Consider the following 72,089-nt stretch of genomic DNA (forward strand, 5'->3'; position numbering starts at 1 on the left):
AAAGACATTAGAACAACAGTTCTCAGCAGTTTCCTACTGGAAACCCCTTTCCAGTTGAATAATTGTTGGGAACCTCTCAAACAAACTGTTGGGTTGGGACAGGGGAAGGGGACATGTAAGAGTGGGAGGGGGGGGACCCTGTAAGAGTAAGGATGTGGGATAGCTGCAGGAGCCATGTCTGAATGTTATGTCATTTTGGTTACCCGCAAAGTTTGAAAAAAGTCAAGATTTAAAGCTATTTTGCAGTTGTTCACTGGATTAGAGCTCCACAACAGCCATTACTGCCTTGGACCTTGCGACGCCAAGATTTTATGTTGCAACACTTACACTGGGAAGACATACATTAAAGAACATTAAATGAGAAATTTCAATTATCTAGAACTATGATTATATTCCTATGACACATTAGCTGCAAATAACAAGGCATTATGATGGATTCAACAAAAAGCATCAAAGAAAGCCATCCATGAACTTCCAGCATGAAAGTGTGTAAATAATGTATAGTGTTTCTTTGGCTTGGTGAAGCAAGTGGGAAAGTTTATCCCTCCCTCATATTCAACCTATAAGAGAATGTTGTCCCAACTTAGGATCATTTATAAAAACTGAAAGAACTGAGGACGCTGTAAATCAAAAACTAAAACAAACATTTGTGGAAACACTCAGCAGGTCTGGCATCATCTGTGGAGAGAAATCAGAGTTAACGTTTTGGGTCCAGTGACCCTTCCTCAGAACTGATGGTAGCTAGGAAAATGTTGGTTTTTATGCAGAAGATGAGGTGGGGGAGAGGGAAAAGAGTAAACAACAAGAGGGGATAGAGCCCAAAGAAAGAGGAGAGCAGTTAAACAGACAAAGGAATGGATAATGATCTGGCTAGAAGGATGAGTAACTGTTACTGGAGATTATTAGTGGCTAACAACAGGGTGGTGTGTAATAGCAGACTTTGTGATCACAAGGCCTGGTGTGTGGAGGTGGAGCTAGGACATAGGAGAGTTTAAGTCCTAACGTTAGACCGGGTGACCACTTCAGAGAACAACTATATTCTGCCTGCAAAAATGACCCCGAGCTTCCAGTTACCTACCAACTTGTTCCCTGGCCAATATCTCTTTCTTGGATTTACTGCAGTGCTTCAGCAAAGCTCAGTGTAAGATGGAAGAACTGCACCTCATTTTCCACATGGAGACCCTGCAGCCTTCTGGTCTCAATATTGAGTTCAATAACGTTTTAGGGCTTGAACTCTCCTATGGCCGAGCCCCCAACCCCACACACTAGGCGTTGTGATTACATAGCCTGCTAGCACACACAACCCATTGTGAACCACTAATAGCTATTCACCCTCCTAGCTAGATCATTATCCACCCTTTCGTCCATTCACTGTTCTTCTCTCTCTTTGGACTCTATTGTTACTTATCATTTATTCCTTTTACCCTGCCTCCAGTATCCCCCCGCCAACACTGACTTCTGTATAAAAACCAACATTCTCCTAAGTACCATCAGTCTGACGAAGGGTCTCTGAGCCTGAAACGTTAACTCTGATTTCTCTCCACAGATGCTGCCAGACCTGCTGAGTGTTTCCATCAATTGATGTGCTTGTTAGGTTCCTTTATCTTTGCTAGCTTGTTCCTTTCCTATCTTGTTCCTCTCTTTTTTCTTTACTTCAGGTTAACAAATATTCACAATTCTGCCATTTCTGCCTTCTCTAGATATGGCTTTTATTTCTTTACCTCAAAATCAGTCATTTTGTTTTTGCAGTTTAAATCCTTTTGTCATCTAACCCCCCATGCTCTCCACCTTATCACTGACCCTCTCTTTTGTTCTTTTTATCACTGCTACTATCTTCTTTACAGTCGTTCAAAGCCTATTAATTTCTAATTTACAAACAAAAAGAAAAACTTGTTTGTATTTCACCCACTGTATTTTGCTTCTATTAAATTGAAATGTTTTCTCAGCTCCAATGAAAGCTCAAAACTGAAAGTGCTGGCTCAAATTTTCTCTTCATAGATACTGCCAGACCAGCCAAATATTTTTAGAGTCTTTTTTTATTTATTTTACTGTAGTTAAGCTTGGCAACTTTGTAACTAAAGTCCATAGCCAAACATAATAGCTCAATGAATACTCATGAAAAACTATGAGAAACTAGTGTTTATCTGCTAAGATCGAAATGGCTAATATTTATTCTCCTGCACTCCGTATCCATTTCTTGTCTTGAATTCATCATGCCTGAATTTTGTGGATCAGGCTATTAGATTTGTCCAATTACATTTCAGTTCAGGTGTTTATAACTGTGGGTAGAGCTAGAGAACCAAGTGGCTATCAAACAGGCCTAATCACCTATCTCAGGGTCTAGCTGAGATTGAGACACAAGGTCCTGGAGGTTCAGGTGCAAGGTTCTGTGGATGGTCTGAAATAGAAAGATTGACCTACTTTCTTATACCTCCTTTCTCTTATACTCTGATCTCTGAAGAATCAGGGACGAGGACCAATATCAGCTTCACAGGTCAGCATCCAACAAACCTTGAGGAAAATAATATAACATGACCAGAAATACCTCTGCCCATTTTAATTAGGTGGCCACATCTCCATTACATTTACCTTAAATGCCAATAGCTCATCTACCCTGAGAGGAAGCCTTAGAGAGTCTGAGACAAAACAAAGGGTTACAGACCCTATATTCTGCTCTAAGCCTCTGCGTATTGCATCTAGGGAATAAGTGTTCCTTGAGTAGAAATCAACAGGAATTTCAAACACACAGTCCCTCTGCTGTAGGCAGAATTTCTATTGTTGATGAAGTTATTTCCAGTTTATAGGCTTCACTTTGATGCTGATTACTAATTACAGCTGGTGCCAATTAAGAGCAAGAAAGTGAAAAAAAACAGCTAAATTGTATGTGTTAAAGTATATTTATGCAACGCCTTTCTCATCTCTTGAGAATTTGCAAACACTTGACATAACAGAGGCTACACAGTGGTTTGATATTACATAAGCAGGTACAGAACTTACTTTACACACGGCAGTCTCCCTGAGCGGGGAATGGGATGTTGAGCTGGTTAGTTTGTTTTTAATGGTGATCTTTGAAGGAAAAATATTGGTAAAGACTGCAGAAGAACTATGTCTTTCGCAGGCATTAAGTTACCAATTGTCACTGAGTGAGGGAATTCAAGACAAAATTCTTGTGTTTGATTTCATAATCTAAGTCTGATGCTTCAGTACAATACCAAGAGATTATTGTGTTATCAGACATAGATGTTTCAGATGACACACTGGGATTAATTCTTTTAGCAGTAATACCTGAGGATAATTACCCATGAGTGCTAGCATCAGCAATAGGAGCAGAGAACACAAACTTACATTTCTTAAACAAAAAACAAAGAACAAAGAAAATTTACAGCCCAGGAACAGGCCCTTCGGCCCTCCAAGTCTGAGCCAATCCAAATGTACTGTCTAAACCTGTCGTTCAATTCCTAAGCATTTGTATCCCTCTGCTCCCCACCTACTCATGCATCTGTTCAGACGCATCTTAAATGAATCTACTGTGCCTGCCTCTATCACCTCTGCTGGCAACGTGTTCCAAACACCCACCATCCTCTGTGTGAAGTACTTGTCACGTGTATCCTCCTTACACATTCCACCTCTCACCTTGAAAGCGTGACCTCTCATTATTGAATCCTTCACCCTGGGAAAAAGCTTGACTCTATCCACCCTGTCTGTACCCTTCATGATTTTCTAAACCTCAATCAGGTCCCCCCTCAATCTCCTTTTTTCTAGTGAAAGTAAACCTAACCAACTCAACCTCTCTTCATAGATAGCACCTTCTATACCAGGCAACATCTTTGTAAACCTTCTTTGCACCCTCTCCAAAGCTTCCACATCCTTTTGGCAATTTGGCGACCAGAACAGTACACAGTATTCTCAATGTGGCTAAACCAATGTCTTCTACAATTTTAACATGACTTGCCAGCTCTTATACTCAATACCCCGTCCAATGAAGGTAAGCATACAATATGCCTCCTTGACCACTCTATTCACCTGTGCATCAACCTTCAGGGTACAATGGACCTGCACTCCCAGATCTCTTTGCTCATCAATTTTTCCCAAGGCTCTTCCATTCATTGTATAATTCGCTCTAGAATTAGACTTGACTAAATGCATCACCTCACATTTGTCTGGATTGAAAAGCATCTGACACTTTTCCGCCCAACTCTCCAGTCTATCTATATCCTCCTGTATTCTCTGTCAGTCCATTATGCTTTCTGCTACTCCACCAATCTTTGTGTCATCTGAAAACATGCTGATCATACCAACAGTGCCCTCTTCTAGATCATTCATGTATATTGCAGACCTTGGTGTTGTTCTCTGATTTTGACAGGAGGAAGATTTTTGTGTCAACAATAGGAGCAGGTAAAGTGAAGTGAATTTAATGAATAAGAAAGAAACATCCTTTTCCACACATCACTTGGTACTTCCTCGGGGCAATGTTTTTGTAAAAAATGCTCAGAAGATGTAACTTTTACCTGTTTGTTCAGGAGCCAAGTAGGATCAGCAATGAGTCACTTTAATTGACATATTTTAACTAGATCACAACATTGGAGGATTTCTGACTATGATTTTTGGACAACAATAATAAGGATAGGAACATAGGACAGCAGTATGCTATTCAGCCCTGAAACCTGTTCACCCTTGTATTGGGATCATGGGTTTCTGTTCTTTCATGCAATATGATTATGACTGGCAGCATTTTGTTTCCCATTCCTAATTATCTTTGAGAGAGTGATGGCAAGCCATTGTCTTGATCTGTTGCAGTCCATGTAGTTTAAGGAATACTGACAGTGTTAGGAGGAGATTTCCAGGACATTAACCTAAGGACAATGATGGAATAACAATATTTTTCAAGTTAGATGTTTTTGGCATAAAAGGGAACCTTGCTGATGGTAGAGTTTAGATACACCTGCTGCCCTTGTCCTTTGAAGTGGGAGAAATCCTGGGTTTGAAAGGCACCGTTGAAGAAGATTTGACAATTTGCTGCAATGTATCTTTTATGTGAAGCAGGTTGCTGCTACTTTGCACCAGTGTTGAAGGGAGTGAATGTTGAAGGTGGTGGGATGGAATGATTAGATGGGATATTTTACCTCGATTGTCTTGAAATTATTGAGTGTTTTTGGAACCACATTCATCTAGGCAAGAGGACTATTCCATCAAACCTATGCTTTGTAGACAGTGAAATGGCTTTGGAAAGTTAAGAATTGAGTTACTCATCATAGAATTCCTAGCCTCTGACCTGCTGTTGTAGCTTCAGTTTATATTATTTATACATTGGTTTGGTTCAGTTTCTCGTAAACCCCCACCCCCACCCCTGTCCTTGATGTTGGTGGTAGGGAATTTCATTGAATGGCAAGGGGTGTTGGTTGAATTCTCTCATGTTGAAGATGGTCATTGCCTGGCATGTGTGGTATAAATGTTACTTATCATTTGCTAGTCTAAGCCTGAATATTGTCCATGCCTTGCCTTGCTCTGAATTGACACTGTCTGTTTCCTGATTGAAGAATCACAAATTGTGCTGAACAATATGCAATTGTTATTGAACATCTCAACTTCTCACCCTATAATAGTTGTGAAGTTCACTACCATGAGAAACTTCTACAGAGGTGTCCTAGGATTGAGATGGTTAGCTTTTAACAACACAATGAACATCTTTGGTACGTAGTGCTTGATATGACTCCAACTAGAGGAGGGTTTCCATCCCTGATTCCCACTGACTTCAATTTTGATGGTGATCCTTCATATAACACTCAGTCAAATGCTGTCTTGATGACAATGGCAGTCACTCTCACCTCCTCGCTTGGCTTAAGGTGGGCCAATGCTATAATGAGTTCAATAGCCAAGAAGTTTTGATAGAACCCAAACTGAGTTTACCTGAGCAGCTGTAGTATTGCTGGATAGCACTAGTGGTGATGCCTTTGTTGAGTAGACAGATGTAGCAGGAATTTTCTAGGTTGAATCTAAACTGTAGACAGGACACAACTAGACACTTTTCAACATTGCTGCATAGTTGTCAGTGTAATTATCATACTGCAACAGTCTGGCTAGGATTATAATTCTGGAAAAGTTTTCAGTCATACTGTTGAGATATTGCCAGGTCCCATTTTCAGCCATTTCTCAAGATCACTTGTAATTAATTGAATTGGTTAAATACTGGAATCTGTGATGTTGGGAACTTCAGAAAGAGGCCATGATTGATCATCCATTCAGAAATTCTGGCTAAAGATCATTGCAAATGCATCAGCCTTGCATTTTCTATGGATGCACTTGGTTCTCCCATCACTATGAATAGAGATACTATGAATAGGCAGGCTATTCTCAGTGTGAAGCTATAATTTTGACTCCACAAAGACTGTGCAACTGTCACTCATTCCAATTTGTGACAGGTCAATCAACGAGAACACTGTTCCCTCACCAGCTGCCACAACCTGAATCCAGCTGATATGCAATTATGGATTCAGTCAACTTAGTCAGAGTTAGCAAGATTGAGCCACATTTGCAGATGGAAATTGAAGTTCCACCAGCCAGAATCCATTGCGAGCTTGCTAACTTCAAGTTACCTTTAAATCATGCTCAAAATGTAAGAGCATTGGTTCATCAGTGCAGCAAGTTTGATATGGTAATTAGTCATAAATACCACCGAGAGCCCATGAGGTCCAGAGTCAATTTTGAGAACTCCCAGAGAAATTCTTTCCTCCATGTATGTAACTATGCTTCCATCTCTGGAGAATATAATCTACCAATAGAATAGGACATACCATAGAGTCATAGAGATGTACTGCATGAGAACAGACCATTCGGTCCAACTCATCCATGCCAACCAGATATCCCAACCCAATCTAGTCCCACCTGCCAGCACCCAGCCCATATCCCTCCAAACTCTTCCTGTTCATATACCCATCCAGATGTCTTTTAAACATTGCAACTTTCCCAGCCTCTACCACTTCCTCTGGCAGACCATTCCACACACACACACCACACTCTACGTGAAAATGTTGCCCCTTAGGTCTCTTTTACATCTTTCCGCTCCCACCCTAAAGCTATGCCCTCTGGTTCTGGGCTCCCCTCCCATCCACCCACCACAGGAAAAGACCTTGTCTATTTACCCTATCCATGCCCCTCAAGATTTTATATACCTCTATAAGGTCACCCCTCAGTCTCTGATGCTCCAGGGAAAACAGCCCCAGCCTATTCAACCTCTCCCTGTAACTCAAATCCTCCAACCCTGGCAACATCCTTGTAAATTTTTTCTGAACCCTTTCAAGTTTCACAACATCCTGCTGATAAGAAGGAGACCAGAATTGCACACAATATTCCAAAGTGGCCTAACCAATGTCCTGTACAGCCACAACGTAATGGTAACCTAGGTGTCTAGGATGTTGGCTGTATGATACAATTTAAAATGTCAGCCTATTGCTGGACTTATCCAGCATTCCCAATTTTAGCTCAAGCCAAATGATGTTAAATTCCAGGCTGCATGAGTCATAGCTGTCCCTGATGCTTCAATTGATATCGGGTCATCCATTCACTTATTCCTTTTAGACTTTTAAGCAGTACATGGGGAGGAGAGGGCAGAGGGTGGAGATAACTGGTTACTCAGAGCCTTGGTGAGGTTGTAGTGAATTCACTCTGCCAACCAGGGTATTTAAGGTATGGCACACAAATCAACTGTGAAATTTAAACTAACTACAATATCTTAGAAGTCTACATTAATGAATCCCTAATGATTTAAGAGATGATTTTTGGCCCAAATGCTTAGTCTAACATTTATCTTGAAGTAAATATGTAGCAGATGAATTTTAACAATCAGTACTGGAATTGACATTTGGGAGGAATGTGACTGCACTGGAAAAGGTGCAAACAAGTGATAAAATTAAGGATGCATGTGTTTTCAGACCGACTTTCCTGCTTCTCATGCAGGCAGTAGGCCATTCTAGGAATGCATTAATGAAGGAACATGCTTTTGGTTTTCAAATGAGAGTCCATCAAATTCTTTTGTACTTTGTTTAGAGGCAGATTGTTGTGTCCACCCTCTGCCCTCTCCTCCCCATGTACTGCTTAAAAGTCTAAAAGGAATAAGTGAATGGATGACCCGATATCAATTGAAGCATCAGGGACAGCTATGACTCATGCAGCCTGGAATTTAACATCATTTGGCTTGAGCTAAAATTGGGAATGCAATCCTTCAGATAAGTCCAGCAATAGGCTGACATTTTAAATTGTATCATACAGCCAACATCCTAGACACCTAGGTTATCATCGTGTTGTGGCTGTACAGGACGTTGGTTAGGCCACTTTGGAATATTGTGGGCCTGTCTGTTGTCCCACATCTTTATACTCTAAAGAAAGCAAAGCAGAGAAAAAGCAATGAACTTCTGGATAGGCCACCCAACATTTTCTTAGAATTTTTAAAAAATGGTTCATTCATGGGATAAGGGCAGTGCCAGCTAAACCAGCACTTATTGCCCATTCCTAATTGCCCAAAGGGCAGTTAAAGTCAACCACATTGCTGTGGGTCTGGAGTCACACGTAAGCCCGACCAAGTAAAGATAGCAGGGTTCCTTCCTTAAAGGTAATTAGTGAACCAGATGGGTTTTCTACCAATCGGCAATGGATTCATCGTCATCATTAGACTCTTTATTCCAGATTTTTATTGAATTCAAATGCTGCTATGGTGGGATTTGAAGAAAGGTGCCCAGAACATTACCTGGATCTCCAGATTAACTGTTCAATAATAATAATACCACTAGGCCATTCAGGACCTATGAAAGGTTGTGACCTGAAACCTTGACTTCCCTGCTCCTCTAACGCTGCTTGACCTGCTTTTTCCAGCTGCACAATTTACCAACTCATTAAGTTGTGCACTTGTCAAGATAATAACAGCTATTGAAACAAATGTGTTCTGCCAATTAGGCTATAACAGAAACAGTCTGGCAAAACATTTTGAAAACAAGGAAAACCAGGCAACAGCTAAAACAGCAGAAGACCAAGTGGCAAGGAATCACTTCTGCATTCGATACTGAAAGAGAATATTAAACGTGTATTGTCAGTACATTGATTGCAAAAAGAAATGAATGCAATCAAATTAATTTCAATTTGAATGTTTTGCTTCAATATCCCTAGCCCAATGCGAAATGGACTTAAAGTCTCAAATCAATTTCTACTTGGCTTGGACACTATATTGCACAAAACTGACCATTGCTCACTGGCCTCTCCAAGCTTGATTGTCAATGGTTGAATTGCTGAGGATATGAAAATGCCATATTGGAACAGGTCTCAATTAAGTTCACTGGTCATAGAATTCCCAGTGTGGAAACAGACCATTTGGACCAACAAGTTGAGACTGACCTTTTGAAGAGCATCCCACCCAGATCCATATCTCTAATTCTGCAAACAGTTGATGCTGAATTTAGTACCTAAAATTAAATAAAAACTGGCTTAATAACCTGACTCAAGATTAGAGTGGTGCTGGAAAAGCACAACAGGTCAGGCAGCATCCTAGGAGCAGGAAAATCGATGTTTCGGGAAAAAGCCCTTCACCAGGACCAATCATAAGGATTCCTGATGAAGGATTTTTGCGTGAAACGTCGATTTTCCTGCTCCTCGGATGCAGCCTGACCTGCTGTGCTTTTTCAGCACCACTCTGATCTAACCTCTGGTTTCCAGCGTCTGCAGTCTTAGAGTCATAGAGATGTACAGCATGGAAACAGATACTTCAGTCCAGCCCGTCCATGCCGACCAGATATCCCAACCCAATCTAGTCCCACCTGCCAGCACCCGGCCCATATCCCTCCAAACCCTTCCTATTCATATACCCATCCAAATGCCTCTTAAATGTTGCAATTGTACCAGCCTCCACCACATCCTCAGGCAGCTTATTCCATACACTTACCACCCTCTGTGTGAAAAAATTGCCCCTTAGGTCTCTTTTATATCTGTCCCCTCTCACCCTAAACCTATGCCCCCTAGTTCTGGACTTCCTGACCCCAGGGAAAAGACTGTCTATTTATCCTATCCATGCCCCTCAATTTTGTAAATCTCTGTAAGGTCACCCCTCAGCCTCCGACCCTCCAGGGAAAACAGCCCCAGCCTACTCAGCCTCTCCCTGTAGCTCAAATCCTCCAACCCTGACAACATCCTTGTAAATCTTTTCTGAACCCTTTCAAATTTCACAACATCTTTCCGATAGGAAGGGGAGTCCTCACTTTTGCCCAAATACCCTGACTGCTATGCTTGACCTAATAAATGCTAAACAAATAGTTAGCTAGATCTCTATTTCTGAAGGAAAACAAAAGGGCAAAAATTAAAATACTCCCAATGAAAAAAAAAGACTTTGCTAATTTTGATCATGCAATAGTACATGAGATTGTTCACAATACAATTACTAATTTAGTTTCAATTATATGATGCATCTGTAAGAGTTAGAATGTTCAAACATTTTAAAGGAATATCACTTTTATAAGTAGATGTTTGTATCTCAAAAATGAGAGCAAATCTTTATTTATAAAAAAAATTGTGAAATTACACAAATTCAGATTGTCATTCAATGCAACCCATTCAGAGTGTTGTGCTTTTATTATAAATTGATAAATATCAATGTCAAATGCCATACAGTGATCAAATACAAAGATTTAGTTTATTTAAAAAAAATGTGCTGTCAGAGTTTTAAAAAGCTAGATACTTACAGTACAATTATCTTAACAGCTACCTTGCATTCTGGATTTTAATCATTATACTGCCATGCAAGAGTTCACTTTGACTGTACAGACCAACAAACACTAGAGTCACATTATCTGAAGAACAAGTATTTACATTTTACATCAGTTCCTGTTGTGTGAATCCTGAAGTAAACATCTCGCACTGAAAGAAACCTATTACTCAAATCAAATATGGTCAAATTCAAGTTATCTGAACTTGAGCACATTTGTTAGGATTTTTGGAAAACTTTTTTAGTGCAAAAACAATCTTGAAATCAAAAATAGACTGTACATCCTATAAGTGAATACCATCAAAGATAATGATTCTAATTTAATAGCAATCTAAAGATAATGGTATTCTTTGATGGGATACAAATTAATTCCTCAGAATGCTGTGCATTGTTATTGTAGGAGAGAACACTCTCTGGAACCAACATTTCTTCTGTTAAAGAAGAGATTCATTTCACCATCATAAATGGCAGATGGGCTATCCGTGTCCGCATTGTCCAGTAATGCATGGTGGTCGTCCTGACCAAATCCATTTGTTTCTGTGTTTGCATTTTTTTTAATAAGAGATATTAATTGTTCCCATGTGAATTGTACATCTTTAAAAGCATGAAGTAAAAAGATGCCCAAGATTATGGTACAGAATCCATTTATAATCCCAATGACATCCTTAATTTCCACATTATTCCATTCTTTGAAAAGGATAACTGAGCAAATTATGACAATAGTAGTGAACAATACGTAGTAAATAGGAGTCACTATAGCAGTGTTAAAGGTATCGAGAGCTTTGTTTAGATAATTGATTTGCGTGCTGATGGATATGATCAAAGTACCAAGTAGAATCCAGCTCAGTGGTTTGTTGATGACTGGTTTCTTTTCCAGCAGTTCCTTTATGACAATACCCAGTCCCTTCACAGATGATACAGAAAAAGCTCCAATCAATGAACAAATGGAGATATAGACCAGTATATTAGTTGGTCCTAGTTTGGGAGCAACAAAGATAATCAGCACCACAGAGACAATGATTATTATGCTGGCAAATGTAAGGAAGCCTGAAAAGAGATAAAACATAAAAGGTAAAATTATAAACTTAAATTTTGCATCGATGATGTGTAATTTTGTTATATATTTGTGTCTGATTTTGATTTCACTGGTAAATCACAGAAGTATCCAAAACATTTGACATTCAGTAGTGTCCACAGATCAGGCAGAGCTATAACAATAGGTGTACTGGTCATTAAATGGATAGCACAGTTTTTTCTTCATTTGCCCTCTCTAATCTTGCCAAATGTGAGTGAAGTACCTAGTTAGCCAAGGCCCAATATGAATGGTTTCATTTCTCTAGATGAAAAAGGCACAATCTCGCTTAAGTTTCTTGGGATGAAGCAACTGGAATCTGTCTCAATTAGAATTGGTTCACTTTCTGTCACTTGCAGAAATTAGCTCATCTGGCTATGATGCACAGCTTCCTGAAGCCTATTTGTTCTGATAAAACGTGCAAATTCATTTTGTTTAAAACACGACACTTAATCCAAACTTATGAGGATTCCCTGCTAATGTGGCTGACAGGGCCCTGAGCGGTGTTTGACTCATCGCGTGCACTTCTTCCCTCACCCTTTACCTTTCCTACAACAATGATAAGGTCCCTCATGTCCTAATTTACCATCCACCATCCTCCACATCCAAAGGATTGTAAGTCATCATTTTCCATCACATGGGATAAGACAACCAGTTATGTGTTCCCCTCCTGTCCATTGTTAGCCTTCTGCACTGACAATTCCCTCTGGGAAATTCTGTACACTCCTCTTCCATTCCCAACATCTCATCACACACCCATGACACGTTCTCATGCAGTCACAAAAGGTTAATGCTCAAGTAAGCCTTCCCAATAAAGGGCCCAGACATATCTTCATGTGAGGCAGTGATTTACCTATTCTTTATTTAATCTAGTCTACAAGATGGACTGTTCTATACTAGGGAGACAAAACACAGGAGGGGTGATTGCTTTGCAGTATAGCCATGCTCCGTCTGCAAGACGACCTCAGTTTCCATTTGCCTGCCACTTCAACTCACCACCACATTCCCAAGCCAACATTTCTGTCACAGGTATGTTGCCATGTTACAGAGAGCCTCAGTGCAAGCTCGAAGAACCTCATTTTCCGCTTGGGAATCCTGCAGTCTCTAGGACTCAACATCTAATTCAATAACCGTGGAGTCTGATTCTATCCTTCCATGTTTTTACCCACTTCACACGCAATCCTTTATGAAATGGTTGCTCTTTGCACAGTGTCCCATTACAATGTAGTCCTCAGCTCATTATCATATGTTTTGCATTCAGCACACCTAACCAATTTTCTCACTCTTATGACCACTTATTCAGCTTTTCTTCAGTCCTGCCCTGCTATCCATAATCTTTTGTTTACTTACCCCCTTTCATATCTCTCTCTCTGGGCTCTGTCTCCACCTATCTGCTCACCTCTCCCCTTGCACCACCATCCCTCCACTCAACTTCCCCAATTTCACCTTCAGCAATAAATTCCACATTTTTCCTAGTTACTAACAGTTCTGGTGAGTCACCAGACTCAAAATATAAACTCTGCTTTCTTCCCACACATGCTGAGTTTCTCCAGCAATTTGTTTTTGTTTCATATCTCCAGCATTCACAGTATTTTTTGTTTCATTATTTTATGGCAGAAACAAGACAGGCTTCTGGTGCCGTAATAATTCTATGAATTCTGTGAAGTTACACAGGCTTCAGGACAACTGCACTAAAAGTACAAACACAAATAAATATTATTTGCCAATTCTCAAGCTCTTTACTCCCAATGAGGGTACAAAGTTAGTTCTAAACTATAAAGTGGTCTGCTCAAATATTTTTGCAGTGTCAATTAGAAATGAATAGGTTTAAGGGTCTTTCACTACTTCAAATATAATTTCTTAATGTACAAAAATACCACATTATAATACTTCTAAACCATACCTGTCTCTTTCAGCTTTTCTTCCATCTCATGCAAAGAATTGATTCCTTCCTCTTCTGGCGAATGGATCACAATTATTGTTGATCCTACAATGCTCAGAGTACACCCTAACTTGCCATGAATGTTCAGTCGCTCATTTAAAATGTACGATGAAAGAATGGCACTGCGAATTACCAAAATGGAAAATTGTCAGGACATTGCTGTATAAGTATTTAAACATTAGAAAATTCTTTACCTTTCATATGAATGCACACTACAAATCCAATTTTTGAGTAGTTTAGAATTTTATGTTTTGGTGTCAGAAACAACAGGTCAGATGCAGTGCAGATTAGGTATACAACTATTTTAACACGCTACATTAATTTGGCCTACCTGCCCTTTTGTAACATCCTCATTTAACTTGTGAAAAGTTTTGTCATATTTACTACCAACTAATGCTGAGCTATGAATAGTTTTATACATGAAATTCACTCATTGCAATGAATAAGTTCACCTACTTGTGAAGTTCCTCGATAATGCAGTGAACCAAAGATTGGTTAAAGTTTTAACGTTTTTGGCAAGGATCCATTCGATGTTATGGGATAAACTGGTCCTGAAACAGTACAGTAAAACTCTGCTTCTGTTGTAGAGCCGCATCAACATGTTATGGTAAAGCAGAGAGCCAACTTACAGGGAGGTTGTGGAAGGATGTAGCCAAGGAGAAGGCTTTATCTTACATTTGGCCAACAAAACAATTTTTCTGCAGGAAATCCAAAGATGTGCAGTTTGGATCAATTGGCCATGCTACATTGCCCATAGTGTTAGTGCATTAATCAGGGTAAATATGGAGAATGGGTCTAGGTGGATTACTGAGGGTCAGTGTGTCCTTATTGAGCCGAAGGGCCTGTTTCCATACTGTAGGGAATCTAATCTAATAAAAAAGACAACCACTAGGTGTTGGGAAGTCATGCTGCAAAGGTACAGGACATTGGTTAGGCCACTTCTGGAATATTGCATGCAATTCCAGTCTCCCTACTATAGGAAAGATGATGTGAAATTTTAAAAGGTTCAGAAAAGATTTACAAGGATGTTGCCAGAGTTAGAGGATTTGAGGTATAGGAAGAGACTGAATAGGCTGGGTGTGTTCTCCCAGGAACAGAGGCCGAGAGGTTGTAGAGGTTTATAAAATCATGAGGGGCTTTTCCCCACAGTAGGGAATCCAGAACTGGAGGGCAAAAGTTTAGAGTGAGAAGGGAAAGATTTAAAAAGGGACCTAAGGGGCAACTTTTTCACACTGGGTGGTGCATGTATGGAATGAGCTGCCAGAGGAAGTGGAGGAGGCTGGTACAATTACAGCATTTAAAAGGCATATGGATGAGTACATGAATAGGAAGGGTTTAGAGGGAAATGGGCCAAGAGCTGGCAATAGAACTAGATTAGGTTAAGATATCTGCTCAGCCTGGACAAGTTGGACCAAAGGGTCTGTTTCCATGCTGTACATTTCTATGACTATGATACTGGTTTGCCAATTTTACATTCAATTTCACGGAATGGGATTCTGCATTGCTTTAAGCCAGATTTTTGTCAGACAAGATGATCAAGAGTCATGAGACCAAAGCCATTGGATGAAGTTAAGATACTCAGCGAAGAGCTTTTGCCCAAAACGTCAATTTTCTTGGTCCTCGGATGCTGCCTGACTTGCTGTGCTTTTCCAGCACCACCCTAATCTAGACCATCAATCTTATGTCAGTCTCACATTCAAAGGGTAGTGTGGCCTGCTTCTCCTCTGTGTTTTTATCTCATGATCATCTGCCCATTTTTGCGGGAACTTTCTTTATTTAAACTGGTTAGAAAATAGATGAAGTAAATAACTGCTATACTTGTCATACTTTAGCTGCAGTGAAATGGAGTTCGACAAAGAAAAAAAAAGTGTCCAATTTTCATAAGGATTAATTTCTACTAAGGAATTTAATACAATAGTATGGCTCTATAACAATCATTAGCAAGGATCAGAACAGGACAGTTGATTATTTAGGTTACCGTACATAATTTGATTGCCTGCAATTAACTCATGTAAAAGTTATCCCCCTTCTCTCCTGCAGACATTACCTTAATCTGGAGTGCAGCCCCACTGTTGTAAATATACCAAGGTAGCTGACAGCAAGGTGGCTCAATGTGCTGGAACTGCCAAGTGTTGGCTGGCTATTCACTAAACATCATAACCTAATCTGATTGAGCCTCATTTACAACTACATAAATGTGCTTTGTTTTTAAACAGTATTCTAACTGTTGCATTAATAAAAAACATACCTTATAAGAACACTTAGCCCACCCAATGGTGTAACCAGTGTAGCAGGTGCAAAAGCATAGGCAGCAAAGTTAGCAGCTTCCCCAGCACCCACTGTAAAACAAAATACAATTTGGTGTAAGTTTAGACTCAAGGAATTATGCAACCTAAGGTTGCAAATTTTGTTTCTTACTGTGCTCTATTCTTTATCTAAACTTGTTGCAAATTCAAAAATATTCAATCTTCTGAACCATCTCAAGTGGTATTACTTTTATGGGAGTTACATATGGAGCTTGTTCAGGCATGCTGCTGTGCTCCAGTGAAGCTCAGTGTAAGCTGGAAGAGCAACACCTCATTTTCTGCTTGGGAACTCTAAAGCCTTCTGGACTCTACAGAGTTCAACAACTGTAGGGCCTGAGGCACCTTGTCCCGTATCCTTACCCCAACCACCACACACCAGGCTTTATCATCATAATGGTCTGCTATTATAGACAACCTATTATTAGCCACTATTAGTTTCCATTAGCAGCCATTCATTCTCCTGGTCTGATTGTTAGCCACTCCTTTGTCTGTCCAACAGTTCCTTGGGCTGTATTTTGACCTATAATTTACTCCTTACTCACTCCCCTGCCATATCTTCTGCATATAAGTCAACTTTTTCCTTGCTACCAGTTCTGTGGAAAGGTCACTGGATCCAAAACATTAACTCTGCTTTCTCTTCATAGATGCTGTCAGGCTTAATGAGCTTTTCCAGCATATTCTGTTCTTGATACATATTAAGCTTGTTGTTTGTAGGCCTTTAGAGCTACATTCACAGGACAGACCTGAGAGGATTACAAGTTGGACAGTACTAATTGACAGTCAGTTCATGACTTTGACTTTGGAACAGAGACCCAAAGAAGGATATTCAGAAGGATATTTATTTTGCAGTTATATAAATTGTGATGTACAGGCAAGCAAAACCATGATGAGTTTTGATTGAGTGGCAGAAGTGACCGGTAACCAGAGGACACAGATTAAAGACAATGTAAAAGAACCAGAGGTAACATGAAGTCAATAAAGTTTTCGCACCAAGTAGTGATCCAGAATGCATTGCCAAAAAGATAGAAGCATCCTCAGTAATTTTCAGAGGGGAATTGAATAAATGCTTGAAGGGAGAAGTTTACAGGTTTAGTTCTGTCCAGATAAATGTCCAGTACCACGTTAATGTTATCAGACATCCCAGAGAGAAGCATTACAGGGTTTCTATTCATTTTCTACCTGATGGACAAGACCCTCAACTCACTAAATTGATAACTCAACTGATTAATCCCCATGCTATGACAATAAATCAGATGTTTTCAAAGAAAATGGACTTTTTTATTTATATGTTTCCATGACTTTTCTCCAGTCTCACTCAGAGCAATGTCTTGCAAAATAATTTTCAGCTGGAGACTAAGAGTGATTCTGGAGGGTTGGGAACCACAATCTGGGCAAGGAATGTTATTTATACCAGGCTTTGCACTTTAAAAATCATTCTTGCAATTGATTTTAACTTCTGCAGTGGTTTCTTAAAACCTTGCAGTTATGTGGCCACTCTTCTGTCAAACATTTCACACACAATAACAGAAGTTGAAACTTCCAGAAGAACATCGCTAGATGGTACCGCAACATTCTGCAAGACAAAATAGCAAAAGTGGCTCAGCTTACTACTGATATAAAGCGGTGATCTGAACAGCTAACACTGGTCTTTGATAAGAACCAGAAGTCAAGTGCAAAAAAGAGAATTGTTTTTGGGACTCCTGGCAGTTTTGCAGGGTGAATAGACCTTTACAATTGGGTTGTACTCCCTTCTGTATACTAGGTCAAAGTATAACCTCCAGGTGGTTTTAAAGGATGGATAAGAGAGAAATTATTTCGTTTGGTTGTGGGACTCCAAGGAGACATTCCTTCAAAAATCACAATAGAATTTCAAGGATGATTTCGTTAATCTCCTAGCTACACAAAATGTGTAGCAGAAATGTGGAGCATTCCTTCCCAAAACACTGTTCAGGGTAGACCAACTGAAAATGTTGTAACTGAATTGTGTAGATTTTTGTTAAGCATGGGTTAAGAAATTAAAGCGGGTGGATGTCATTGAGGTATAGAGGATCTCACTGAATACCAGAAGATATATCTACTCATGTTCCTCGTATATTATCAAATCACAGGTAGTAAAATCTGGAAGACAGTCACACTCCAAGTTTCAGGATAAACAGAACAAATGGATTGAGGTTTTTAGAAAACCTTTACAGTACCTTTAGAAATTTAGAATGTTTCTCAGCAAGAGGTAGTTTCATGCTGCTAAATTAATATCTTTCCATTGTAGATTAAAGAAAGTTGACAGTATGCAAGTGCCAGATCATAACACCATAAGGTGCAGTATTTTGTAGAGGAATAACACGGTATTATTTCCTGGGTCTGTAGATTGCGAAGGAGCAAAAATGGCCTTTGCAGCGATATGTACTTCTTGTCAGATGTGGGAGTTTAAAGAGAGTTTAAGGGTTACTGTTGATTATATCTGCATAAATGCTGTTGGATGTGAATCTTATTAGGTCGAGTGAACCGGTTGGAGAGACAGATAGAAGCGATGAGGAATTTTCAACAGCAACAGTATGTGATGGATGGCAGTTATAGGAAGCGGGGGAAAAGTCTCACATACAGTCACTTAGATGAGATAAGTCCAGAAAGGGGAAGAGAGGTAGGCACCTAGGGCAGGAGTCTTTTGTGGATATACCCATTTCAAAGAAGTATGCTGCTTTGGAAAATGTAGAGAGTGATGGATTCTCAGGTAAAGCCAAGTTTCTGGTATTGAGGCTGGCTCTAATGCAACGAGGGGTTTGTCGGCTTTCAAGAGATCAATTGTGTTAGGGGATTCTGTAGCCCGAGGTACAGACAGACGTTTCTGTGGCCAGCAGAAAAAAAGCAGAATGGTGTGTTATTTCCCTGGTGCCAGGATCAAGGATGTTTCAGAGAGGGTGCAGAATGTTCTCACAGGGGAGAGGGGCCAGCAAGGGAGATTAGAGAGTTAGGCAGAAATTTAAAAAGGAGGTCCTCAAGGGTAGTAATATCTGGATTACTCCCAATGCTATGAGCTAGTGAGGGCAGGAATAGGAGGATAGAGCAGATGAATGCATGGCTGAGAATCTGGTGTTTGGGAGAAGGATTCACACTTTTGGATTATTTGAATCTCTTTCGGGGTAGTAGTGACCTGTACAAGGAGGACAGATTGCACCTAAATTGGAAGGGGACTACTATACTGGTAGGGAAATTTGCTAGAACTGGTTGGAAGGATTTAAAATAGTAAGGTGGGGGGGGGGGAAGAGACCCAGGGAGATAGTGAGGAAAGAGATCGATCTGAAACTGGTACAGTTGAGAACAGAAGCGAATCAAACAAACAGTCATCAGTGCAGGCAGGGACAAGGTAGGATTAATAAATTTAACTGCATTTATTTCAATGCAAGGGGCCTAAGAGGGAAGGCAGATGAACTCAGGGCATGGTCAGGAACATGGGACTGGGATATCATAGCAATTACAGAAACATGGCTCAGGGATGGACAAGACTGGCAGCTTAATGTTCCAGGATACAAATGCTTCAGGAAGAATAGAAAGGGAGGCGAGAGAGGAGGGGGAGTGGCATTTTTGATAAGGGATAACATTACAGCTGTGCTGTGGGAGGGTATTCCTGGAAATACATCCAGGGAAGTTATTTGGGTGGAACTGAGAAATAAGAAAGAGATGATCACTTTATTGGGATTGTATTATAGACCACACCCCCACCCCAATAGTCAGAGGGAAATTGAGAAACAAACTTGTACGGAGATTTTTTTTTTAGATTAGATTAGACTTACAGTGTGGAAACAGGCCCTTCGGCCCAACAAGCCCACACCGACCCGCCGAAGCGCAACCCACCCAGACCCCTACAATTACCCCTTACCTAACACTACGGGCAATTTAGCTTGACCAATTCACCTGACCCGCACATCTTTGTGACTGTGGGAGGAAACCGGAGCACCCGGAGGAAACCCACACAGACACGGGGAGAACGTGCAAACTCCACACAGTCAGTCGCCTGAGTCGGGAATTGAACCCGGGTCTACAGGCGCTGTGAGGCAGCAGTGCTAACCACTGTGCCACCGTGCCGCCCACTGATATCTCAGATATCTGTAAGAATAATAGGGTAGATATGGTAGGGGAATTTAACTTTCCAAACATCGACTGGGACTATCATTGTGTTAAAGGTTTAGATGGAGTGTGCGTAAAAGACAATTTTCTGTTTCAGTGTGTGGATGTACCTACTAGAGAAGATGTAAAACATGACCTACTCTTGGGAAATAAAGCAGGGCAGGTGACTGAGGTGTCAGTGGGGGAGCCCCATGGGGCCAGCGACCATAATCCTATTAGCTTTAAAATAGTGATGGAAAAGGATTGACCAGATCTAAAAGTTGAAGTTCTAAATTGGAGAAAGGCCAATTTTGATGGTATTAGGCAAGAACTTTCAAAAGCGGATTGGAGGCAGATGTTTGCAGGTGGAGGGGTGGCTGGAAAATGGGAAGCCTTCAGAAAAGAGATAACCAAAATCCAGACAAAGTATATTCCTGTCAGGGCGAAAGGGAAGGCTGGTATGTATAGGGAATGCTGGATGACTAAAGAAATTGAGGGTTTGGTTAAGAAAAAGAAGGAAGCATATGTCAGGTAAAGACAGGATAGATCGAGTGAATCCTTAGGTAAAAAACCTCACCCACACATTCCACCCTGACCTTAAATTTACCTGGACCATCTCTGACACCTCCCTCCCCTTCCTGGACCTCGCTATCTCCATTAATGATGACTGACATTTTTTACAAACCCACCGACTCACACAGCTACCTGGATTACACCTCTTCTCACCCTACCTCTCAGATTAGATTAGATTACTTACAGTGTGGAAACAGGCCCTTAGGCCCAACAAGTCCACACCGACCCGCCGAAGCGCAACCCACCCATACCCCTACTTTTACACCTTACCTAACACCACGGGCAATTTAGCATGGCCAATTCACCTGACCCGCACATCTTTGGACTGTGGGAGGAAACCGGAGCACCCGGAGGAAACCCACGCAGACACGGGGAGAACGTGCAAACTCCACACAGCCAATCGCCTGAGTCGGGAATTGAACCCGGGTCTCAGGCACTGTGAGGCAGCAGTGCTAACCACTGTGCGACCGTGCCGCCCACTACCTCTTGCAAAAATGCCATCCCGTATTCTCAATTCCTCCGCCTCCGCCTTATCTGCTCCCAGGAGGACCAGTTCCACCACAGAACACACCAGATGGCCTCCTTCTTTAGAGACCGCAATTTCCCTTCCCACGTGGTTAAAGATGCCCTCCAAAGCATCTCGTCCACATCCCGCACCTCCGCCCTCAGACCACACCCCTCCAACCATTACAAGGACAGAACGCCCCTGGTGCTCACCTTCCACCCTACCAACCTTCGCATAAACCAAATCATCCGCCGACATTTCTGCCACCTCCAAAAAGACCCCACCACCAGGGATATATTTCCCTCCCCACCACTTTCCGCCTTCCGCAAAGACCGTTCCCTCCGTGACTACCTGGTCAGGTCCACGCCCCCCTACGACCCACCCTCCCATCCTGGCACTTTCCCCTGCCACCGCAGGAACTGTAAAACCTGTGCCCACACCTCCTCCCTCACCTCTATCCAAGGCCCTAAAGGAGCCTTCCACATCCAAAGTTTTACCTGCACATCCACTAATATCATTTATTGTATCCGTTGCTCCCGATGCGGTCTCCTCTACATTGGGGAGACTGGGCGCCTCCTAGCAAAGCGCTTTAGGGAACATCTCCGAGACACCCGCACCAATCAACCACACCGCCCTGTGGCCCAATATTTCAACTCCCCCTCCCACTCTGTCGAGGACATGGAGGTCCTGGGCCTCCTTCAACGCCGCTCCCTCACCACCAGACGCCTGGAGGAAGAACACCTCATCTTCCGCCTCGGAACACTTCAACCCCAGGGCATCAATGTGGACTTCAACAGCTTCTTCATTTCCCCTTCCCCCACCTCATCCTAGTTTCAAACTTCCAGCTCAGCACTGTCACCATGACTTGTCCGGACTTGTCCAACCTGCCTATCTTCTTTTCCACCTATCCACTCCACCCTCTCCTCCCTGACCTATCACCTTCATCTCCTCCCCCACTCACCCATTGTACTCTATGCTACTCTCTCCCCACCCTCCTCTAGCTTATCTCTCCATGCTTCCAGCTCACTGCCTTTATTCCTGATGAAGGGCTTTTGCCCGAAACGTCGATTTCGCTGCTCTTTGGATGCTGCCTGAACTGCTGTGCTCTTCCAGCACCACTGATCCAGAACCGAGTGAATCCTTAGAAGAGTATAAAAAAGTAGGTGTATACTTAAGAGGGAAATCAGGAGGGCAAAATGGGGACATGAGATAGCTTTGGCAAATAGAATTAAGGAGAATCCAAAGGGTTTTTACAAATATATTAAGGACAAAAGGGTAACTAAAGGAGAGAATAGGGCCCCTCAAAGATCAGCAAGGCGGCCTTTGTGTGGAGTCGCAGAAAATGGAAAAGATACTAAATGAATATTTTGCATCAGCATTTACTGTGGAAAAGGATATGGAAGATATAGACTGTAGGGAAATAGATGGTGCCATCTTGCAAAATGTCCAGATTACAGAGGGGGTGGTGTGGGATGCCTTGAAATGGTTAAAGGTGGATAAATCCCCAGGACGTGATCAGGTGTACCCGAGAACTCTGTGGGAAGCTAGAGAAGTGATTGCTGGGCCTCTTGCTGAGATATTTGTATCATCGATAGTCACAGGTGAGGTGCCGGAAGACTGGAGGTTGGCAAACGTGGTGCCACTGTTTAAGATTACACCAAAATTGGAGGTGTAGTGGACAGCGAAGAGGGTTACCTCAGATTACAACAGGATCTGGCCCAGATGGGCCAATGGGCTGAGAACTGGTAGATGGAGTTTAATTCAGGTAAATATGAGGTGCTGCATTTTGGGAAAGCAAATCTTAGCAAGACTCATACACTTAATGGTAATGTCCTAGGAGTGTTGCTGAACAAAGAGACCTTGGAGTGCAGGTTCATAGCTCCTTGAAAGTGGAGTCACAGGTAGATATGATAGTAAAGGTGGCGTTTGGTATGCTTTCCTTTATTGGTCAGAGTATTGAGTACAGGAGTTGGGAGGTCATATTGTGGCTGTACCAGGACATTGGTTAGGCCACTGTTGGAATATTGCATGCAGTTCTGGTCTCCTTCCTATCGGAAAGATGCTGTAAAACTTGAAAGGGTTCAGAAAAGATTTACAAGGATGTTGCCAGGGTTGGATGATTTGAGCTAGAGGGAGAGGCTGAACAGGCTGGGGCTGTTTTCCCTGGAGCGTCGGAGGCTGAGGGGTGATCTTACGGAGGTTTACAAAATTATGAGGGGCATGAATAGGATAAATAGGGAAAGTCTTTTCCCTGGGGTGGGACAGCCCAGAACTAGAGGACATAGGTTTATGGTGAGAGGGGAAAGTTATGAGAGACCTAAGGGGCAACTTTTTCACACAGAGGGTGGTACGTATATGGAATGAGCTGTCAGAGGATGGAGTGGAGGCTGGTACAATTGCAACATTTAAGAGGCATTTTGATGGGTTTATGAATAGGAAGGGTTGGATGGATATGGGCCGGGTGCTGGCAGGGTGGGACTAGATTGGGTTGGGATATCTGGGTCAGCACTGACAGGTTGGACCGAAGGGTCATTTTCCATGCTGTACATCTCTATGGCTCTAAGATATAGGAGCAGAATTAAGCCTTTCAGCCCATCAAGTTTGCTCCACTATTGAATTGCGGCTATTACATTTCTCAACTCTATTTTCCTGTTATCCCCTCATGACTATTGATCAACTTATTAATAAGAACATCGGGTTTTAGTCTCTCCTACTGGTGGAAAAATCTTCTCTATGTCAACTCTGTTCAGGCCTCATTATTCTGTTTGTTTCAATCGAATCAAACAGACGTTGAATATGGAGTGAAACTAGGGAAACTGGATTCATTTCAAACGGTTTTTGGCACAACAGCCAAAAGATAGAAGACAGAGCATGGTGGTGGAGGGTTGCTTTTCAGACTGGAGGCTTGTGACCAGTGGTGTGCCACAAGGATCAGTGCTGGGTCCACTGCTTTTTGTCATCTATATGAATGATTTGGACTTGAACATAGGAGGTATGGTTATTAAGTTTGCAGATGACACCAAAATCGGAGGTGTAGTGGACGGTGAAGAAAGTTACCTCAGAGTAGAGTGGCATCTTTGTCAGATGGGCTAAAGGGCTGAGGAGTGGCAGTTGAAGTTTAATTTAGGTAAATGTGAGGTGCTGCATTTTGGGAAAGCAAATCTTAGCAGGACTTATACACTTAATGGTAAGGTCCTGGGGAGTGCTGCTGAACAAAGACCTTAAAATGCAGGTTCATAGCTCCTTGACAGTTTAATCACAGGTAGATAGGATAGTGAAGACAACATTTATTACGTTCTCTTTTGCTGGTCAGTGGATTGAATAGAAGAGTTGGGAGGTCATGTTGCAGCATGTACAGGACATTGGGTTGGCCACTTTTGGAATAATGTGAGAAATTCTGGTATGCTTGCTATAGGAAGAATGTTATGAAACATGAAATAATTTAGAAATGATTTAGAAATATTTTGCCTGGGTCAGAGGGTTTGAACTATAGGGAGAGTTTGAATAGGCTGGTGCTGTTTTCCATGGAGTGGAAGCTGAGGGGTGACCTTATAGAGGTTTATAAAATCATGAGGGGCATGGAAAAGGTAAATAGACAAGGTCTTTTCCCTAAGATGAGGGAGTACAGAACTAGAGGGCGTAGGCTTAAAGGTGAGAGGGAAAAGATACAAGGGACCTTAGGGGCAACTTTTACATGCACAGAGTGGTGTGTGTATGGAATGTGCTGCCAGACGAAGTAGTGGATGCTGGTGCAATTGCAACATTTAAAAGGCATCTGGATTGGTATATGAACATGAAGGGTTGAGGGGGACATGGGCTAAATGCTGGCAAATGGGACTAGACTAAGTTAGCATATCTTATTGCATGAACAAGTTGGACCGAAGGATCGGTTTCCATGCTGTACATCTCTATGACTCTAAACATGGCAAATGGCTGTCTTCTATGCTATAAGATTCTACAGTGACATTCTGAAGGATCTGATGGAAAGATGAAAGCAGTGCCATTAAACTCATTATGTTTCAAGCTTGGCTCATGATAAATGAGGTCCCTTTAGCCCCAAGAATGACAGTTAGCTCCTTCTCGAAAATATTCAATGATTTGGCCTCAACGTGCTCACCACAGTGAAGAAATTTCTCATCATCCCAGTCCTAAATGGCCTATCCTATGTTCAAGACTCCCTCTGGTCACTGGGAGCATCCTTACAGTGTTTAATCTGTCTAGTTCTGTTGGACATTTACAGGTTTCTATGAGAGACGTCTTTTTTTCTGAACATCAGTGAACATAGTCCTAACCAATCTAGTCTCTCCTCACAGGTCAGTCCGGTTATCCCAGGAATAATTCTGGTAAATGTTTAAGCTTTGTTGCATTCCTACCAAAGCCAGAGCATCCTTCCAGAGATGGAGACCAAAACTGCACACAAATTTCCAGGTGTGGTCTCACCAACACCCAGTACAATTGCAACAAGATATCCCTGCTCCTATACTTGAATTCACTCACTATGAAGGCCAAGTTACCATTTGCCACTTTCACCACCTGCTGCACTTGCATGCTTACTTTCAGCAATTGGCATACAAGATCACCCAAGTCTCATTGAGAAAAGGAGGTGCAATTTGTCACCAATCAGATAATAAACTGCTTTCCTGCTTCCAGGATTTTGACTCAGAGGTGAAGGAATGGCATAATATTTTCAAGTCAGGACGGTGAGTGGCTTGGAGAACTTACATGTGGCGATGTTCTCATATATCTGTTGCTTTTGTCCTTCTAAATGGAAGTGGTTGCGGGTTTGCTCTCTTTGGTAAATTTCTACAGTGTATCTTGTAGATAGTACACAATGCTGATACGGAATTTGGAGGGAATGGATGTGGTGGCAATGAAGTGAACTGCTTTGTTATGGATGGTAAGGGACCTTGATCAATTGGTCCAATGGGCTGAGGAGTGGCAAATGGGTACTGGATAATTGCGAGGTATTGCATTTTGGTAAAGCTAACAAGGGTGCGACTTAGACAGTTAATGGTAGGACCCTGGATGGTATTGTCAAATAGGGACACTTAGGGGCTCAGGTATTGGTTCATTGAAAGTTGCATCAGAGGTAGACAAAGTGGTTAAGTTGGCATTTAGCATGCTTGTCTTCATTGCTCAGACCACTGAGTACAGGATTTGGGACATCATGTGCAGGTTGTACAGGACATTGGTGAGACCACTTTTAGAGTAGTGTAGAGTTCTGGTCACCCTGCTGATAGGAAAGAAATGATTAAATTGAAGAGGGTTCAGAAAACAATTACCAGGACATTGCTAGGATTAGAGGGTTTGAGATACATGGAGAGCCTGGGACCCAGTGATAGAGTTTGAAGGGTGACCTGATTGAAGGCATAGATTAAATGAAGAGCAAAGGTCTTTTCCCTCAAATGGGGAAGTTCAAATGTAGAGGGCATATTTTTAAAGTGAAAGATGAAAGATTTAAAGGAAACTTAAGGAGCTTTCCACATATGTGGAATAAACTGCCAAGGATAGTGGTAGATGCATGTACAATTATAACATCTACAGGACATTTGGATAGGTACATGAATAGGAAAGGTTTAGAGGGATATGGGTCAATCGCAGGCAAGTAAGATTAGTGGAGTTTGGGAAATTTAGTCAGCATGGATGAGTTGAAACAAATCTGTTGGACCTGTTTATAGCTATATGGTCGAATGTTTTTGGAGCTACACTCATCCAGGTAAGTAGGGGCATTCCATCACACTCCTGACTTGTGCCTTCTAGATGGTAGATACGCTCTGGGAATCAGGAGATAAGTTACTAGATGCAGTATTCCTAGCCTCTGTTCAAGTCCTGTAGCCACCCTACTTCTATAAAAAAATCGAATTGGTCAATGGTAGGCTCCTGGATGTTGATAGTGAGGATTCAGTGATGGTGACACCAATGAATGTCAAGATGAGGTGGTTAGATTGTCTCCTCTTGGAGATGGTCATTGCTTGGCATTTATGTAGGACATTGGTACTTGCCGTTTTTCAGTCCAAGCCTGGATATTGTCTCAGTCTTGTTGCATTTGAACATGGACTATTTCAAATAATTGACTATATAAATCTGGCTCATTACTAAATCTAACGTGGCTTGACACTGAATTTGTCCTTTGAGTGGATTATAACAGGAAAACACCCCGAATCCATTCAAAAATTGCAGCATCATACATTGGGAAAAATCTTAGGATGCATTCCTGCAAATTCATAATTTGTACTCACAATAAGATAGATTTCATGCCAAGGGCACATATTTGAAAAATTGGTCATTAATGTGCTTTGAAAGTACAGTACAGTGTGTGCCAGCTACAGACAACTACCTAACTAGTGCCATACACTCCATATAGTGTGCTAAATTCCAATTTGATTCAGTATCCCTTCCACTCCCCTTGTGCTCCTGCACCCCACTAGTGTTTGTCAGTTTTTTTTTTAAAAACATTTGTTCATGGAAACATGGGACTCACATTTATTGTAGAAAACGTGTTGCTGGAAAGGCGCAGGTCAGGCAGCATCCAAGGAGCAGGAGAATCAACGTTTCGGGCATGAGCCCTTCTTTAGGAATGAGGGGAGTGTGCTAAGCAGCCTGAGATAAAAGGTAGGGAGGAGGGACTTGGGGGAGGGGCGTTGGAAATATAATAGTGGAAGGGGGTTAAGGTGAGGGTGATAGGCCGGAGTGGGGGTGGGGGCGGAGAGATCACGAAGAAGATTGCAGGTTAGGAAGGTGGTGGGTTCGAGGGTTGGGACTGAGACAAGGTGGGGGGAGGGGAAATGAGGAAACTGGAGAAATCGGAGTTCATCTCTTGTGGTTGGAGGGTTCCTAGGCGGAAGATGAGGCGCTCTTCCGCCAGCCGTCGTGTTGCTGTGGTCTGGCAATGGAGGAGTTCAAGGACCTGCATGTCCTTGGTGGAGTGGGAGGGGGAGTTGAAGTGTTGAGCCACAGGATGGTTGGGTTGGTTGGTCCAGGTGTCCCAGAGGTGTTCTTTGAAAAGTTCCGCAAGTAGGTGGCCTGTCTCCCCAATATAGAGGCCACATCGGGTGCAGCGGATGCAGTAAATAGTGTGTCTGGAGGTGCAGATGAATTTGTGATGGATATGGAAGGATCCCTTGGGGCCTTGGAGGGAAGTGGGGGGGGGGGGGGGGCGGGGGGAGAAGGTATGGGCGCAAATTTTGCATTTCTTGTGGTTGCAGGGGAAGCTGCCGGGAGAGGAGGTTGGGTTGGTGGGGAGTGTGGACCTGACAAGAGAGTCATGGAGGGAGTGATCTTTTCGGAACGCTGATAGGGGAGGGGAAGGAAATATATCCCTGGTGGTGGGGTCCGTTTGGAGGTGGCGGAAATGACGATGGATGATATGATGTATATGGAGGTTGGTGGGGTGGTAGGTGAGGACCAGTGGGGTTCTGTCCTGGTGGCGTTTGGAGGGGCGGGACTCAAGGGCGGAGGAGCGGGAAGTGGAGGAGATGCGGTGGAAAGCATCGTCGATCATGTCTGGGGGGAAATTCTGGACCCCCACATCATCTGCAGTCCTCACTTTCTCCTCACATTTATTGCCCATCCTTAATTACCCTTGGGGAGTGATAAGCTGGCTTCTTGTATCACTGTGGCCCTTGGGGTATAGTGACATCCACACTGATGTTAGGAAAAAGGTTACAAGATCTTGGCCGAACAGTGAAAAATGACAATATAGTTCCAAGTCAGAAGGATGTGTGGCTTGGAGGGGAACTTGATGTTGGTGTTCCCATGCATCTGCTGCCCTTTCTTTGTAGCTATAGGCGTCATCAATTTGGAAAATGCTGCTATATGGGTTTTGGCAAGTTACTGCAGCATATCTTGTGGATGGAGCATATTGCAGTCACTGTACAGTGATGAAGGGAATAAATGACGAAGGTCATGGATGTGATGCCAGTCAAACAGGCTGCTGTTTATAGAAGGTTTTTTTTGTTACATTCTCAAATTAAAAATCAATTAGGTAATTAAAAAAAAACACTTACTAGAGAGGAGTCCTCCCCACCACAGCCACTCTTTTAGATAGGCATATCCTCCTTGCCCTGCAAAATCACAATAGTACAATCAAATTGATGGATCAACTTTGGGTCCACTTTTGACTAGACAGCTACTGTTCATGGGGAAATCAAATGGCTGGATTTGCCAGCCCTCTCATGATCATTGTATTTTTCATTAAGTACCACTAACTTAATCACCATGTTTGAAATTTATCTAAGACACTATTATTAGACAGACTAACCACCGTAAAAGGTAGCTTATAAATCTTATTCAGACTCCAACACTTAAAATATTAAACACATTCATGAATGTGAAATGCTTCAACTTCTATTCAAGGTTTATTTTTGTCTAATGGAGTTACAATAACTTTTAGGAAAATGAGATAAGACTCTAAAACACTTCTTCAAAATGAGTCAACATCTAAGAAGATATGAAACTGAATAAAGTTAACATAAACTGGACTTTTAAAAAAATTTCTAAATGCAGATCTTGACGAGCTAGAAAATTAAGCTGAAGTTTATTTATTGCTTACATTATATACAAAAATCTGCTTCATTTATTGCAGTTAGTCATATAAATTATAATCTCAGAAACAGCCATTAGAAGAGATAGTTGAACTGCCAAAATGTTGCTGAAGTGGAGACCAAAGAATCTTTAATTTAGTCATTGCAATGGTGAACTTGAACACAACATACAGGGTGTTTCTCAAATTTCCACATCAATTGTTCTTGATATTGATATAAAATATTACTGTATAAAGCAAATTATTAAAGAGGAAGGAACAAAAGAATACCAAAACTTTATTAGAGAAAATATGAGGAGAAGTGACCTTGGTCTATATTTTGAGTGCCAGATTGTCATTACTGCAATGGAAATAGGAGTACACATTGGGACTCCATGGAATCCCTGTTCCAGCAGATTCCAAGGGAATTGTTCAAGACATTGAAAATACTGATGGGAAATTGTGTGTCTGGAACTCTTCAAACGTATCCATTTAAATTTTGAGAATTTTAAGCATTCCACTGCAATTAATAGTTGGCCAGGGAAAAGTAGACAATTAAAAACCTTGCCTAATTTCTGCACAACTACTAAATATACCCTACTAATTTCTAAACACTTCCAAATACTCTTCCTCAAAAGTCCTAGGATGACCCAGTTGGATTGAAGCTATGATCTGCACTTTTGCAGTAGCCATGATTGGAATCTCCTGAAAGAACTGTGGAGTTCTTCCCTAACGTTAAAAAAAACACGAGGAGTGGAATGGTAATCTGAATACGATTGCCACTCTTCAGAAAATCTGACTCCTTAAGTACCGGAAACTTTCATGTACTTACCCCCACACTCGTGGTTCCTCAACTGTTCCAGAATCTTCTATCGGCCTGTCGGACGCCATTACACGTGGCCGCTACAGCGCCCGCAGCACCAACGGCCGCTGCCGACCGTGACGTCACTTCCACCCCCACCAACCTCGTAGCCTCCGCGATCGCCGCCCAAACAACCGCCCCAGCGATCACCGTACAGACAACCGCTTCCATGATCGCCAGGAAGATCGCCGACGGACTCGCGACCCCCGCGGCTACCGGGAATGACTACGGTTCTTTCGTCGTCACAACCATTTCCGCCCCTTCGGTTGCTGTCGCCGCAGCCACTTCCGCCCCCACTGACATCACTAACCTGCAGGACCACAACGCCTCAGGTTTCCCCGCCCCCACGCCGTCTTTCGTCACTACACGTAACCCCGCCCTCACGCAAACCTTCGTCACCACGCATAATCCCGCCCCCACCCTTATTTCCGTCACGACGCATGACCCCGCCCCCACACCGAGCAACGTCACCACGTCTAACCCCACCCCTACGTCGATCTCTGTCCCTGTCCCTAACCCCGCCCCCAGCTCCAGTCCCACACCAGATCCTAGCTCCCAGCCATGCCGGATCTTGACCATCCCTCCAGACATCCCCCTCTCTGAGGATGAAAGATCAGTCCTCAGCAGGGGCCTCACCTTCATTCCCCTACGCCCTCAGATCAATGAGTTCAACACGCGGCGAGATATTGAACAATTCTTCCGCCGCCTTCGCCTCCGTGCCTACTTTCAAGACTCCCGCCCACCCTCTGACAACCCCTTCTCCCGCCTCCAACGCACCCCATCCACCTGGACACCCCGTGCTGGCCTCTTACCCGCCCTCGATCTATTTATAGCCAACTGCCGCCGTGATATTAACCGACTCAACCTGTCCACCCCTCTCACCCACTCCAACCTCTCACCCTCAGAATGTGCAGCCCTCCGCTCCAATCCCAACCTCACCATCAAACCGGCAGACAAGGGAGGTGCGGTAGTAGTTTGGCGCAACGACCTTTATACCGCTGTGGCCAAACGCCAGCTCGCGGACGCCTCCTCTTATCGCCCCCTTGACCACGACCCCACCTCCCACCATCAAACCATCATCTCCCAGACCATCCATAACCTCATCACCTCAGGGGATCTCCCATCCACCGCCTCCAACCTCATAGTCCCACATCCCCGCACCGCCCGTTTCTACCTCCTGCCCAAAATCCACAAACCTGACTGCACCAGCCGACCCATTGTCTCAGCCTGCTCCTGCCCCACCGAACTCATCTCCGCATACCTCAACATGGTTCTGTCCCCTTTAGTCCAAGAACTCCCCACCTACGTTCGGGACACCACCCACGCCCTCCACCTCCTCCAGGATTTTCGCTTCCCCGGTCCCCAACGCCTTATTTTCACGATGGACATCTAGTCCCTGTACACCTCCATCCCCCATCACGAAGGACTCAAAGCCCTCCACTTCTTCCTTTCCCGCCGCACCAACCAGTACCCTTCCACTGACACCCTCCTTCGACTGACTGAACTGGTCCTCACCCTGAATAACTTCTCTTTTCAATCCTCCCACTTCCTCCAAACTAAAGGAGTTGCCATGGGCACCCGCATGGGCCCCAGCTATGCCTGTCTCTTCGTAGGATATGTGGAACAGTCCATCTTCCGCAACTACACTGGCACCACCCCCCACCTTTTCCTCCGCTACATCGATGACTGTATCGGCGCTGCCTCGTGTTCCCACGAGGAGGTTGAACAGTTCATCAACTTTACTAACACCTTCCATCCCGACCTGAAATTCACCTGGACTGTCTCAGACTCCTCCCTCCCCTTCCTAGACCTTTCCATTTCTATCTCGGGCGACCGACTCAACGCAGACATCTACTATAAACCGACTGACTCCCACAGCTACCTGGACTACACCACCTCCCACCCTGCCCCCTGTAAAAACGCCATCCCATATTCCCAATTCCTTCGTCTCCGCCGCATCTGCTCCCAGGAGGACAAGTTCCAACACCGCACAGCCCAGATGGCCTCCTTCTTCAAGGACCGCAGATTCCCCCCAGACGTGATCGACGATGCCCTCCACCACATCTCCTCCACTTCCCGCTCCTCCACCCTTGAACTCCACTCCTCCAACCGCCACCAAGACAGAACCCCACTGGTTCTCACCTACCACCCCATCAACCTCCGTATACAACGTATCATACACCGTCATTTCCGCCACCTCCAAACGGACCCCACCACCAGGGATATATTTCCCTCCCCTCCCCTAACAGCGTTCCGCAAAGACCACTCCCTTCGTGACTCCCTCATCAGGTCCACACCCCACACCAACCCAACCTCCACTCCCGGCACCTTCCCCTGCAACCGCAGGAAATGTAAAACTTGCGCCCACACCTCCTCCCTCACTTCCCTCCAAGGCCCCAAGGGATCCTTCCATATCCGCCAAGTTCACCTGTACCTCCACACACATCATCTATTGCATCCGCTGCACCCGATGTGGCCTCCTCTATATTGGGGAGACGGGCCGCCTACTTGCGGAACGCTTCAGAGAACACCTCTGGGACGCCCGGACCAACCAACCCAACCACCCCGTGGCTCAACACTTTAACTCTCCCTCCCACTCCACCGAGGACATGCAGGTCCTTGGACTCCTCCACCGGCAGAACATAACACGACGGCTGGTGGAGGAGCGCCTCATCTTCCGCCTGGGAACCCTCCAACCACAAGGAATGAACTCAGATTTCTCCAGTTTCCTCATTTCCCCTCCCCCCACCTTGTCTCAGTCGGCTCCCTCAACTCAGCACCGCCCTCCTAACCTGCAATCTTCTTCCTAACCTCTCCGCCCCCACCCCACTCCGGTCTATCACCCTCACCTTGACCTCCTTCCACCTATCACATCTCCATCGCCCCTTCCCCAAGTCCCTCCTCCCTACCTTTTATCTTAGCCTGCTTGGCACACTCTCCTCATTCCTGATGAAGGGCTTATGCCCGAAACGTCGAATTTCCTATTCCTTGGATGCTGCCTAACCTGCTGTGCTTTAACCAGCAACACATTTTCAGCTGTGATCTCCAGCATCTGCAGACCTCATTTTTTATCCTTAAATTTCAATACTAATGAAATTCTTGCATTTCTAGAAATAAAATCAAAACAGTGTGGGTTTCCTCCCACAGTCCAAAGATGCACAGGTCAGGTGAACTGGCCATGCTAAATTGCCCAAATTCCCTTAGTCAGAGGGAAATGGGTCTGGGTGGGTTACTCTTCAGAGGGTTGGTGTGGACTTGTTGGGTCGAAGGGCCTGTTTCCATACTGCAGGGAATACAATCTAATGTAAAGCATTAAGTGTTTGGTAAAATGCAAATGGTAGCAAACTGAACTGCTTAGCTTAACATTATACCAATTGTCAAATAGCAATAAGAGGCAATCAAGATTAGTGTTCCAACAAAAGTACGAGTTATCCACCTTCCTGATGTTTGCCAATATGGATCCAAATTTTCTTACTGCCAGTGTTAGCAGCTGTTGGTAGCTCCTGTTGACTCTGAATAATAAGTCCCAGGTTCAAGACCCATTCCAATGCTTGAATGAACAGAAACCCAGGCTGACATTCTAGTGTGGTACTGAATGAGCTCTGTACTTTTGGAGATGCCATTTTTTGATGGGATATTAAACCCCCACACCCCCCCCCGCCCACTTTTTCAAGTGAACATAAAGGAATCTATGACACTATTTCAAATAGTGGAGGGTTGCTCTTCAGAATGTGACCAGTGGAATGCCACGAGGATCCAGTGTTCTGACCAATATCTATCCCTCAATCAATATCATAAACACAGATTATTGGGTGATTATCACCGTTTCTCTGATAAAAAAAATCAGTGGAATATAAAATATTAGTTTGTGCTGTTGACACAACCAGACAAGAAGTAAATAGTCAGAGATGTACAGTACATAAACAGATCCTTCGGTCCAACTCGTCCATGCTGATCAGATAACCTAAATTAACCTAATCCCATTTGCCAGCATTGGCTCATCCCTCTATTCATATACATCCAGATGTCTTTTATGTTGTAATTGTAGCAGCCTCCACCACTTCCTCTGGCAGCTCATTCCACCCTCTGCATGAAAAAGTTGCTGCTTTGGTCCCTTTTATATCTTTTCCCTCTCACCCCAAACCTATGCCCTCGAGTTCTGGACTCCCCCATCCCAGGCAAAGACATGGTCTATTTATTCTACCATGCCCCTCATGATTTTATAAACCTCAAAAAAAAGTCAATACTCAGCCTCCAATGCTCTAGTAAAAACAGCCCCAGCCTATCCAGTCTCTCCCTATAGCTCAAACCCTCCATCGCTGGCAAAATTCTTGTTAATCTTTTCTGAACTGTTATCAAGTTTTACAAAATCCTTTCAAAAGGAGAGAACAGAATTGCATGCAATATTCCAAAAGTAACCTAACCAATGTCCTGTACAGCCGCACCATGACCTACCTACTCCTATACTCCATGCTCTGACCAACAAAGGAAAGAATACCAAAATGTCTTCTTCACTATCCTATCTACCTGTGACTCCACTTTCAGGAACTATGAAGCTGCATTCCCAAGGTGTTTGTTCAGCAACACTCTCCAGGACCTTACCATTAAGGGTATAAGCCCTGCCCTGATTTGCCTTCCCAAAATGCAGTACCTCACATCTATCTAAATTAACCTTCATCTGCCGCTCCTCGGCCCATTGGCCCAGATGATCAAGATGCCTTTGTACTCAGGGGTAGCCTTCGTCGCTGTGCACAACACCTCCAGTTTTGGTGTAATCAGCCAACTTACTAACTATTCCTCCTGTGTTCACATCCGAATCATTTATATAAAATGACAAAAAGCAGTGCACCTAGCACAGATCCTCGTGGCATTCCACTGGTCACATTCCGAAGAGCAACCCTCCACCACTATCCTCTATCTTCTACCTTCGAGCCAGTTCTGTATCGAAATGGGTAGTTCTTCTTATATTACATGAGATCTAACCTTACTAAGCAGTCTACCATGAGGAACCTTGTTGAATGCCATACTGAAGTCTGTAGAGATCATGTCCACAGCTCTGCCCTCATCAATCCTCTTTAGTACTTCTTCAAAAAAAGAACTCAAGTTAGTGAGACACGATTTCCCCACACAAAGCCATGCTGATTGTTCCTAATCAGTCCTTGTCTTTGCAAATACATGTAAATCCTGTCTATCAGAAATCCTACCAACAACTTGCCCAATGTCAGGCTCACTGGCCTATAGGTCCCTGCTTTCCTTACACCTTTCTTAAATAGTGGCACCATGTTAGTCAGCCCCCAGCATTCCGGCACCTCACCTGTGACTATCGATGTTATCTCAGCAAGAGGCTCAGCAATCACTTCCCTAGCTTCACAAAGTTCTAGGGTACACCTGATCAGGTCCTGGGGATTTATCCACCTTTGTGTGTTAAGACTTTCGGCACCTCCTCCTCTGTAATATAAACATTTAAGATGTCACCATTTCCCCATATTCTGTATATTTCATGTTCTTTTCCACAGTGAACATTCATTTATTATTTTCCCCATCTCCTGCGGTTCCATACATGGGCTGCCTTTCTGATCTTTGAGGGGCGCTATTCTCTCCCTAGTTACTCTTTAGTCCTAAATGTATTTATGAAATTCCTTTGGATTTTCCTTAATCCTATTTGCCAAAGCTATCTCATGCCCTCCTGATTTCCCTCTTAAAAGGTATACTCCTACTGCCTTTATACACTTCTAAAGATTTACTCAATCTCTGCTGTCTATAGCTGATATGCGCTTCTTTCCTTTTCTTGCCCAAAATCTCCATTTCTCTAGTCATCCAGCATTCCCTAATTCTACCAGACTTTCCTTTTACCCTAATAGGTATATACTGTCTCCAGACTCTCGTTATCTCATTTCAGAAGGCTTCCCATTTTCCAGCCATCCCTTTACCTGTGAATGTCTGCCTGCCTCCAATCAACTTTTGAAAGTTCTTGCCTAATACCGTTAAAATTGGCCTTCCTCCATTTAGAACTTCAACTTTTAGATCCGGTCTATCCTTTTCCATCTCTATTTTAAAACTTAACAAAATTATGGTCGTTGGCCCCAAATTGCTCTCTGACTGACACCTCAGTCAGCTGCCCTGCTGAGGTCAAGTTTTGCACCTTCTCTAGTAGGTACATCCTCATACTGAATTAGTAAGTGTTATTGTACACACAAATGCCTCTCTAACTAAACTCTTAACACTATGGTAGTCCCAGTCTGTGTTTGGAAAGTTAAGATCCTCTTCCATAACCACCCTATTATTCTTACAGGTTTTCAGATCACCTTACAAATTTGTTTCTCATTTTCCCTCTGACTATTGGGGGGGGGGGGGGGGGGGGGGGGTTGTCTACAGTACAATCCCAATAAAGGTGATCATCCCTTGCTTATTTCTTAGTTCCACCCAAATAACTTCCTGGACGTATTCCCAGGAACATCCTCCCGGGATAGCCGTAATGTTATCCTTTATCAAAAAACACCACTCCCCCCTCCTCTTGTCCTCCTTTTTATCTTTCCTATAGCATCCATACCTTGGAACATTCAGCTGCCAGTCCTGTCCATCCCTGAGCCAGATCTCTGTAATTGCTACAATATCTCAGCCCCCTTTTTCCAACCATGCCCAGAGTTCATCTGCCTTCCCTGAAGTAAATGCATTGAAATAAATGCAGTTTAATATAGTAATCATACTTTGTTGTCAGTCATTCCTGTCTGCCCTGACTGTTTGATTTGCTCCTTTTTCCAACTGTACTGATATCAGATAGTCAAGAGAGAGATCTATCTCCCAGAGAACCTGGAACTGTTATGGTGGGCTGTGTCATTCCAGTCCTGCTTTGCAGTGGCTCGTATATAGGATCCATTTCTATATGCCTGTTGATAGCGTTTGGGGTTGAGATCCAGACCTCTAGAAACTCCTGTGCAGGTCTTTGGTTAGCTTGTCCCAAGATAATTACATTCCAATGGATCCTACATACAAGCCACTGCAGAGCAGGAGCAGAAATGACAACACCATAACAGACCGGGTCAGATAAATAACAAGTGGACAAGTACAAAATACTTCATTGGAAGGCGCACTAATGATGTTAGCTACTAGGGTGACGAAACATCTGCATACGAAACCAACCAACTCGACAGGCAAACCAACAATGTCATCCACAACTGGAGTTAAAAATCTTCTCAAAAACCTTAAAATGTCCCTTATTTCTTAATAAAATGCACACTTGAAAAATTAAGTATTTGCTAAATCCTATTAAGGATGATATTGGCATCAGGGGTGATATCACAGAAAATAAAGATGCCTGAGTTAGAAGTTTCCACAGATGGCTGAAATTGTCACCTGCTTAACTCTTGTTATTTTGCAGAAATAGGCACTCATCTCCCAATACCTCGACACGGTACGCATCTCCCAATACCTCGACACGGTCCTGTCCCCTTTAGTCCAAGAACTCCCCACCTACGTTCGGGACACCACCCACGCCCTCCACCTCCTCCAGGATTTTCGCTTCCCCGGTCCCCAACGCCTTATTTTCACTATGGACATCCAGTCCCTGTACACCTCCATCCCCCATCACGAAGGACTCAAAGCCCTCCGCTTCTTCCTTTCCCGCCGCACCAACCAGTACCCTTCCACTGACACCCTCCTCCGACTGACTGAACTGGTCCTCACCCTGAATAACTTCTCTTTTCAATCCTCCCACTTCCTCCAAACCAAAGGAGTTGCCATGGGCACCCGCATGGGCCCCAGCTATGCCTGCCACTTCGTAGGATATGTGGAACAGTCCATCTTCCGCAACTACACTGGCACCACCCCCCACCTTTTCCTCCGCTACATCGATGACTGTATCGGCGCTGCCTCGTGCTCCCACAAGGAGGTTGAACAGTTCATCAACTTTACTAACACCTTCCATCCCGACCTGAAATTCACCTGGACTGTCTCAGACTCCTCCCTCCCCTTCCTAGACCTTTCCATTTCTATCTCGGGCGACCGACTCAACACAGACATCTATTATAAACCGACTGACTCCCACAGCTACCTGGACTACACCTCCTCCCACCCTGCCCCCTGTAAAAACGCCATCCCATATTCCCAATTCCTTCGTCTCCGCCGCATCTGCTCCCAGGAGGACCAATTCCAACACCGCACAGCCCAGATGGCCTCCTTCTTCAAGGACCGCAGATTCCCCCCAGACGTGATCGACGATGCCCTCCACCACATCTCCTCCACTTCCCGCTCCTCCGCCCTTGAGCCCCGCTCCTCCAACCGCCACCAAGACAGAACCCCACTGGTTCTCACCTACCACCTCACCAACCTCCGCATACAACGTATCATCCGCCGCCATTTCCGCCACCTCCAAACGGACCCCACCACCAAGGATATATTTCCCTCCCCTCCCCTATCAGCGTTCCGCAAGGACCACTCCCTTCGTGACTCCCTCGTCAGATCCACACCCCCCACCAACCCAACCTCCACCCCCGGCACCTTCCCCTGCAACCGCAGGAAATGTAAAACTTGCGCCCACACCTCCACACTCACTTCCCTCCAAGGCCCCAAGGGATCCTTCCATATCCGCCACAAGTTCACCTGTACCTCCACACACATCATCTATTGCATCCGCTGCACCCGATGTGGCCTCCTCTATATTGGTGAGACAGGCCGCTTACTTGCGGAACGCTTCAGAGAACACCTCTGGGCCGCCCGGACCAACCAACCCAATCACCCCGTGGCTCAACACTTTAACTCTCCCTCCCACTCCACCGAGGACATGCAGGTCCTTGGACTCCTCCACCGGCAGAACACAACTACACGACGGCTGGAGGAGGAGCGCCTCATCTTCCGCCTGGGAACCCTCCAACCACAAGGTATGAATTCAGATTTCTCCAGTTTCCTCATTTCCCCTCCCCCCACCTTGTCTCAGTCGGTTCCCTCAACTCAGCACCGCCCTCCTAACCTGCAATCCTCTTCCTGACCTCTCCGCCCCCACCCCACTCCGGCCTATCACCCTCACCTTGACCTCCTTCCACCTATCCCACCTCCATCGCCCCTCCCCCTAGTCCCTCCTCCCTACCTTTTATCTTAGCCTGCTTGGCTCTCTCTCTCTTATTCCTGATGAAGGGCTTATGCTCGAAACGTCGAATTCTCTATTCCTGAGATGCTGCCTGGCCTGCTGTGCTTTGACCAGCAACACATTTGCAGCTGTGATCTCCAGCATCTGCAGACCTCATTTTTTACCAGAATAAATTGAAGCAAACTGGAGGGCAGGTAACTTAAACTCTCTTGTCCCTTTCACCACCAGTTCAGAATACTTTAAGATGTTGCAATATAATTCAGAATGGTCAGGGTTCTGTGCTAAAACATGTAAGAATCTTATAGCTAAAGTAAATCAGAAACATCATACTTCTCAATTGTAAGTTAAGAACCTGGTATGGAAGAATGCTCTCGATCTTGCTGTAAATGTCACAGTTCTGACCCACACACCTTCCTGAATCCATTTCAAGAAAATGGTCAATAAGAGACAAGATCTTGGGATAAATAGAAGCATGGAGCAAAAGAGCAAGGAGTTATGTTGAACCTTTGCACAACTCTGTTTTGGCCTCAGCTGGAGTAGTTTGTCAATTGTACAAAGGATATGAAGGCTTTGCGGATGGTACAAAAACAAAGTGAGATAATGGTTTCAGGGTATTCACTACATGGGTGGATAAAGGAGAAATCCACTGTTTCTCCAGAGAACATTGAGAGATTTGATAACGGGGTTAAAAATCATGAATTGCTAGACAGTGCCATTATTACAAGGGTCAAGATCCAGAGAATATGGTGATTGCTAAAAGAGCCAATGGCATTATGCGGAAATGTGTTTTTCTTCTATAAGCATGTGGGATTTGGAGAGCATTGCATAAGATTGTTGTGAAGGCAGGTTTAATTGTGGCTTCCCAAAGGATAAGAATCTGAAGGAAGAAAGAATTGTGGGGCTAGAGGGTTAAAGACAGTCTGGTTAAACTAGCTCTAGCCAAGTTGCTATGGTCTCGATGTGATGAATAAAAAAGGGCTAATTCTTTGCTGTAAATATTTTTAAGTGAAAGGTGGACTGAAAACCTGACAAATTCAATAAAAAAAAACAAGTAAATGTAACCATGAAGATTTATAGTTCACCTTGCCTAAGTTGAGCATTTCAACATTCCTGTGAAGATGTTTATTTTGCTAATAGTTCATTCATTTACTTTCAACCTTCTCAAAGGCCTTCCGACTCGTTCTATATAATAAAGGATTTGGAAGAAGTACAAAAATAAGGGGCTTTATTTTAAGTTTATATTCTTCATATTGATTTTAAAATCTGTACAGGGCAGTGTACATCATTCAACTGTTCAGAATCTTAGAGTCATAGAATCCCTAGAGTGTGAAAGCCAACCATCCGAAAAGCATCACATCCTATCCCTGTAACCCTGCATTTCCCATGGCTCACATTCCAGGACACTACGGGTAATTTAGTATGGCCAATCCACTTAACCTGCACGTCTTTGGACTGTGGGAGAAAACCCACACAGATGCAGGGAGAATGTGCAAACTCCACATATACAGTTATCTAGGGGTGGTATTGAACATAAGTCCCTGGCGCTCAAAGACTGCATTGGTAACCATTGAGACACTGGCCATGTCCCAGATCCCTGAAAGTAGTAGAAGAGGTAAAAGGTGGTTACAAAGGCAAAAAGGATGCTTTCCTTCATTGGGCAAGGTATTGAGTATAATACTGGTGTATATACAAGACAGTGCTTAAGGCACAACTGGACTTGTGTACACAACTCTGGTCACATGATTACAGGAACTAAATAATTGCTTTTGGAAGGAAGAGAAGCCCATTTGTAGTTAGTGACAAGCAGCAAACTTTTTTTCCACCCTCTGCCCTGCACCTTTCCAAATCACTAGAAAGTAGAGCCAGTTAAGTAACAAACGGTACCCGCAACTCTTGCAGCATTATGACTACCTACACCACACAAACTACGGCAGCTCAACATCATCAAGGACAACACAGGATGAACAATAAACACTGGCATAATAACACTTAATAATATCCACATCCTTTTGAATAAAGAGAGAGAAAAAAGTCAAATTTCAGTGAACACAATCTTATCAACGCAAATATCCACAGAAAGGTCACGGACGTCAAGGCCTTTATTCACAAAAACAAAAATAGTACGGACAGACTTGTGGAGTGAGATGCAATCATCAATAAAGCAACAGGTCATATAGAGTCATAGAGATGTACAGCACGGAAACAGACCCTTCGGTCCAACTCGTCCATGCCAACCAGATATCCCAACCCAATCTAGTCTCACCTGCCAGCAGCTGACCGATATCCCTCCAAACCCTTCCTATTCATATACCAGATGCCTTTTAAAAGTTGCAATTGAACCAGCCTCCACCACTTCCTCTGGCAGCTCATTCCATACACGTGCCACCCTCTGCGTGAAAAAGTTGCCCCTTAGGTCTCTTTTATATCTTTCTCCTCTCACCCTAAACCTATGCCTCTAGTTCTGGACTCCCTCACCCCAGTGAAAAGTCTTTGTCTATTTATCATATCCATGCCCCTCAATTTCATAAGATCACCCCTCAGCCTCTGACACTCCAGGGAAAATAGCCCCAGCCTATTCAACTTCTCCCTATAGCCCAAATCCTCCAACCCTGACAACATCCTTGTAAATCTTTTCTGAACACTTTCAAGTTTCACAGCATTTTTCCGATAGGAAGGAGACCAGAACTGAATTCAATATTGCACGAGTGGCCTAACCAATGTCCTGTACAGCCGCAACTTGACCTGCCAACTCCTGCACTCAATACTCTGACCAATAAAGGAAAGCACAACAAACATCTTCTTCACTATCCTATCCAGCTGCAACTCCACTTTCAAGGAGCTATGAACCTGCACTCCAAGGTCTCTTTGTTCAGCAACACCCCCTAGGATCTTACCATTAAGTCCTGATAGTTTCCGAAAATGCAGCACCTTAAAGATGCAGCGATAGGTGGGTGAGAGAAGAAGAAAAAAAGATAAGAAGTTAGGTTTAGCAAAAAGTTGTTGGGTGAAAAGATTGCTGACAATAATCTTATATTTAAATAAAAACTGATAACACATATCCAATTGACGACTTAAGAACCAGCAATTCTGTAGGATTTCTCACTGAAATCTTGAAGCAATCTATACAAAATTTCTGAAATAATTAATTTACTTTATTTGGAAATAAGAATACTATAATCATATCCTACAATGTTTCATTAATCAAAACTTAACAGTGAGAGGAAGTTTTAAGGTGCTGTAGTAGTGTCACTGGACCAGTAATCCAGAACCTCAGACCAATGTTCTATGAATAAAAGCAAAATGCTGTAGATGCTAATTTGAAACAAAAATAAATGCTGTAGAAAGTGAATAGGTCTGGCAGCATACAGGCAAAGAGAAACAAAGTTAATGTTGAGTTTGATAAGATCCTTCCTCAGAACTTCATGTTCTGGAGAAATGGGTTTGTAATTGGTAAAAATTGGAAATCAATAAAATCTAGAATTAAAAACTAGTCTAAGAACAACCATGTAACCATCATCGGTTATTAAAAATCAACTGGTTTACTAATGTCCTTTAGACAACAAAATCTTTTATCCTTACCTATGTGATTCCAAACCCAAACCAAAGTGCTTGATAGTTTACAGCCATCTGAAATGCCTCAACAAATAACTCAGTCACATAAAGCCACTAAAAACCCTAAAAGAAAGGATCACATAACACCAGGTTATAGTCCAATAGGTTTATTTGGAAGTACAAGCTTTTGGAGCGCTGCTCCTTCATCAGGTAGTCAGGTGGCTAGCTACCCTGACGAAGCAGTGCTCCAAAAGCTTGTACTTCCAAGTAAACCTGTTGGACTATAACCCAGTTTTGTGTGATTTTTAAACTTTGTCCATCCCATGCAATACTGGCACTTGCACATCATAAAAGATGAGAGTGAAACCCACAGACTACCTGACATCATTCTAGACACTGGAAATGAAAAAGGCAAACCTGTTGACCTGGAAAAATTCTTCCTTGCTAATGTCTGGAGTCTCATACCAAAATTGGAAGAACAGTCTCAGATTAGTCAAGCAACTATCTCAAAAGCAAACTGTCAGCCTCATACCTTACAGACAGTTATCTCTGATATCACCTTGAAAAAGTCACGTCCTATTGATAGGATGGAGCCTTAGAGGTGGTGGCACAGTTTATAGAAGAATTGAGGAGGAGTTTTTTTTGGATGTTCTCAACATTTACTCTTGACTACATGATGTTTCATGGCAGCAAGTCAAAACATGGACAAGGAGATAAAGGTAAAGTCAGCATTGTCCTAAGAGATGATTGGGCTGCTTTCTCATTAGGAGACAGTTGGACTCAGCAGGGATCTTCATGGTAATCTCAGGTGGTACGGCTACTGAACTTGTGCGGTTGGCTCATTTCGCATTACAATGCAGCTGTCCAGACAACTGAGTTAACTGATCTGTTGGCCAAATGCAACAATTAAGAAGCTTGACACCGTCCAGTGCAAAGCTGCTTATTTAATTGGCCCTACATCCACAACATTCAGTCCCTCCATGGTAACAGCAGTTTGTGCCAACTGCAAGATGCATTGCAGGAACATACAGAGGCTCCTTAGACAAGACATTCCCAATATCATCACTACCATCTAGAAGGACCAAGGCAGCAAATACATGGAAACACTGCCATCTGCAAATTCCTCTCCAAACCACTCACCATTTGGACTTGGAAATATAACCTTGCTCCTTCTGTCTCTGGGTCAAAATCCTGGAATACCTCCCTGACAGCTTTGTGGATCCACATACGCTAAGCGTACCACCACTTTCTCGGGAACAACGAAGGAAGGGCAATAAATGCTGGCTCAGCCAGTGACGCTCACATCTCATGCATGACACTGAAACAATACACTGCAATCACTTACCAAAACCCCTTTAACAGCACCTTCCAAACCTGTGACTCCTACCGCCTAGAGGAACAAGGTTAGCACCACACCTAGTTCCTGTCCAAGCCACACACCATCCAAACTTGGATTAATACTTTTGTTGTTCCTTCACATACACTAGATCAAAAATTCTGGAACACTCTTCCTAAGAGCACATCCAAGATTTGCAAAAGTTTAGCAAGATAGCTCAGCATCACCTTCTCTAGTACAGTGATTGCAGGTCTAATCAGTGATGGTTACATCCATGTATGAACACATGTTATTTATTGGAAAAACACATCAAAAGAAGAAAAACAAAATTTAATGACTATAAAAGACAAAAAGTTTAGAATTTCTACTTTCATTAACCTTTTGGAATATAGTTGAAGAAAAAAATTGTTGACCCACTTATAGCAATGTGTATTAAATGTTTAAAAATATCCAAAAAGATTAATTGGGCCTCAATAGAAAGAAATTGCATGGCTTTTTCAATGCTAAGGGGTGTGTTCCAAAGTGTCCAAGCTGGACAGAAAACAATGTGCGTGGAAACACATTTCAACCAAGAAAATAATTTCATTCAGAACTCTGATCGTCCAGCTTATGCTAACTTCAGATTTTTTTCTTGATTGTAAGAAAATACTAAGCTCATTACTGACAAAATACCACACTCATCCACAAGTGCTATTTTATACATTTAAGTTCATGTGAAAAATTACATTTTTAATTTGACAAAGACATTGATCAGTGACACCTTACAATTGCTTCTGCAAAGCCAATCATCTCATACACTACACATCAAAGAGATCTCTGAGCCATAACACTAAGAAAATGATCTTAAAATAAAAAAAAGACTTACCAGCTCTGGTAATTCCTTTCTCAGACACTCGCAAGAGACCTTTCTTCTTTAGTATAAAACTGGATCCTGTCAGGAGACTGGAGGTGACTGCTAAGGCCAATCCAATATACAGGTTGTAATGTGTGTCAGGCCATTTTATTGTTTCACGTTCAGTTCCATTTAATTTTTCACTTGTTCTGTAAGGCTGATTATCTTTTACTTCGGTTGTTACGTTGATGATCTGACACAAAGCCCATTGAGACTTATTCGGACATGCAACTGAAATGAAAGAACCTGTAGGGTTTTTAAAATGAAATATAAAATAATTGTGAGGGCTTGAGGCTTATAGAATGAAAGCATTTTTATACTCAATTCAAAACAACCAAAGAATGCAAAATTTGTAAAATTGCATTTAATACCTCACTACTATCTTGCTCAGTATGTTCAGTTCAATTTTTGTCTTGCTATTAACCAAAATATGGTGTGGGAAGCCATCTTTCATTGATTTTTAGCTTCCAGATTCCACTAATATGAAGATTTTGCCGAGTAAAGCAAGCCTTGATAATTACTGACATGACTGGTGTAGCTGTACAGTACCTGATATAACATACATGGGTGTACCCTAACATAAGCAAATAAGTGAGGGGACCATTACAACAAACATCATACCCATGAATTTTACAAAAATAATTAGCAGCCACTGACTTACGTTTTAATTGAGTTGGTGTTGATTTGTAGACAATCGCAGAAAACACAGCATGTTCAATACATAGGGAATAAAACATAACTAGATGAAAGCCTTGAAGGGTGAAACAAACATTGAAAGGTAGACCTTCCCTTCATGAAAATTCTGAAGATTTTACAATAAAAGTAATATTTTCTCATTAATGTGTTTGTAATTCTTTGTGCAAAACTGAATTAAATGTTTGAAAATAGAGCTGGCCATCTCTCCAAAAGTTACTGAACATTGCCACTGATATAGCACTAACCACAAATCCAACTAATGTAGGTGTATTATCTTATCTAAACCCAGCTGAGACAGAATGCAACTCATCCAACTTGCCAGCATTTCACTGAAAGCTCTTCACGTTCTCCAATCCTCCTATTTTATGGTGACAAGCTTCTAAATCTCCCTCAACTCAATCTTGAGAAGAGGTAGAATATAACTGGGGAAGACTGATATACAGAATCTTGGTCAGATCCCTTCTCTATTTACTTTGAAAGTATCATACATCAGGAAAGAAACATGGACCTGGGAAATGTAATTTTATTAGAATAATGCTAGGACTTTGCCAGTTCCATTTTGAGGATAATTTTCACACATTTGCTGGAACTATTTTTTATTATTGTGCCATTTTTGCTCTGTATTTTCAATCAACACACCAGCAAACCACACAAAAAAAATGCTTCCCTGTCTATTTACCCTGGTCATAATGTTATAACCATAGAGACATGTAAATCACATTGCAAAATATTTTTCACCATCACTTTTTACCTTGGTGCAGAGACATGTTTCAGAGATTATTAGAATTTGTAACTTGAGGATGACTAAATGTTCTTAACTTCAATTTTCTTTAATTATATCTATGAACAGTGAACCTTCTATGTCGTCGGTTGGACTGAAGCGTGGTAGATGAGCACGTTTATTTTTCTAATTTGAGTAAATAAAAACTTAAGTGGAATACAAAATTTGAATCAAATGCAGGATTTATGACCACAGTTGAATGACCAATAACAGTGTTAGGCTCTATATTACAGGATGTTAGGTCATTGAAATTTCACTCAGGTGACATCTAGGGTGAAGAACCACAAATAAAACAACCTGAAACATTAGTTTATTTTCATCAGAACAGAGGATATTACAAGGTAATTTGATAAAACATAGGCCACTGCAAATAGAAACTGATTGTTTCCAATGAAAATGAAACCTTGAATAGGGGAAAATCTGATAAACTTGACTGTTCTTTTTAAAGTGATGCTCTGGTAAGATTATTGCTCGAATGACTACTTACAAATAATGTAATTAATATTTAAATGGAAGAATGGTAATTTGAAGCAAAGCGAGCAAAAACAAACAAACACCAAGAGTGGTTAGAGTCATAGAAATGGAAACAGACCGTTCGGTCCAACTCGTCTATGCCAACCAGATATCCCAATCCAGTCTAGTCCACCTGCCAGTACTCGGCCCATATCCAAATGTCTTTTAAATGTTGCAATTGTACCAGCCTCCACCACTTCCTCTGGCAGCTCATTTCATCCTCTACATGAAAAAGTTGCCCCATAGGTCTCATCTATATCTTTCTTCTCTCACCCTAGACCTATGCCCTCTAGTTCTGGTGTCCCCGACACCAGGGAAAAGGCTTTGTCTATTTCTCTTATCCATGCCCCTCATAAATATGTACGAGGTCACCTTTCACCCTCCGATGCTCCAAGGAAAACAGCTGCAGCCTATTCAAATCTCACCCTACAGCTCAAATCCTCCAACCCTGGCAACATCCTTGTAAATCTTTTCTGAACCCTTTCAAGTTTTACAACATCTTTCCGAAAGGAAGGAGACCAGAATTGCACACACTATTCCAAAAACGGCCTACCAATGTCCTGTACAGCAGTAACATGACCTCCCCAACTCCTGTACTCAATACTCTGACCAATAAAGGAAAGTATATTAAACGCCTTCTTCACCATCTTATTTACTTGTGATTCTACTTTCAAGGAGTTGTGAGCTTACACTCCAAGGTATTTTTGCTTAGCAACACTCCCGAGGACTTTCCCATCAAAGGTATAAGGTCTGCCAAGATTTGCTTTTCTAAAATGTAGAACCTCACCTTTATCTAAGTTAAACTCCATTTACCATTCCTCAGCCCATTGGAGCATCCGATCAAGATCTCGTTGTAATCGGAGGTAACTCTCTTCGCTGTCCACTACACTTCCAATGTTGGTGTGGTCTGCAAACTTACCAACTATACCAATTATTGCTGTGGTTGTATTAAATGACATAGTCTAAGTTGTAATTTTACTTTGTGCTCTGACCACGCAGTCAAATCCGATACTCAACATACATCCACTTCAGCTGCAAAATAGCAATACCTCTAGACAGAGGTCAAATTACAACATTACTTCAAATGACTCGTATTTGTTGTATAGCAAAGTTATTAAATAACACAGGAAAAGATCGTTCAACTGTGTCAAACAGAATCAGCACAGAGTAATTGCAAAACAAGTTGCAGGACATTACCCTCAACACACTGTTCGTATCGCGGTCCGGAGTCCATAGATTTCCGCGAGCAACTGGAAGCGAAGTTGTTTATTTAGAAGAGCTAGCTCATGAATCTTCTGAGTTAAAATGTCTTTATTGAAAGTTTCTGTCAAATACGTGACCACTTTTTTGATTCCACCCCCTTTACTGCACAACATAGACCTGCCTTGTGTTCACTGGCTCTACCTGCGAACTTGTTTCACTTCCTCGAGGAGACTGGGCTCCACCTGTGGCCCCGCCCCCTTAGCACGCGCTCCGGGTGTCCGCCTGTCACTCACTCACACAGCGCCGCAGGTGTGCCCACCTCTCCCGGGTCACAGCCCATCCTGTGGCAGAAGAACCTCCAACACTGGAGGATGCCAGCTCGAAGGTGGATAGGGCATTTAATTTTGTTTTGGGGGTGTGGGAAGAGCTGGAGGACTTGTGCCGGATCTCTAGAACCTTTCTCCCTCCATTGGAATTTATTTCTGATCGGGAATGCCTTTGGTTTATTTTAAAAAAATACTTTATCAAATCAATCTGTTCACAGATGCTTTTACACACCTCTGGAGCAGGTGGGACTTGAACCTGGCTCTCTTAGTTCAAGGGTAGGGAAACAGTATAAACTGGCCAAGTTTCCCATCTCACCATTAATTGAGAACTTTAAGTGGCCAATTAATAGCCACACAGAGCCTCAGTCTGCCACTGCCAGATTAACCCAGCTGCAGCCTACAGCATGAGTGAGCCTCCCAGCAGGGAATAAAATGGAGTTCTGCTTGTCAGCTTTTGAGCTTGGCAGGCGGAGTTGGATTTGGTCATGATACTTGGGAAAGGGAGTGGGGGCAAGGTGGTGCAGTTTGAAAATTAAAGTCAATGTCCTGCCTTTATTTCTGACCTCAATGTTCCCTTTTCCCCATAAGCTCCAATCCTAGTAGCTCCCTCCACCACAATCTTCTGGCACGGAGCCTCACTGGTTAGCACTGCTGCCTGAAGTGCCTGGGACCTGGGTTCAATTCCTACCTTGGGCGACTGTCTTGTGGAGGTTGCACATTTTTCCCCCTGTCAGTGTGGGTTTCCTCTGGGTGCTCCGGTTTCCTCCTACAGTACAAAGATGTGCAGGCTAGGTGAATTGGCCATGCTAAATTGCCAATAGCATATTAGTCAAGGGTAAATGTAGGGGAATAGGTCTGGATGGGTTGCTCTTCAGAGGGTCAGTCTGGACTGTTTAGGTCGAAGGGCCTGTTTCCACACCGTAGGAAATCTTATCTAAGGGGGTGACATGGTGGCTCAGTGGTTAGTGCTGCTGCCTCACAACACTAGGGTCCTAGGTTCGATTCCAGCCACAGGCGACTGTCTGTGTTTGCACATTCTCCCTGTGTCTGCATGGGTTTCCTCCCACAGCCCAAAGATGTGCAGACCAGGTGAATTGGCCTTGCTAAAAGGCCCATAGTGTTAGGTGCATTATTCAGAGGGAAATGGGTCTGGGTGGGTTAGTCTTTGGAGGGTTGGTGTGGATTGGTTGGGCTGAAGGGCCTGTTTCCACACTGGGGAATCTAATCTAATTAAATCTTCTGTCCATCCAAAAATCTTTTGGCCTTGTTGCTGGAGTTGTTTTTCTGGGAGTGACCCGAACCTACTAGGAGATGCTGCAAAGTGAAAGAACTGTTAGCCAGAAGCTCCTATTGTGAGGGATATCCACTCCCCTAAAACCTAGAGGAAGTCCTACTCCTGTCTGAATGCCACTTTTCAACAGGTAAGACACCAATTAAACTCAGGATATTCAATGTGTACCATATTACAATACTCTAAAAGGTGACCAACTGTTAAGAACTGAAGTGAGGAACACTTAGACTATAAGACATAGTTGCAGACATTAGGCCATTCAGCCCAACAAGTTTGCTCAGCCATTCAATTATGGCTGATAAGTTTTTTAATCCCATTCTCCCACTTTCTCCCCATAACCCATGATTGCCTTTGATATTCAAGAACCTATCTGTCTCAGTCTTAAATATACTCAAAGACCTGGCTTTCACAGACTTCTGTGGCAATGAATTGACTTTAACCTTTGGTGGTAAGAGTGGGAGTGGGATTATGAGTGCAGTTGGAACTAAGAGGTATGGCATATGGGCTGAATTAATCAAGTGGGATTAGAAATTTCAATTTCCTTACAGTGGGTTGAAGTGTAGACATTAATTCAGTAGTGTGTTTCTGGTGTATCGAGCCTTATGTCAACCTTTGGCATGTTCATACAGTCGGTTCTGCTATAATGCATGTTTCTTCAATACGAATTGGCTTTAATGTGATTGAAGAATTTATACCATTATTTATAGAACATGATCTTTCCTTACCAGTATCGGCTATAATGCGATTCCAGCTCCATTAGTTTAAATGGTGCTGCTATTGCATGATTTGTTTATAATGCAAGATCACATGAGGACAGGACTATTATGTTATATCAGAAATGACTGTACTTGTAATGTAGCCTCCACAAATTCTTACTAGTATAAAACCTATTTTAATTATGACCTATTTTCAAGATAAAGTCAGGGGTGCTTGAGAATCTTGTGGCATCATGTCCAATTTGTTTTAAATAAATCATCCGACAGTTAGTTTTGTTAAGTTGCATCTGAAGTCAGCAGTTTTCCTTGATGGGGATAGGATAGTCCACATGGAGGAGGGAAGTGAGAAGGGTGTAGTGTCCTGGATGTGATGAGGAGGTATGTGAGAATAATCAATCAAGCAAAGAAAATGAGAAGCCTCAAGTGAGAATTTGCTTTGTGGCCACAACTTTCCTGCCCAACTTCATTGCAATTGATATAAAACTTAACACTGCAAACGTTGTTGGAGGCCATGGGTGTTATTCAAAATTGTATGTTACTTCACATTAGTTTCACTTTATTTGTGCTTGCATTATTGTATGCTGACTCTGATTTAGTCAGAGACCAAAATGTACTGGCATGCCTAATGGTTACCTCAGTCATGGTTACAAAAGAGTTAGGAACATTTTATTTATTGTGGAAGAAATAGTATTGTGTTTTGTGTCTACTCTTTATTGAATGATCATACTGGAGTCCACCCATAATCCAGTGATGCACACACCCGATGATTGATTTTTTTTTAAAAAAACAAAGTTGCATCATTGGATATTGAATCAAAATATTTAAACTAAAGGATCAATGGATCCCTTTCAGTACTATTACCACCAGAAAATGAGATTTTCACCAAGCTTCCTCAGTGAACTCAAAATAATCAGTTTATTAATTGATTTAATAAAATAAAATTGTTGACAGCTGTAAAATGATGAAAAATATTCAGTTTGGATTGAAATCAAGTGGATCAGAGTCTTTGGAAAGTTGTAAAGATTCAGTTTTTCAGGGATTATCAGGTAGTCAGAAGTACTGATATTTGGAAACTTATTAGGTTCCAAATAATGTTTAGTAAGAGAGGGAGTGAGAGAAAGAAAGATACTTGCAGGTTCCACTGTTCGTTTTCAAACAACCATCTATATCTGTGAAAACAGAAAACCAAGTACAGAAAGAGTTCCTAGGCAACTATCAGAGCCATCATTGAGCTTTCAAAGCCAGATTTTCCTGCAAATAATGCCCATAAGCCCCAGCTCCTATCTCCCTAAAATCTTTGCTTATCTTTTTCTCCAAAATCACTTGATTTTCTGTAATCAGCAGGCAGACCACAGCAGACATCAAACTGTTGATCTAATTTTCCAAGAAACGATGTGAAGGTGTTGGTGTTGGACTGGGGTGGACAAAGTTTTTAAAAAAAAATCACACCACTCGAGGTTATAGTCCAACAGGTTTATTTGAAAGTACAAGCTTTTGGAGTGTGCCAAAAGCTTATACTTTCAAATAAATCTGTTGGACTATAAGCTGGTGTTGGGTCATTTTTAACTTTTTCCAAAAAACCACATGGTAAAACCCATTTCAATTCAGAAAACATCAAATCAATTCAATATTTTCCAGTTTTCACATGGTCCACAAATTTAAATATATATTCCCAACAACAAGGTGAAAAGAAAATTTTCACTGATGATTGTACATAGTCCAATCCATTTGCAGTTCCTCAGAACTGCTGTGGGTCAGCAAACTCTGAAGGCATATTTATGGATAAAGTCATTGGGGGGGTGGGGTCACATGCCAATGAGAAATGAAATGATTTGTTGAGCAATCATTGGTGATACTTGGCAATGTTCCACATAACCTGCGATCTGAGGGTCCTGACATGTTGATAGGTGTCCATAATTTTCAGCATGGACTTTCCAATTCTAGAAGTTGCTGTCACACATGGAAAAGAAGAAGGAAAAAAAAATCAGTGAGAATGCTGTTACTTGGTTTGGTGGGGAGCAGGAAGAGAAGCCATTGCAGATGATTCTCCGGCTACAGTTTAAGAAATAAGAGTGGAGCCAAGCAAGTACAGCCATCAGTTAAAGAGTGGGTTAATCAGCTGTGTTAACGGCTGCAAATGGGTTGCAAAGCAGAAGAAGAGAATTTTACTTTTGTCACACTCACAGAAGGTGTTTTTTGTGAACTGGTACAGGCTGTTTCTGTACTGTATCATGGGTGGAAATATTTTGCAGGGAGCATGATCATGATTTTTGAATGTCTCAGAATAATCTAAAGCCAACAAGAATTTTTGAAGTGTGATCACTGTTCTAATACAGGTTGTACAAGAATGTTAAGTAAGGATGTAATGTGACTTTGAAGTTCTGAGTCACAGAGTCATACAGCACAGAAACAGATCCTTTGGTCCAACTATCCATGCTGAACATAATCTGAAATTAAATTAGTCCTACCTGCCTGCTTCTGGACCATATCTCTCCAAACCTTTTCTATTCATGTACTTATCCAAATGTCTTTTAAATGTTGTGATTATACCCACATCCAAAACCTCCTCAGGAGCCACCCTCTCTGTAAAATATTTGCTCCTCATGTCTTTTTAAAATCTCTTTTCTCTCATCTTAAAAATGTGCTCCCTAGTCTTGAAAGCCCCGATCCCAAGGAAAAGACAATTACCATTAACTCTAACTATATCCCTCATTATTTTATAAACTTCGGTAATGTCACCTGTCAACATCCTACGCTCCAGTGGAAAAACGGGCCAGCCTTTCCAGCCTTTCTTTATAACCTAAACTTCTATATCAGATAATATCCTGGTAAATCTCTTCTGAATCCTCCCCAGCTTAATAATATCCTCCCTATAACTGGGCAATCAGAACAGGACACAGTATTCCAGAAGAGGCCTCACCAATGGCCTGTACAGCCTCAACATGACTCCCAATTCCTATACTTAAAAGGACTGAGCAATGAAGTCAAGCTTGCCAAACTCCTTTTTAACCACTATGTGACACAAACTTCAAAAAATTGTGCACCTGAACTCCTAGGTCCCTCATCTACACACTACCTAAGACTTTACCATTAATTTTATCTGCCTTACTCTTGCTTGTTGTATCAAAATGCAGTACCTTGCATGTATCCAGATTGAACTACAAATGCCATTTTTCAGCCTATTGACCCATTTGGTCAAGATCCCTTTGTAATCTTAGAAAACCTTCCTCACTGTCTACTATTCCACCAATTTTGGTGTCACCAGCAAATTTACTAACCATGGCTTCTATATTCTATATAAATGACAAACAAAAGAAGACCCAGAACCAATCCCTGTGAACACTGTTGGTGACAAGCCTCCAGTCCAAAAAGCAACCTTCCACCACCACTCTCTATCTCCTGCTAAGCCATTTATATATTTAATTGGTAAGCTCACCCTGAATCCCATATGACTTAACTTTACTAATTAGTCTACCATGCAGAACCTTGTCAAAGACTTTACTAAAGTCTAAGTAAACAATGTCTGTTGCTCTGTCCTCATCAATGGTTTTGGTAACTTCCTCAAAACAGTCAAATTTATGAGACATGATTTTCTTCACACAAAACCATGCTGACTATCCGGAATCAATTTTTGCCTCTTTAAATAACCATAAATCCTATCTTTTATAATCATCTCCAATAATCCACAACTGAAGTCAGACTCGCATGTCTACAGTTCCCTGGTTTCTCCTTGCAACATTTCTTAAACAAGGGCACAACATTACCTACCCTCCAGTCATCGGGCACCTCATTTTTAGTTATAGATGATGCAAATGTTTCTGCAAGGGGTCTCGCAATTTCCTCCCTTACTTTTTGCAATGTTTTGGGATACATTAGACCAGGACAAGGAGAATTATCCACCTTATAATCCTCTAAGACCTCCCGAACTTCCTCTTCTATAGTGTGAACTGTATTTAAAACAACAAAATTTATTTTGTGCATTCCCTAGTCTTCATTTCTTTCTTCACTATAAAAATTCATTTAGTACCTTTACCATTTCCTGCAGTTCAACACAATGACAACTCTCTCTTTAGTTACCCTCTTGCTCTTAATATATTTATAGAATTTCTTTATCATTTGCATTTATTAGAGAAAGCATTTAAGAAAATGCAGATAATTCTAGAATCAGAATTCATATATGCACAAAATACCCTGCAGATCTTAATGAAAATAGGTCTTCAATTGAGAAAATTTAAAAAAAACACAACTTTGAGATCTATTGTGCCTAAAATATTAGACATAAGCTTATAGTCTGTTCAGAACTGATATAAATAGGTGTATTCCACATAAACTGTATAGTGCCTGGCTTTGGATAAGATTTGATTTGATTTATTGTTGTCACATGTACCTAAATACAGTAAAAAGTTCTGTTTTGCGTGCAATACAGGCAAGTCAAAACATACAAAGATCAGAGAGTGATTGAACAGAGTGAGGAATACAAAGTTACAGCTGTAAAGAAGATGTGCCAAAAAGCATGTTGTCAACATGGCTTTCAACCGGGTCCAACCCACCTCCCTCCCTTCCCCTCTCACCCCCCTCTTCCGTCCGCAACAACAATAGGGTTTCCTTTGTCCTTAACTATTTCCCACCAGCATCCACATCCAGAAAATTATCAGCTGCCATTTCCACCATCTCCAGTGCGATGCCACAACAGACACATATTCCCCTCCCTTGTCAGCCTTCCTCAGGAACCGTTCTCTCTGGGACACCCTGGCTGACTCTTCCTTAACTCCTTTCACCCCTCTCAGCCCCCTGGCACCACATTCCCCTGCAACTGCCAAAAGGTGTAACACCCGCCCACTTAGCTTCTTCCTCCTCAATAACCAAAGGCCCGAACATACCTTCCAGGTGAAGAAGCTCTTTACCTGCACTCCTCACAAACTAGTCTACTGCATTCCTGCTTATAATGTGATCTCCTCTACATTGGGGAAACGAAGCACGGATTGGGTGACCGCTTTACAGAACATCTATATTCTGCCTGCAAAAAAGACTCTGAGCTTCCAGTCGCCTGCTACTTTAACAAACCACCTTGCTCCCTGGCCAAAATCTCTGTGTCAGGCTTGCTGCAGTGCTCCAGCGAACCTTAGTACAAGCTGGAAGAACAACATCTCATTTTCCACTTGGAGACTCTGCAGCCTCCAGCTTCAACATCGAGTTCAACAATTTTAGGCCCTGAACTCCACCATATCCTAGCCCCCTACCACACACACCAAGCTTTAATATTACATAGTCTACCATTACACACTCCTATTGTTAGCCACTAACAGTCTCACTTAACAGCTATTCATCCTCCCAGCCAGATTGTTATCAACTCATTTGTCTATCCAACTGATCTTCTCTCTCTTTGGGCTGTATCCCTACCTACCATTTACTCCTTAACCTCTCCCCCATTTTCTGCATATAAACTGACATTTTCTTAGCTATCATCAGTACTGAGGAAGGGTCAATGGACCTGAAAGGTTAACTTTGATTTGTTTGCAGGTACTGCCAGATGTGCTGAGCTTTTCCGGCAACATCAATTTTAGTTTCAGATTTACAGCATTTGCAAATCTTTAGGTTTTTATTGCACAAAAAATAAGATCAATATTAGATTTGAAACATCCACTCAGAAGTCTAATAACAGTGGGGAAGAAGCTGTTCTTGAACCTGTTGGTATGACTGTTAAAGCTTTTGGTTCTTCTGCCTGACAGAAGAGATTGGAAGAGTTTATGACAGGTATGGGAGGGGTCTTTGATGATGCGTGCTGCCATTCCGAGCCATCACGAAGTGTAGATGGGGTCAATGGATGGAAGTTTGGTTTGCTTGATGGTCTGGGCTGTTTTCTCAACATTCTGTAGTTTCTTGTGGCCCTGGGCAGTGCAGTTGCCATACCAAGCCATGATGCATCCAGATCGAATGCTTTCTATGATGCATCTATAAAAACTGGTAACAGTCCTTCTGGACATGTTGAATTTCCTTGGCTTCCTGAGGAAGAAGGGGTGTTGTTGTGCCTCCTTGACTGTTGCACATACGTGGGTGGTCCAGGACAGATTGCTGATGATCATCACTCATAGGAGCCTGATGCTCTTGACCATTTCTGCCTCAGCTCCATTGATGTAGATAGGGGTGTGTCCTGTTCTTACTTCCTGAAGTCGATGATCAGCTCTTTAGTTTTGCTGACGTTGAGGGAGAGATTGTTATCTTTACAAGTTGCCACCAAGCACTCTATCTCTTTTCTGTATTTTGTCTTATCATTGTTTAATATCCGGCCTACAACAGTGGCGTCATCAGCGAATTGGTAGATAGAGTTCAGATGAAATTTGCTACACAGATGAAACAAGATGTCCACATGGTGGAGATTTGTTCAAGTTTCAGTGGGGGTTTTGCAGAAGTCAACAAAAAGGTCAAAGATTCAACAATAATATAACACCAGGCATAACTCACTAATACTTAAACTTCTTCAATCTTCCAGCCAATTATCAAAAACCTACTTCAACACTATTGGTTTTCAGGAAATTTTCATACCACTAGTTGTAAATGTGTTGGTCATACTCAAAAATATTGACTGGTTCCCATAGAAATATGCAGCAACAGTGTATACACCCAACTGGTAAATTGTTGCTAAATCTGAATTATTATTTTTGTCTTTTCTGAGGTAATTGGAAGTACACTCCCATGATGTCTGTCTTTTTATACTAATGAATAGATAACACAGACATGAATTTGCAATATGCAGTTTCATTGGGTGTGTCTCCTTAAGAGGAGAAGTACCCAGTAATGCAAAGACAAAATATACTTATGGGAGGGGCATGAAAACTGGAGCAATGATCTTATTCATAGTGAGTCATGCAGCCAAATTGGTTTGTTTGGCTGCATAAGAGATGGAGTGGCATTTCAAATATCAATGGAATGAATAATGTTAACCTGGTGAACTGTTAAGCTTGTGTATGGTTTGCAAGGCTGTAATTGGGAAATCTTCGAGGAGAAAGTGAGGTCTGCAGATGCTGGAGGTTAGAGCTGAAAATGTGTTGCTGGAAAAGCGCAGCAGGTCAGGCAGCATCCAAGGAACAAGAGATTCGACGTTTCGGGCATATGCCCGAAACGTCGAATCTCCTGTTCTTGGAAGCTGCCTGACCTGCTGCGCTTTTCCAGCAACACATTTTCTGCTGTAATTTGGAAATATAGATTAGTCAATGCTGCCATACCCATGAAGCATAAGTGAACCATAAGTACTTTACAAATCAATGCACTCTTAACATACAATTGGGAACTAATTAACATTCTCATAAAGTGCAACAAGGACCAGATATTTCTGAAGTGTGTCATTTTGCAGTCCACCCTATTAGTTTGATTGCCATTGGAAGTGTAAATTGAAAATCATAGAATCCCTAGAGTGTGGAAACAGGCCATTTGACCCATTGAGTTCCCACCAACCCTACAAAGTGCATCCTCCTATCCCATTCCTGTAACCCTGCATTTTGCATGGCTAGTCCACCAAACCTGCACATTCCTGGACGCTATGAGTGATTTAACATGGCCAATCCGCCAAAGCCATACATCGTTGGACAGTGGAACCTGGAGCACCTGGAGGAATCCCAAGTAGAATGTGCAAAGTCCTCACAGTCACCTGGCAATGGAATTGAACCCCCAGTCCCTGGTGCTGTGAGACAGCAGTACTAACTACTGAGACACTGTGCCACTCAAGTGGCACACAATGGTACACAATAGAAAGCAATTAGGAATTTGGAACCTTAGTGAACAATAGGACATGCAATTTAACTACTTACAGTACAACCTTGAGTATCTGAACATCAATTATCTGAATAAGATCTCAAGGTTCCATAAAAATGGCTTTAGGCAACTCAGCATTCATGTATCAGTTTTATGGTATTACGGCATGCTTTGCTGGATAACTGAGAAATATTCGGATAACTGATACTCATAAATTACCGCTTGTTTACGATCAGATCAATTATGTGAACAATGAATTATTTGGACAAAATACTCCCCATCCTTCTCATTCAGATAATCGAGATTCTACTATGTTTGATATCATTTAGGAGATGAGAAATGAAGGAAAAAGTACAGGCAGTGAATTGCTTGTTAAATCTGGTACAGATCATAAAGCAATTCAGATCCTGAAGGAATGAAATCATTTTTAAATTGTTCACTTTCTAGGCCGTAGGTACGACTTACAGTCATTGACAAAGTTAATCCAGTGGAATCTCGAGTATCTGAACAAGACAGGCCGGGAGTATTTTGTTCGGATAATTGATCGTTCGGATAACTGACTTGATCATAAACAAACGGTAATTTATGAGTACCGGTTATCCGAACACTTCTTCGTTATCTGACAATGCATACCTTAGTGCTGTTTAACCAACACCTGATTTATCGTAAATAAGCGGTAATTTGAGTGGTGGTTATTGAACATTTCTCGGTTATCCCACAATGCACGCCATAGTGCCATTTAACTGAATGCTGAGTTGCCTAATGCCGTTTTTAAGGGATCTTGAGATCTTGTTTGGATAATCCGAAATTTGGATAATTGATGTTCCGATAATCAAGGTGGTACTGTATACTTTTTTTTGAAGAGTTTAATGAATAATAAATGTTACTGCAACTGAGATGACACCTTGACAAACACTGATCAAAATGTTCATAACCAATGGCGTGAAATTTTCTGAAAACCAATAGAGTAAAAGTAGGCTTCCAATAATTGGTTTGAGGATTGAAGAAGTTAAAGTATTAGTGAATTATGCCTGGTGTTATACTATGGTGTTATACTATGGTGTTATACTATGATTGAAACTTTGATCTTCTTGGCAACTTCTGCAAAACTCCAACTGAAATTTGAACACATCTCCACCATGAGGAAATCACATGCCATCTCATCCTAACACAGGCACCTTGCAAACATTCAGTTTATGTGGAATACACTTATTTACAGTGGTTCTAAATGGTATTTTACCTGTCTTAAAGACATTTGGAAACTAGATAGGTTTTAACAGCATTTTATACTTGTTACATAGTCATCATTAGGCTAGCTTTTTAATCTGGATTTTTATTCAATTCAACTTCATCATTTGGCATGGTGGGATTCAAACTCCTGAGCAATGACATTAGTCTGGAGCTTTGGAATTCTAGATTAGTGGTGCTGGAAGAGCACAGCAGTTCATGCAGCATCCAAGGAGCAGTGAAATCGACGTTTCAGGCAAAAGCCCTTCATCAGGAATAAAGGCAGTGAGCCTGAAGCGTGGAGAGATAAGCTAGAAGAGGGTGGGGAATTCAGTGACTTTACAACTATGTCACAAACTCCATGATATTGTATTTCCCTTAGTCATTCTAACTGTATAGAGAGGAGTTTCATATTACCATGATGGTCCCATCATCTCAATCTCTCCCCTTATGCTGGCTACCCAGTTAAAGCATCTCTTTAATGAGAGAGCAGCTCTGTTGAACTCTGGGACTGCAGTGACTTTACTTTATGCCACAGAAACTTTAGGTTGTTGAATTCAAGATGCATTTTTGTAACTCTAATTACAGAGCAATGTGACTCAGAAACAATTCTTGGCAATTCTCTTGGTAGGTTACTACAGGTTGCTGATTGATTTATGTATCAATATTAATAAGTATGTTATTCAGCTTCCCATTGTTTTCTTAGCAAGATCTGGCCGAATGTTTAAACGTTTATGATGAATCAAGACATAATGCAAGTTGAAATTCTTGCTCCATAGATAAACTTCCAAAAGTATTGCAATATTTTAAAGATCAATATTAGTGAAAGAAGTGCAGTTTCTTTATACACAGATTACTAAATGTCTATAAAATATGTTTTCTAAATTCAACTATAATTTATTTGAGTGGTTACATTAGAAGGTGTGCCCTCTCATATAAACATTTCAAATAGGAGCAGAAGTAGATCATTCAGGCCCTTTAGCCTGCTCCTCCAAGCAATGACATCATGGTTGATTTTAGTTTTGTTTCAAATTCCACATCCCCATCTACAATAGCCATCCCAACTCCTGTCACCCCACTCCTGCCCCCGTCCCTACCCACAATATCCCTTCCTTTCCTGGCCTAACAAAAATCTAGCTACCTCTCTCTTATTGCCTCCACTATTCTCTGAGGAAATCTTATCAAGTTCACAGGAAATCTGTCATTCTTACATCATCTGATCTATATGGCTTTAGACCCACAGCAATGTCATTGATCCTTAACTGCTCTTGGGCAACTAAAAATGGACAAAAAATGTTGGTTGGCTAGCCCATTATAAATGTTAAAAATGATTTTATCATGCTGTGTTCTAATTGGTACCCAATTTTTTTTTCCAATTAAAAAAAAGCTTCTCCACTTCAGTGCAAAAGCCCGATTATTTGAATTCTTTATTGATAAATATAAGCTTTTATTTCTGGTGACATTCTAATTAATTGAAGTGACATTTCCCCACTGTTTTATATACTTCCAAAAGTATAGGGTTGCAAACATTCCAAATTGTTCTTGAGGAATTAAGTACAGGTACTCCAATGATTGCTGTGATCATGCCAGGAGAAGGAGCATTATTCTTAAAAACAGATTCTTCAGGCACATTCGATTCATAATGTTGTGGACCAAGCCGGACCCCCTCAAAACATTTCAAGAAGGTAAACCAGACCCTAACTTTTCTATTTCAGTTGATATGTTCAGTTCTGATCACCTCATAATATAAAAGATGTGGAAGCTTTAGAGAGGCAAACAAGATATACCAGGAGGTAAAAACAATGACTGCAGATGCTGGAAACCAGATTCTGGATTAGTGGTGCTGGAAGAGCACAGCAGTTCAGGCAGCATCCAAGGAGCAGCGAAATCGATGTTTCAGGCAAAAGCCCTTCACCATGAATAAAGGCAGTGAGCCTGATGCGTTGAGAGATAAGCTAGAGGAGGGTGGGGGTGGGGAGAAAGTAGCATAGAGTACAATGGGTGAGTGGGGGAGGGGATGAAGGTGACAGGTCAGGGAGGAGAGGGTGGAGTGAATAGGTGGAAATGGAGATAGGCAGGCAGGACAAGACTGGACAAGTCATGGGGACATTGCTGAGCTGGAAGTTTGGAACTAGGGTGAGGTGGGGGAAGGGGAAATGAGGAAACTGTTGAAGTCCACATTGATGCCCTGGGGTTGAAGTGTTCCGAGGCGGAAGATGAGGCGTTCTTCCTCCAGGCGTCTGGTTGTGAGGGAGCGGCAGTGAAGGAGGCCCAGTACCTCCATGTCCTCGGCAGAGTGGGAGGGGGAGTTGAAATGTTGGGCCACAGGGCGGTGTGGTTGATTGGTGCGGGTGTCCTGGAGATGTTCCCTAAAGCATTCTGGTAGGAGGCGCCCAGTCTTCCCAGTGTAGACGAGACCGCATCGGGAGCAACAGATACAATAAATGATATTAGTGGATGTGCAGGTAAAACTTTGATGGATATGGAAGGCTCCTTTAGGGCCTTGGATAGAGGTGAGGGAGGAGGTGTGAGCGCAGGTTTTACAGTTCCTGCAGTGGCAGGGGAAAGTGCCAGGATGGAAGGGTGGGTTGTAGGGGAGCGTGGACCTGACCAGGTAGTCACAGAGGGAACGGTCTTTGCGGAAGGTGGAAAGGGATGGGGAGGGAAATATATCCCTGGTGGTGGGGAATTTTTGGAGGTGGCGGAAATGTCAGTGGATGATTTGGTTTATGCGAAGGTTTGTAGGGTGGAAGGAAAGCACCAGGGGCGTTCTGTCCTTGTTACGTTGGAGGAGTGGGGTCTGAGGGCGGAGGTGCGGGATGTGGATGAGATGCATTGCAGGGCATCTTTAACCACGTGGGAAGGGAAATTGCGGTCTCTAAAGAAGGAGGCCATCTGGTGTGTTCTGTGGTGGAACTGGTCCTCCTGGGAGCAGATACGGAGGAGGCAGAGGAATTGGGAATATGGGATGGCATTTTTGCAAGAGGTGGGGTGGGAAGAGGTGTAATCCAGGTAGCTGTGGGAGTCAGTGGGTTTGTAAAAAATGTCATTGTGTCAAGTCGGTCGTCATTAATGGAGATGGAGAGGTCCAGGAAGGGGAGGGAGGTGTCAGAGATGGTCCAGGTAAATTTAAGGTCAGGGTGGAATGTGTTGGTGAAGTTAATGAATTGCTCAACCTCCTCGTGGGAGCACGAGGTGGCGCCAATGCAGTCATCAATGTAGTGGAGGAAGAGGTGGGGAGTGGTGCCGGTGTAATTACGGAAGATCGACTGTTCTACGTAGCCAACAAAGAGACAGGCATAGCTGGGGCCTATACGTGTGCCCATGGCTACCCCTTTGGTCTGGAGTAAGTGGGAGGATTTGAAGGAGAAATTGTTAAGGGTGAGGACCAGTTCGGCCAAACGAATGAGAGTGTTGGTGAAAGGGTACTGTTGGGGACGTCTGGAGAGGAAAAAACGGAGGGTTTGGACGCCATCCTCTCCCCCACTCACCCATTGTAATCCTCTCCCCCACTCACCCATTGTAATCTATGCTACTTTCTCCCCACCCCCACCCTCCTCTAGTTTATGTCCCAACGCTTCAGGCTCACTGCCCTTATTCCTGATGAAGGTCTTTTTCCCGAAACGTCGATTTCGCTGCTCCTTGGATGCTGTCTGAACTACTGTACTCTTCCAGCACCACTAATCCAGAATCTAGTTTGCAGCATTTGCAGTCATTGTTTTTACCTCCCAGGAGGACCAGTTCCACCACAGAACACACCAGATGGCCTCCTTCTTTAGAGACCGCAATTTCCCTTCCCACGTGGTTAAAGATGCCCTCCAACGCATCTCGTCCACATCCCGCACCTCCGCCCTCAGACCCCACCCGTCCAACTGTAACAAGGACAGAATGCCCCTGGTGCTCACCTTCCACCCTACAAACCTTCACATAAATCAAATCATCCGCCGACATTCCTGCCACCTCCAAAAAGACCCCACCACCAGGGATATATTTCCCTCCCCACCCCTTTCTGCCTTCTGCAAAGACCGTTCCCTCCATGACTACCTGGTCAGGTCCACGCCCCCCCTACAACCCACCCTCCCATCCTGGCAGTTTCCTCTGCCATCACAGGAACAGTAAAACCTGCGTCCACACCTCCTCCCTCACCTCTATCCAAGGCCCTAAAGGAGCCTTCCACATCCATCAAAGTTTTACCTGCACATCCACTAATATCATTTATTGTATCCGTTGCTCCCGATGCGGTCTCCTCTACATTGGGGAGACTGGGCACCTCCTAGCAGAGCACTTTAGGGAACATCTCCAGGACACCCGCACCAATCAACCACACCGCCCAGTGGCCCAACATTTCAACTCCCCCTCCCATTCTGCCACCGACATGGAGGTCCCGGGCCTCTTTCACTGCCGCTCCCTCACAACCAGCCGCCTGGAGGAAGAACGCCTCATCTTCCGCCTCGGAACACTTCAACCCCAGGGCATCAATGTGGACTTCAACAGTTTCCTCATTTCCCCTTCCCCCACCTCACCCTAGTTCCAAACTTCCAGCTCAGCACTGTCCCCATGACTTGTCCAGACTTGTCCTACCTGCCTATCTCCTTTTCCGCCTATCCACTCCACCCTCTCCTCCCTGACCTATCACCTTCATCCTCTCCCCCACTCACCAATTATACTCTATGCTACTTTCTCCCCACCCCCACCCTCCTCTAGCTTATCTCTCCATGCTTCAGGCTCACTGTCTTTATTCTGATGAAGGGCTTTTGCCCAAAATGTCAATTTCACTGCTCCTTGGATGCTGCCTGAACTGCTGTGCTCTTCCAGCACCACTAATCCAAAAGATTTACCAGGATGCTGCTTGGACTGGAGGGCATGTCTTATGAAGAAAGGTTGAGGGAGCTAGGGCTTTTCTCACTGTGGCATTATAGGATGAGAGGTGACTTGATAGAGATGTTGAGAGGCATACATAGAGTGGATAGGCAGAGATGTTTTCCCATGGCGGAAATGTCTATCATGAGGGAGCATAATGTTAAAGTGATTGGATGAAGGTTTAGGGGAGATGTCAGAGGTAGGTTATTTACACAGAGAGTGGTGGGTGTATGGAATGCACTGGCAACAGTGGTAGTAGAGTCAGATACATCAGGGACATTTAAGCGACTCTTGGATAGGCACAGGGAAGTTAATACAATGAAGGATATGAAGGTTAGTCTGATTTTAGAGTAGGATAAAAGACCGTAACAACATCTAGGGCCGAAGGGCTGTACTATGCTGTACTGTTCTATACCTTTTGTTCTAGTTGTTTAAAGCAGGTGTAAAGTGGATTTTCTACGAGTGATGCAGCTGGGCCAAACACTCAGGTTTAAACAAAACAATTTATTTATATGTGAACAAAATATAATTGAATATAGAATAACATAACGTAATTGAAAGTCCAATTGACTCTGTCACAACTTAATGATGATATTCCAAATTCTTGCAACATACCTGTAAACACCCCCTTAGCAAAACAAAGGTAAAATCAAACACTGATTTTTACTAAAGAGATGTCAGAGAGAGAGGATCAGCATGAAACTATTTCTTATGATTCTCTGGCTTAAACTGACCAGCAGCTAGATGGTTAAAACCAAAACAAACCGCACCCTAAACTGGGAGAACTGGTCGCTCCCCTTTCATTGTACAAGTGTTTTTTTTAACTTAAAAGCTTCTTCAAGTAGGTAAACTAGACTTATTGAAACCTCTGCCTTTACGACCCCTCTGAGAAAAAAACCCAAGGATAATATAACCTTGTTGAAGGAGCAGCATTTCCACAATAGCTGTAGGCATTTTGGAGTTGGAAAGTTGTTTAACTGAAATGAGCAGTTAGACTGAGAGGATAAGTAATTAAACCTCCATAGTATGCAACTCAAAGGCAAGATTTCAACACTGAATTCATTTTCCGTTTCTCCAAACTATCAATGTACCTTTACAATTTCCCTTTGTCTTCTAAATAATTAATTATACACTGTGCCTTTTTTAGTATTATCTGCAAATTTTGACACTAATCCCTCTAGATCTATAAACAAAATCAATGACATGCCCACAAATGGAAGGAACCACAATACTGAAGCATTAAGTTGCTCTCCAACACGATCTTTATAAGACCATAACAAATAAGAATAGGAGTAGGCTGTTTGTCCCTTTAAGCTTGCTCCACAGTTCAATATGATAATACTGACCTGAGTTTTGTCATATCCACTTGCCAGCACTTTTCTCCGTAACACTCAATTTCCTGACATGATCAAGAATATATCATAGAACATGCAACTAAAGCAAATGGTGCAACAAAGGAGAATTCTGATATCTTAGTTAGACAGACTAATTAGGATAAGATCATTGACCAGGTCAAGGCATTGCCACCTCTGAGCTGTAAAATCAATTTCAGGTACACAGAATGTTTCCTTTATTTGTAAGTTTGCCGGCATTAAGATGGCTAGGTTAACATTGCTGTAACAAACCCATTCAATTTTAATTGCTGTGTCTGGAATTTCAACATATTTGGAAAGCTTCTCTTAAACAATATCAATGTGTTTACCATACCATATTGTTCAAGCAAATCTTGCAATATATTGCAACACAGATTCAGAAGTCAGCATGTGAATATATGTACCAGTAGCAACTTTGCAAGCTTGTTGTCATAATGAATCAAAGTAGAGCAGACACATTTACATTGGAGACTAAGACAGGAGGCAGCATGGTGGCTCAGTGATTAGTACTGCTGCCTCACAGCGCCAGGGACTTGGGTTCAATTCCAGCCCCAGGTGACTGTCTCTGTCTGTCCCCATGTCTGTATGGGTTTCCTCTGGGTGAAAATGTGTTGCTGGAAAAATGCAGCAGGTCAGGCAGCATCCAAGGAGCAGGAGAATTGATGTTTCGGGCATGAGCCCTTCTTCAGGAATGAGGAAAGTGTGCCAAGCAGGCTAAGATAAAAGGTAGGGAGGAGGGACTTGGGAGGGGGGCATTGGAAATGCGATAGGTGGAAGGAGGTTAAGGTGAGGGTGACAAGGTGAGGGTGATAGGCCGGGGTGGGGGTGGAGAGTACAGGAAGAAGATTGCAGGTTAGGAAGGTGGTGCTGAGTTTGAGGGTTGGGACTGAGACAAGGTGGGGGAGGGGAAATGAAGAAACTGGAGAAATTTGAGTTCATCCCTTGTGGTTGGAGGGTTCCTAGGTGGAAGATGAGGCGCTCTTCCTCCAGCCGTCGTGTTGCTATGGTCTGGCGATGGAGGAGTCCAAGGACCTGCATGTCCTTGATGGAGTGGGAGGGGGAGTTGAAGTGTTGAGCCACGGGGTGGTTGGGTTGGTTGGTTCGGGTGTCCCAGAGGTGTTCTCTGAAATGTTCCGCAAGTAGGCGGCCTGTCTCCCCAATATCAAGGAAGCCACATCGGGTGCAGCGGATGCAGTAAATGATGTGTGTGGTGGTGCAGGTGAATTTGTGGCAGATATGGATGGATCCCTTGGGGCCTTGGAGGGAAGTAAGGGTGGAGGTGTGGGCACAAGTTTTGCATTTCTTGCAGTTGCAGGGGAAGGTGCCGGGAGTGGAGGTTGAGTTGGTGGGGGGGGGGGGTGTGTGGATCTGACGAGGGAGTCACAGAGTGAGTAGTCTTTTCAGAATGCTGATAGGGGAGGGGAGGGAAATATATCCCTGGTGGTGGGGTCTGTTTGGAGGTGGCGGAAATGACGACGGATGATACGATGTATATGGAGGTTGGTGGGGTGGTAGGTGAGGACCAGTGGGGTTCTGTCCTGGTGGCAATTGGAGGGGCGGGGCTCAAGGGCGGAGGAGCGGGAAGTGGAGGAGATGCAGTGGAGGGCATCGTCGACCACGTCTGGGGGGAAATTGCAGTCTTTGAAGAAGGAGGCCATCTGGGCTGTACGGTATTGGAACTGTTCCTCCTGGGAGCAGATGCGGCGAAGACGAAGGAATTGGGAATGTGGGATGGCATTTTTATAGGGGGCAGGTGGGAGGAGGTGTAGTCTAGGTAGCTGTGGGAGTCGGTCAGTTTACAGTAAATGTCCGTGTTGATTTAGTCGCCCGAGATAGAAATGGAAAGGTCTAGGAAGGGGAGGGAGGAGTCTGAGACAGTCCAGGTAAATTTGAGTTTCCTCTGGGTGCCCTGGTTTCCTCCTGTAATCTAAATATGTGCAAGTTAGGTGAATTGGTGTTCAGTGATGTGTAGGTTAGGTGGCATTAGTCGGGTAAATATGGAGTAATAGGTTGGGGGATGGGTTACTCTTTGGAGGATCAGTATGGAATTGTTGGGCTGAAGGGCCTGTTTCCACACTTTAGGGATTCTACGATCCTATTGGGTATTTGCCTCATTGGTTCTATGCAAAAAGAGGAAGGGATGGACCTGGGTTTCCAGGTTATTTCCCTTGATCTGTCCTGCTTGCTGCTGCTTCTCAGAGTTGGCAATGAGAAATGAGGAGGTAGGAGCTGAGGAGCAGAATTAGAGGCCCTGTTTTAGTCTTCCTAATCTGAGGTCTGCTCCCACACATTGTGGTGCTTGTTAACACTGTGCCCAGTTGCAGGACCACAGCAGAAGTGAGCATAGATGAGAAAGCTGTGTGTCACAATGAACACAACACTCATGAATTTAGCTGACCCATTGAAATGGACATCATCATAATAAGTCAAAAATGGTCAGGTCACATAATTAAACATAACACTAGCAATTGTAATGTCATCTGACCCATCTAAGCAGAAGGAAGCAGAAATTACTTGGAAATCCTTATTTATATTGTGGCATTGATAAATTTCTTGCTTCCTTCTTTAGAGTAATTCAAGCCATAATTGAATATGAAGAAACATTGCTAATGCAGTAATTCATTTTCATTATTATAATATAATAATTGTGATTATGAGAAGGATGCACAGCACTTGTTGAAAATGACAAGAAAGAGCTCCCATTACTGGTTATGTAAACAAAGTATACAGTTGGCTTGAACCTTTGAGATAACTTTTTTTTATTCATAAATGGGATGTGACAACACTTGCTGGGCCAGAATTTGCTGTTTATCCCTAATTGCTCCTTGAACTGGGGTGCTTGCTCGGGTCATGGATCTGGAGTCACATGTAGACTAGACCAGACACGGATGATCCCTTTTCCTTCCCTAAAGGGAAATTAGTGAACAGATGGGGTTTTACAACAATGATAATCTGGCCACTGTTGGACAAGCTTCCGAATTTCTGATATTTTAATTGAATTCCGATTTCACCATCTCCCTGGAAGAATTTGTTCCCATAGCTTTAGACTGGGTCTCTGGATTACTAGTTGTAATTACATTACAACTGTACCAATGCCTCCCCAAATGCTATTTGTTCAACTTTTTAGAGATAGCTGTAACAAATATTATGTTATCTTAGACAACATGTTAGGTTGATTTATGATCAAGAACTAAATATGTAGGGTATAAATAGGTATTAAGTAGTTGAGACTTACAATGGTAAACTCAAATAGCTAAGATTGTTTTTTGAATGCCAAAGCCAGTGTACTTTGCTTATGTAACGGTCTTTTTAATTGCACAATAAGTCACTTTATTTTGAGGAACAGCCATGATGATGTTGAATGTCAGAATAGACTTGATGGGTTGTATTGGTTTACTCCTGCTCCTATATCCTAGGTTTTTAATTGACACCATACCTATCAACTTAAATGGAAAGGAAACTCAGTCAAGCTGTATGACAGACAGACAATTTAAACCTACTAGTTTACACCCTAGTTAGTGATTTTTTTTTGTCGTGTCATTGTATTTATTGGGTTAATATCCTTAATTTGAAATTGGAGAACCAAATCATTGTTCTCTGTTCGTTTACACATGTAGGCAATCACCAGTGTCCAGAATCAGAAGCCTTATTTTATGGATGCAATTGTAAAGGGGACGAAGCACAGAGGGGCCTGGCTTCATATGTACATAAGCCATTAAAGGCAGCAGGACAGTTTAAGAGTGTGCCTAATAACAGATTGTATCCTAAGCCTCATGTCCCTTTATATACATCACGAGTTTGACTTCAACTGGAATTGCATCCAGCTTTGGGCATGCTACTTTAGGAAGGATGTGAAAGCATGACAATGAGTAGAGAAGCGATTCTTGGGAATGGTTCCAGTTTCAGTTATAATAATTTCAGTTATAAAGACAGATTATAGAAGTTTGGACTGTTTTCTGTACATAAAAAGAGGCTGAGAAATTATTTGTGGGAGATATTCAAAATCATAAACATACGGTGAATGGATAAGATCTGGAATGCACTGACAGAGAGTGTGAGATGAAGATGGGTTCACTTGAGGCTTGCACAGTTAACTGAAAAGGAAGAATTGGCAAAATCACAGGAAGAAGGCATGGGATTGGCATGAAGTGAGCTGCACACTCAAACAACCAGTGTAGATCAAATGGACTAAATAGTTTTTGTCTGTGCCATAAAAATTCTGTGAAACTCAACAACAGATTCTTCATTTTTGGAGGACCAATATAACAAGTATGCAAAATACAGTTGGAATCACAGAATTATTATGAAGCAGAAGGAAACCATTTGGTCCATCATTCTTGCACTAGTTTATTATCTGTTGCCAATGTCCTGCTTTATCCCTAGATGCCTGCATACCATTTACATAGAACAAAGAACATTACAGCGTAGTACAGACCCTTCAGCCTTCAATGTTGCACCGACCTGTGGAACCAATCTGAAGCCTATCTATCCTACACTATTCCATTTTCATCCATACATTTATCCATTGAACACTTAAATGCCCTTAAAGTTGGCGAGTCTACTACTGTTGCAGGCAGGGTGTTCCACAGTCCTACTATTACTCTGAGTTAAGAATCTACCTCTGACGTCTGTCCTATATCTATCACCCCTCAATTTAAAGCAATGTCCCCTCATACTAGCCATCACCAACCGTGAAAAAAGGCTTTCACTGTCCACCCTTTCTAACCCTCTGATTATCTTGTATGTCTCAATTAAGTAACCTCTAAATCTTCTTTTCTCTATTGAAAACAGCTTCAAATCCCTCACCCTTTCCTCATAAGACCTTCCCTCCATACCAGGCAATATCATAGTAAATCACTTCTGAACCCTTTCCAAAGCTTCCATATCCTTCCTATAATAGTGACCAGATAGAACATGGAACACAAACATAAAAAAAGTACAGCACAGAACAGGTCCCTTGGCCCATGATGTTGTGCTGAGGATTAATCTTAATGTAAAATAAAATAACTTAACCTATGCACCCCTCAACTCACTGCTATCCATGTGCATGTCCAGCAGTCGCTTACGTGTCCTTAATGTCTATGGTTCTACCACCACTGGCAACGCATTCCATGCATTCACAATTCTCTGCATAAAGAACTTTCCTCGGACAACCCCTCTATGCCTTTCTCCTAATATCTTAAAACTATGACCCGTCGTGCCAGTCAATCCTGCCCTGGGAAAAGGTCTCTGACTATTGACCCTATCTATTCCTCTCATTATCTTGTACACCTCGATTAGGTCTGCTCTCTTCCTCCTTCTCTCCAGAGTGAAAAGTCCAAGCTTATTCAACCTTTCCTCATAAGGCAAGCCCTCCAGTCCAGGCAGCATCTTGGTAAACCTTCTTTGCATCCTCTCCAAAGCCTCTGTATCTTTCCTATCGTAGGGTGACCAGAACTGGACACAATATTCCAAGTGTGGTTTCACCAGGGATTTGTAGAGCAGTTGCAAAACCTCGCAGTTCTTAAACCTGATACCCCTATTAATGAAAGCCAAAACACCATATGCTTTCTTAACAACCCTATCCACTTGGGTGGCAACTTTGAGGGAATTATGTACTTGAACACCAAAATCCCTCTGTTCCTCCACACTGCCAAGAATTCTGTCTTTAATCCTATAATCAGCATTCGAGTTCAACCTTCCAAAATGCATCACTTCGCATTTATCCAAGTTGAACTCCATTTGCCATTTCTCAGCCCAGCTCTGCATCCTGTCTATGTCGTTGTGGCCTGCAATAGCCCTTGATACTATCAACGGCACCTCCAACTTTTGTGTCATCTGCAAATTTACTAACCCACCCCTCAACCTCCTCATCCAAGTCATTTATAAA

General features: G+C 42.6%; 1 protein-coding gene across 1 annotated transcript; it reads right to left on the reverse strand.

Moving 5' to 3' along the window:
* Nucleotides 1-10,589: 10,589 nt before the first annotated feature.
* Nucleotides 10,590-48,896, reverse strand: LOC132819437 (magnesium transporter NIPA2-like). Its single transcript, XM_060830944.1, has 6 exons — nucleotides 48,673-48,896; nucleotides 45,459-45,731; nucleotides 29,247-29,303; nucleotides 16,004-16,094; nucleotides 13,717-13,877; nucleotides 10,590-11,788 (listed from the first exon to the last, which is right to left on the reverse strand). The coding sequence occupies exons 1-6, from the start codon at nucleotides 48,707-48,709 to the stop codon at nucleotides 11,133-11,135; spliced, it is 1,275 nt and encodes a 424-aa protein (XP_060686927.1). The 5' UTR covers nucleotides 48,710-48,896; the 3' UTR covers nucleotides 10,590-11,132.
* Between the last annotated feature and the right edge of the window lie 23,193 nt (nucleotides 48,897-72,089).

The sequence above is a fragment of the Hemiscyllium ocellatum genome, chromosome 1, assembly GCF_020745735.1.
Source record: "Hemiscyllium ocellatum isolate sHemOce1 chromosome 1, sHemOce1.pat.X.cur, whole genome shotgun sequence".
NCBI lineage: Eukaryota > Metazoa > Chordata > Chondrichthyes > Orectolobiformes > Hemiscylliidae > Hemiscyllium > Hemiscyllium ocellatum.

Bases quoted from the DNA above. Each gene is read 5' to 3' on its own strand.
- LOC132819437 (XM_060830944.1), bottom strand. From the start codon at position 48,709: ATGGACTCCGGACCGCGATACGAACAGTGTGTTGAGG. The intron at 45,732-48,672 runs GTAATGTCCTGC...AAAACCCTACAG, and splicing joins ATACGAACAGTGTGTTGAGG to GTTCTTTCATTTCAGTTGCA. The intron at 13,878-16,003 runs GTATGTTTTTTA...GGTAATTCGCAG, and splicing joins GGGCTAAGTGTTCTTATAAG to TGCCATTCTTTCATCGTACA.